The 64,877-nt window shown below is 49.6% G+C and overlaps 3 protein-coding genes across 4 annotated transcripts; 2 read left to right on the top strand and 1 right to left on the bottom strand.

Moving 5' to 3' along the window:
- The first annotated feature begins 4,894 nt into the window (after positions 1–4,894).
- Positions 4,895–23,309, top strand: LOC306768721 (ceramide transfer protein-like). 2 transcript variants are annotated; one of them, XM_079257138.1, is made up of 18 exons: positions 4,895–5,446; positions 7,565–7,699; positions 12,054–12,170; positions 12,258–12,323; positions 14,234–14,341; positions 14,433–14,571; positions 15,373–15,447; positions 20,497–20,654; positions 20,741–20,833; positions 20,909–20,995; positions 21,095–21,181; positions 21,253–21,348; positions 21,426–21,558; positions 21,627–21,697; positions 21,764–21,892; positions 21,981–22,110; positions 22,213–22,349; positions 22,420–23,309. In XM_079257138.1, exons 1-17 carry the CDS (start codon positions 5,336–5,338, stop codon positions 22,338–22,340), a joined length of 1,863 nt encoding a protein of 620 aa, XP_079113264.1. In that variant the 5' UTR covers positions 4,895–5,335; the 3' UTR covers positions 22,341–22,349; positions 22,420–23,309. The 2 variants fall into 2 exon arrangements, with proteins under 2 accessions (XP_079113264.1, XP_079113265.1); XM_079257139.1 differs by lacking the exon at positions 12,258–12,323.
- Positions 23,310–23,371: 62 nt separating this feature from the next.
- Positions 23,372–38,715, bottom strand: LOC306768718 (3-hydroxy-3-methylglutaryl-coenzyme A reductase-like). The gene is made up of 20 exons (XM_079257135.1): positions 38,580–38,715; positions 38,157–38,343; positions 37,968–38,079; positions 37,797–37,884; positions 37,587–37,671; positions 37,400–37,505; positions 37,174–37,280; positions 36,696–36,815; positions 35,758–35,891; positions 35,446–35,687; positions 28,234–28,346; positions 27,967–28,161; positions 27,736–27,894; positions 27,509–27,666; positions 27,321–27,426; positions 26,206–26,376; positions 25,984–26,124; positions 24,199–24,357; positions 23,958–24,106; positions 23,372–23,884 (listed from the first exon to the last, which is right to left on the bottom strand). The coding sequence occupies exons 2-20, from the start codon at positions 38,316–38,318 to the stop codon at positions 23,857–23,859; spliced, it is 2,535 nt and encodes an 844-aa protein (XP_079113261.1). The 5' UTR covers positions 38,319–38,343; positions 38,580–38,715; the 3' UTR covers positions 23,372–23,856.
- Positions 38,716–55,152: 16,437 nt separating this feature from the next.
- Positions 55,153–59,834, top strand: LOC306768573 (beta-1,3-galactosyl-O-glycosyl-glycoprotein beta-1,6-N-acetylglucosaminyltransferase 4-like; the record flags this gene model as incomplete). Its single annotated transcript, XM_079256981.1, has 3 exons — positions 55,153–55,294; positions 55,459–55,678; positions 58,535–59,834. The coding sequence occupies 3 exons, from the start codon at positions 55,153–55,155 to the stop codon at positions 59,832–59,834; spliced, it is 1,662 nt and encodes a 553-aa protein (XP_079113107.1).
- Positions 59,835–64,877: the final 5,043 nt, after the last annotated feature.

The raw sequence follows: 64,877 nt of genomic DNA, 5'->3' as shown, positions 1-64,877 counted from the left end.
GTTCTGTCCTCTGGGTGGGCGGGGCCCCCTCATGACTAAGGTCCGTTCTGTCCTCTGGGGGGGCGGGGCCCCCTCATGACTAAGGTCCGTTCTGTCCTCTGGGGGGGCGGGGCCCCCTCATGACTAAGGTCCGTTCTGTCCTCTGGGGGGGCGGGGCCCCCTCATGACTAAGGTCCGTTCTGTCCTCTGGGGGGGCGGGGCCACCTCATGACTAAGGTCCGTTCTGTCCTCTGGCGGGGCGGGGCCCCCTCATGACTAAGGTCCGTTCTGTCCTCTGGGGGGGCGGGGCCCCCTCATGACTAAGGTCCGTTCTGTCCTCTGGCGGGGCGGGGCCCCCTCATGACTAAGGTCCGTTCTGTCCTCTGGGGGGGCGGGGCCCCCTCCTGACTAAGGTCCGTTCTGTCCTCTGGGGGGGCGGGGCCCCTTCCTGACTAAGGTCCGTTCTGTCCTCTAAGGGGGCTGGGCCCCCTTCTGACTAAGGTCCGTTCTGTCCTCTGGGGGGGCTGGGCCCCCTTCTGACTAAGGTCCGTTCTGTCCTCTGGGGGGGCGGGGCCCCCTCCTGACTAAGGTCCGTTCTGTCCTCTGGGTGGTCGGGGCCCCCTCATGACTAAGGTCCGTTCTGTCCTCTGGGGGGGCTGGGCCCCCTCCTGACTAAGGTCCGTTCTGTCCTCTGGGGGGGCGGGGCCCCCTCCTGACTAAGGTCCGTTCTGTCCTCTGGGGGGGCGGGGCCCCCTCCTGACTAAGGTCCGTTCTGTCCTCTGGGGGGGCGGGGCCACCTCGTGAGAGGAACTTTCCTCATGAATGGAGAGTCATGTCACGGAGTGAAACAGGAGGGGAGCAGGCTGCTGGTTTTATTGTCAGAGAATTATCCGGATGGAACAACTCAGAGGAAAACACTTTAACACCTCTCACATGGTAAAAACTGAAGTCATGCACCAGAGGAGGCAACTTTTATTTCCATCATGGCCATGTTTTCCCACAGCTCGTCTCTTTCACAACCGGGCCTGGTGGTCGCTTTCCTGGGTTAAATCAGCCTGAAACTGGGCCAGAAGCCGCCTCACATGATCCCCACGCGGACTGGTTCAGGATCTGGGGTCAGAGGGGTTAAGTTGAGTCACGCGTTTAGCAACGCTTGCTTCCAACACCATGACAGCTGAGGCAGGTGGAGTGATGAAACAACTCAGGGTGGGATCAGCTGCAAGTCCAGGATCTCATACAATCCTGAAACATGATTCCTCCAATACCAGCTGTTTATCCTCAGGAATCCATTTCCATGTTTTAATGTCGACATTTGTGCCGATTATTCATCACAGGAGCTGGAAACACAAACTACACGTCACACAGCTGATAGGAACTACTTTTTCTTCTTCTCATCCAGGACTTCCACTTTGTATGAGTTTCTGAAGATGTGTCTTCTGCACATGTAAACATAGAAATAAATAAATCTGCAAGTTTTGACTGGAAATTATTTCAAGATGAAAGTGAGAAATTTGGACTTATTTAGTCTAATGCATTGAAACATAGAAAAGCTGCAGAAAGAGGAAATCTGACGAGAAATGTGTCAGAATAAAAAGAGACTGGTTGTCAGGAGTCCAGATGACAAATAAACCACAAGTTTATCAATAAAAAATTCAGATAAGGCAGATTCTTTCATTAAACGGGGCTGAGATGAGCACCGAAAAACAATAAATATGATTATTTAATCATTTAATTCACTAATACAGGAAACAAAGAGAAAAAACAAACAAACCCCAGAACGGCTGCTGTTTCCTCTGGGTTTGAACTTCAAATGCACCCGGCGTGTGTGTGTGTGTGTGTGTACAACAAGCAGATATTTACAGATAATCTTCAACTTCAGGCTAACATGAAGCAACGTGGGGAACTACGTAAAAACATTTCTGCATATTTTCCAGGAAACAGGAAGTCGTTGCAGCGATGTGTAGAAATGTAAAAACTGAAGTTGTGCAAGTCTGACGAGTTTCCAGCTTCAGTCTTCATCACAAACCTTCAGGTTCCTTCTCCAGGACCCTCCAGGCCTTTCCAGGAGCACTTCTCCAGGACCCTCCAGGCCTTTCCAGGAACACTTCTCCAGGACCCTCCAGGCCTTTCCAGGAACACTTCTCCAGGACCCTCCAGGCCTTTCCAGGAACACTTCTCCAGGACCCTCCAGGCCTTTCCAGGAACACTTCTCCAGGACCCTCCAGGCCTTTCCAGGAACACTTCTCCAGGACCCTCCAGGCCTTTCTGTTTTCAGTCTTGTCCAGAGATGAAGCAGCAGGATGATGGTCTGGATGCTGATCTGCACATTTACTTTGTCTGGAGGAGTTTTATAGAAGTAATGATCTCCTTCATGGTCTGGATTTTATTTTATTATGAGTTTTGTATCGTTGTTTCTTTTCCAGAGTTGGTCATAAAACTGCAGGACCGGAGAGCCGGTGATTTTGCACGTTCTCCCTTAGAAGTCATGGAGGGTCTGAAACGTTCCTCTTCGCTGCATGTCCACTGTGACAGACATCGTCTCAATAAATCTGGATGTTTTAAATCATTTATTTGGATGTTACCACTGGAAATAAGAATGATACCACCCGTCTATCAGCTAGAATTCTGACCCTCAGAGACGCCCACCTCCACTGATTATCCTGAATCAGAAGCACCTGTTTGAGGCGGTTAGCTGCATAGAGACACCAGTCCTCCCAATACAACCAGTACGACTCCGACTACTAACATGGCCAAGACTAAAGAGCTGTCCAAAGACACCAGAGACAACATCGTAGACCTCCACCAGGATGGAAAGAGCTGCGGAGCAGCTGCCAAGCAGAAAAAAAATCCACTGCTGGAGCGATAATTAGAAAATGAAAGAAACTAAACCTGACTGTCAGTCTCCTTCAGACTGGAGCTCCATGCCGGATCTCACCTCTCCCGGCCGTTCGTCCAGACTGCAGGCGGCCCGATGACCAGGTTCTGAATAATCCTGGACCCCCATATCGAGTGCAACGGGTCCTCCAAAAAGGTCACACTTGTCTGGTCTCAGTTTAATGCCCCAGGCTTGCTGATGTTTTAGAACAGACCTCACATCCTCAACCTGTTGTCCAAATGTCTTGCTGTAAACTAAAACATCCTCCAAGTCTGGGATCTAACCTTCTCAGCTCTCCTCCATGCTCTGCTGAAAAGCTGAGGGACGTTTGTGAGTCTAAATGGAATTCTGTTCCATTCATTTATCTCCATGGAGCTGTAAAGGCCGTGTCTTTCTTGGAGTCCTCCCTGACGCCACCTTGATGGTCCGCTTTTCCTTGGTCCAACACACCGAACCATGCGTTTCCACCCAACCCATCAAGTTCCTCCTGAAGGCGTGGTATGGGACGTCTATCTGGAACTGTCTTTTTATTTAGTCCCCTGGAGTCGATGCAGAGTCTTAGACTGCCGTCTTTTTCCTCACGCACACTACTGGAGAGGCGGACGGAGAGACATTTGCAGATGAAGCCTTTGTTCAGCGAGTCCTGGATGTGGGATTTTACCTCATCATACAGCTGTTGGGGCATGGCATTATGTGTCTTTGCCACTGGAACATGGTCAGTTAGTTTAATGTCCATTTTTAAGGTTTATAACATGGCCTACTTCCTCTTTGTGTCTGGCACCTGATTCCTCCCTGAGCATCCTTTTAACCAGTGCTTGTTGTTGTCAGGTGGTCGACATGAACAGCTGGATCCCAGAGTTTTAGGGGATTGAGTTTCTCTCACTGGGCTGAACCTGTAGCTGTGTCCCAGTTCAGGGTCTGCACACTTCCAAGTACTGATCCATTGGCTGCATGCGTCATAGTGGTGCACCAAGTGCTGTCCCAGTTCAAAGCCTCCTCCCAGTCCGCCCTTCGTTTGGCTCCAGATCAGCTTAAAACGAAGGCTACTAGAGATGCGTCCTAAGCGCCCTCTCCTATCCCAGAATTCATTGCGCTCCTGATAGAACAGAAAGAGCAGCAGAGCGCTGGTGTAGGTACCACACCAGCCAGACCGTTTATTTATTAATTTTTATGTATAAAAACACATATTTGTCCCAGCAGACAAGCTGGGAGGACATTGTGTCCAATAACCACAATGGATTTCATTCCAGTCGTCCTCAGATGTCTTCGTCTCCTTTCATTAAAGAAAAGACTGAATTTATTCCAGTCACTCAGATAACTGGAGACTGAATAAGGAACAGGAATTAAACATGTGCTAAATTTTAATTCAGTGATATAAGACACGGTTTTGTGATTTAATTGGGTTAAAGAAAAAAACAAACAAATGTGTCCTGGACTAATGAGAGCATTTTTCTGATGAACAGTGGGACAAAATACCTGTCAACAGGTGCAGAAGTCTGACTGGGAGGAACAGAAAACACCTGACTGGACTGGAAACATCACAGGATTCTTCTACTGAATATTAGTTTATGACTGATGGAACATTTATTATTTTATCCTATTTATTTGCTGTTTAAAAAATCTTTCTATTGAACCAGAATTAGAATGTCATGATTTTCATAAAACCTTTATTTATTATTACTTTCGTAATATTTGTTTGTTGTTGTTTTCGTGTTGGTTTCCCTCCTCTGCTCTGGTCAGTGGTCCTCCATTTAATTTATTCTTTGAACTAAACCTCTTTATTTATCTATTTAGTTGTTTGTTGTTGTTTTCGTGTTGGTTTCCCTCCTCTGCTCCTCTCAGTGCTCCTCCTCAGAGGAGACTCCTCAGTCTCCAGTCTATTTTCAGGTCTGTACTATAAACAGGGGGCGTGGCCTATTTCCATTTTAGGAGCGGACTCAGGTGACGTCAGCGGGGCCAGCGCCCCTGCGCAGCGCGGCAGCGGGGACACGCGCGGCAGCGGGGACACGCGCAGCGCTCGTGCAGCAGCCGTTAGAGGAAGCAGTGGAGCTGGGTAGGCTGAACATGGCGGTGGTCCGCGGGGCTGTCAGCAGGACAGAAGCTGCGGAGCTTCTCTGAAAGGCGGCGACGGACCAGCTAGGACCGCTGCAGCTCGTCTCAGCTCGTTTTTCTACATTTCATTAATATTTTCCCTCGTTTTTCTCCTTCTTTTCCCCTCTTGTTCCGCTTTTCGGTTGAAGCGGAGCGGACAGTTGACGTCTCGCGCTGCGACCCTTTGAGCACCAGATCGGGGCTAAGCTGTTTTCAGGCCAGCCAGCTATCGATCCTCCGACATCTCGGTTGCTCTGGTTCCCTCGGAGCTGTTGGCGGACCGGTCCCAGCCCGACATGACCCGCTGAGCTGTTACTGCCCGAACCGAATCCGCCGGTTCCCTCCAGCAGTACTCTGGTTCCGTCTCGGTATTTCAACATTTCTGATAAAATGTCCGACAACCAGAGCTGGAACTCCTCCGGTTCTGAGGAGGATTTGGAGCCCAGAGAGGAGTTCGGACCCCCCACTGGTGTCGCGGAGTTCAGCGGAGTCCTCAGCAAGGTGAGTCTCCAGGTGGGACCTTCACCTGGGGGGATCCTGCCTTTCCATGATGGTGTCCCATCTGACAGCCAGATAACTGAACCCTTGTCAGGTAAAGCCTCCAAACTGGGTAGATGTGGACATGTGTCCTGTCATACTGGGACATGTGTCCTGTCATACTGGGACATGTGTCCTGTCACACTGGGACGTGTCCAGTCATACTGGGACATGTGTCCTGTCACACTGGGACATGTGTCCTGTCATACTGGGACATGTGTCCTGTCACACTGGGACATGTGTCCTGTCATACTGAGACATGTGCCCTGTCACACTGGGACATGTGTCCTGTCATACTGGGACATGTGTCCTGTCACACTGGGACATGTGTCCTGTCATACTGGGACATGTGTCCTGTCACACTGGGATATGTGTCCTGTCACACTGGGATATGTGTCCAGTCATACTGGGACGTGTCCAGTCATACTGGGACATGTGTCCAGTCATACTGAGACATGTGCCCTGTCACACTGGGACATGTGTCCTGTCATACTGGGATATGTGTCCTGTCCCACTGGGATATGTGTCCTGTCACACTGGGATATGTGTCCTGTCATACTGGGACATGTGTCCTGTCCCACTGGGATATGTGTCCTGTCCCACTGGGACGTGTCCAGTCATACTGGGACATGTGTCCTGTCATACTGGGATATGTGTCCTGTCCCACTGGGACATGTGTCCTGTCATACTGGGACATGTGTCCTGTCATACTGGGATATGTGTCCTGTCCCACTGGGACATGTGTCCTGTCCCACTGGGATATGTGTCCTGTCCCACTGGGACGTGTCCAGTCATACTGGGACATGTGTCCTGTCCCACTGGGACATGTGTCCTGTCATACTGGGATATGTGTCCTGTCCCACTGGGATATGTGTCCTGTCCCACTGGGACATGTGTCCTGTCATACTGGGATATGTGTCCTGTCCCACTGGGACATGTGTCCTGTCACACTGGGACATGTGTCCTGTCATACTGGGATATGTGTCCTGTCCCACTGGGACATGTGTCCTGTCACACTGGGACATGTGTCCTGTCATACTGGGATATGTGTCCTGTCCCACTGGGACATGTGTCCTGTCCCACTGGGACATGTGTCCTGTCACACTGGGATATGTGTCCTGTCCCACTGGGACATGTGTCCTGTCATACTGGGACATGTGTCCTGTCATACTGGGACATGTGTCCTGTCACACTGGGACATGTGTCCTGTCATACTGGGATATGTGTCCTGTCCCACTGGGACATGTGTCCTGTCATACTGGGACATGTGTCCTGTCACACTGGGACATGTGTCCTGTCACACTGGGACATGTGTCCTGTCATACTGGGATATGTGTCCTGTCACACTGGGACATGTGTCCTGTCATACTGGGATATGTGTCCTGTCCCACTGGGACATGTGTCCTGTCATACTGGGATATGTGTCCTGTCACACTGGGACATGTGTCCTGTCATACTGGGATATGTGTCCTGTCACACTGGGACATGTGTCCTGTCATACTGGGAGTAATGGTTTGGCAGCAGAGGTTGAGGTCCAGAAAGATGCTGGGTTTGCTGAAAGCCCGCTGTGCATGTGTCAAACTGGTTTTCTGTGCTGAACATGCTGTGAAGCCCTCTGCCAGACGATGAGTGGGTAACCCAGTTAACCATACGCCTCTGCCCGCTGGTCTGATTGGGGACAGACGTTTTACTTGTTAAGCTGCGAGCAGCTCATGTGGTATTAATGTGTGTGTTCACGGCTGGCTGGAAACAGATTGCATGCTGACCCGCTTCCCCAGCATCTTGTGAGATTAGCAGATCCACGTTGAGCTCACCTGGTCTGTCATAACAAGCTGCAAACACGTCATGGAGCTCATTCGGATTATGGGTCTACGTTACATAAAATCCCAGAAGAGTTCCCAGAGAAGCCGGCGGCGGCGTACGCCTCCATGCTTGATGTTTTATGTACTGCATGTAAACAGGTTCACCTGACACTGCATCCTTTCCCAGTTACCTGGTCACAATGGAACAAACTGGAATATCAATAACATTCTGTGTTTTCTTCCTGAAATCATTGCTTTTTATTCTCAAACTTTGTTTCAGTGGACCAACTACATCCATGGCTGGCAGGACCGCTGGGTTGTGCTGAAGAACAACACGCTGAGCTACTACAAGTCCCAGGATGAGACAGAGTACGGCTGCCGGGGTTCCCTCTGCCTCAGCAAGGCCGTCATCACTGTAAGTGCTTTCTGAGAGGAGCGACACACCTTTCCCTCACACTCTTTTCTAAATGTCCTGCTGGCAAGCTGCTGCTTGCAGAGGAGGGCTGTCTCTGTCTCTGCCTGTTTAAATGATGCATGGAGTTTAGAAACATGCAGCCATCTTTGTTTTGGGCTGAAAGCATTGCTGCTGTGTGGCCCCTAAATCCGGCCCCAACCGGTACGGCTGTCATATTAGTAGATGTGAGTTTTACTGCATATTTAATGATAAACTGAGACAACATATATATTTTTTGTCAGAAGTATCAGCTTTATGACATTTTCTAAAAGGCTTCTAAACATCAACATCTGGATCTCTGCATTAAACACACAGTTCGGTTATTTCTGCTGGGAAACGAGACTCTGGGCTGACGCGAAACACGCTGCAGGTCTCCTACAAATCAGACCTCTTTATCAGGTTCCGGCGGTCTGGGTGGATCAGGTCCCGGCGGTCTGGGTGATTGTGTTTACCCACAATGCCGTGCGCTGAAGTGACATTACACCATGTTTGTAGTCCACTTCCTGTAAAAGGACTGAGACTGGCGTCTGAACCCGCTTTGATCTGGATCAGAACTGGTTTTCCGCCATGAAGCGGTTCTGGGAGCAAGCGGAGCAGGATGAACGGACACAGCTGCTGTGTTTGTGTGGAAGCGGTGTGTCATGTGACGTCCTCGGTGCGGCGTTGTGAACCCGATATCCTGGAAATGCCGCCTGCAGAGCGCCGTGTGGCTAACATGAGCATTCCTGTTCCCTGTCTCTGGCGGTGAAACCCCTCGCTGAGCGGCGTCATCCTCTAATGCAGGTAGATGGCGTTGGTTCTTCCCGCCGTCTGCAGGCGCCTCCACCCGCTTCACAAGTCAGTTGCTCTGAAGCTGAGCTCGTGTTTGAGGAAAACACGCAGCTGAAGCCTGATGTTCGCTGCTGCTAAATGTCCACACATGGCGACTCTCCCGTCTGCAGGACGTCATGGCGCGGCGCTGCTTCTGGCCTTTTTTAGAGGGTTCAGTTGGAATAGGTGCCGTGTGAAAGCAGACTCAGGCCGGAACGCCATCTGATGGTAGCTCATCTCCCCGTTTGTTCCTTCTCCAGCTGCAGACATTTCCTCCGTCATTTCCTGAACGTTCCTGCCGTCCTGCGTCAGTTCATCTTGTCACGTGCGGAGTCGCTTGTCCAGTCGCGTGTGGAGTTGCGTGTCCAGTCGCGTGCGGAGTCGCAGGTCCAGTCGCGTGCGGAGTCGCGTGCGGAGTCGCGTGCGGAGTCGCGTGCGGAGTCGCGTGCGGAGTCGCGTGTCCAGTCGCGTGCGGAGTCGCGGGTCCAGTCGCGTGCGGAGTCGCGGGTCCAGTCGCGTGCGGAGTCGCGGATCCAGTGGCATGTGGAGTCGCGTGTCCAGTCGCGTGCGGTGTCGTGTCAAGTCGCGTGGAGTCCTGTGTGGAGTCGGGTATGGAGTCGCTTGTCCAGTTGCGTGTGGAGTCGCGGGTCCGGTCGCGTGACCAGTCACATGCGGAGTCGCGTGTCAAGTAGCGTGTGGTGTCGCATGCGGACTCGCGGATCCAGTGGCATGCGGAGTCGCGGGTCCAGTCACATGCGGAGTCGCGTGTCAAGTAGCGTGTGGTGTCGCATGCGGACTCGCGGATCCAGTGGCATGCGGAGTCGCGGGTGCAGTCACATGCGGAGTCGCGTGTCAAGTAGCGTGTGGTGTCGCATGCGGACTCGCGGATCCAGTGGCATGCGGACTCGCGGATCCAGTCACATGCGGAGTCGCGTGTCAAGTAGCGTGTGGTGTCGCATGCGGACTCGCGGATCCAGTGGCATGCGGACTCGCGGATCCAGTCACATGCGGAGTCGCGTGTCAAGTAGCGTGTGGTGTCGCATGCGGACTCGTGGATCCAGTGGCATGCGGAGTCGCGGGTCCAGTCACATGCGGAGTCGCGTGTCAAGTAGCGTGTGGTGTCGCATGCGGACTCGCGGATCCAGTCACATGCGGAGTCGCGTGTGGTGTCGCATGCGGACTCGCGGATCCAGTGGCATGCGGAGTCGCGGGTCCAGTCACATGCGGAGTCGCGTGTCAAGTAGCGTGTGGTGTCGCATGCGGACTCGTGGATCCAGTGGCATGCGGACTCGCGGATCCAGTCACATGCGGAGTCGCGTGTGGTGTCGCATGCGGACTCGCGGATCCAGTGGCATGCGGAGTCGCGGGTCCAGTCACATGCGGAGTCGCGTGTCAAGTAGCGTGTGGTGTCGCATGCGGACTCGTGGATCCAGTGGCATGCGGAGTCGCGGGTCCAGTCACATGCGGAGTCGCGTGTCAAGTAGCGTGTGGTGTCGCATGCGGACTCGTGGATCCAGTGGCATGCGGAGTCGCGGGTCCAGTCACATGCGGAGTCGCGGGTCCAGTCACATGCGGAGTCGCGTGTCAAGTAGCGTGTGGTGTCGCATGCGGACTCGTGGATCCAGTGGCATGCGGAGTCGTGGGTCCAGTCACATGCGGAGTCGCGTGTCAAGTAGCGTGTGGTGTCGCATGCGGACTCGCGGATCCAGTGGCATGCGGACTCGCGGATCCAGTCACATGCAGAGTCGCGTGTGGTGTCGCATGCGGACTCGCGGATCCAGTGGCATGCGGACTCGCGGATCCAGTCACATGCAGAGTCGCGTGTGGTGTCGCATGCGGACTCGCGGATCCAGTGGCATGCGGAGTCGCGGGTCCAGTCACATGCGGAGTCGCGTGTCAAGTAGCGTGTGGTGTCGCATGCGGACTCGCGGATCCAGTGGCATGCGGAGTCGCGTGTCAAGTAGCGTGTGGTGTCGCATGCGGACTCGCGGATCCAGTCACATGCGGAGTCGCGTGTCAAGTAGCGTGTGGTGTCGCATGCGGACTCGCGGATCCAGTGGCATGCGGACTCGTGGGTCCAGTCGCGGGCAGCGGACAGACAGCTGGAACCAGGTGTTCTCCAGGCTGTCATGTTGCTACCTAACACTTGTTTTCCTTTCTGACGCTCAGATCTGCAGAAACACGCCTCGTACCTCTTCTGCTTCCCATCACACCCAGCAGAGCATTTTAACCTCATATTGATCCTTATTAAACATAAATAATCATTCATTCATTCTCCGAACCGCTTATTCCAATTCAGGGTCGCGGGGAAGCTGGAGCCTATCCCAGACAGGCAGTGTACACCCTGGACAGCTCGCCAGTCCATCGCAGGGCCACACAGAGAGACGAACAACCACACTCATGCTCACACTCATTCCTAGGGGCAATTTAGAGTGACCAATTAACCTAACATCATGTCTTTGGATGGTGGGAGGAAGCCGGAGTACCTGGAGAGAACCCACGCATACACGGGGAGAACATGCAAACTCCACACAGAAAGGCCACTGACCAAACCAGCCAAGGATCGAACCAGTGACCTTCTTGCTGTGAGGCCACAGTGCTAACCACTGCGCCACCGTGCAGCCCATAAATAATCAATAAAGCAGAATCCTGATTGCCTGGCTGTGATGTCATCTGTTCCCTGCAGCAGGAATTTCCACTTCAGGATCCGGACCGAACCCATTCGGGCTCATTGATCAGCCGCCTCTGGTCCGGATCCTTTAGGATTCTCTCAGAACTTTTACCAGGTTCTTCCATGTCTGACTGACACGCCACACATGTGTTCTGGGTATGTTTTCCCACAATGCACTTTGTTTTGGAGTCCACTACCTGTATCCGGCCCGTTTGAACCGGACCGGGCCGCTCCTGGGATCAGGATCAGATGCACGTTTTGACCCAGAAGCGAAGCGACTTTCCTGCAAAGGAACCAGAAAGGCTGCTGACAATGTGACCCAACTCCTGCTGAGCTTTCCTTTCACGAGTTCACACCACTGCTGTCACCGTCTTTCTTTCATTCCTGCCAGCACACGCACTCTCACACACACACACACACACCCTCACACACATACACACACTCTGCTGCAGAGTTTTGCAGCACGCTGCTGCTTCTCTCTGAAAAAGGCCTTTATGGGCCTCCTGCAGGACTCCACGTTCCTGTTTGGCTTTGAGACGTACAGATGAGCTCAACCTCAACATGTTTCATGGAGCACATGGAAGACCACATGGAAGACCACATGGACAACCACGTGGACGACCATGTGGTCCACATCATCACCGGCGTCCACGCGATGGACAGAGAATCGGAAAGTGTCGCCACCTCTCACGTTGCTCTCTGCTCCACTGAAAGCTACGAAAAGCACATCAAACGATGGATATCCAGACAGTCTTCTGCTCGTCACTGGCCTCATTCACTTACACTCACACTCACACAGGAGCCTGATTTTCAGCCTGGATCTGTTTCTTTCAGTCTCATGAGTTTGACGAGTGCCGGCTGGACGTCAGCGTCAACGACAGTGTCTGGTACCTCCGGGCTCAGGATCCAGAGCACAGAAACCAGTGGATCGACTCCATTGAGCTGCACAGAGTAAGACACACACGCCGAATTAACATCTCATACATGGTTGTATTGGTGAATGTGTGTGTTTACTGTGTGCGTGTGTGTTTCCATCAGAGTATCAGAGAGGGGAGGAGGGAGAAGGGAGGAGTCCAGGGGACAGTAATCATCCCTCTACCACTGGTGCGTTTGTGGCATGTCTAGGACTGTAGGAAATCTGGTAAACTTGTCTTTAGCTCAGCACGCTGTCACAGCGTGTGTGTGTTTGTGTGTGTGTGTGTGCGCGCGCGCGCGTGAGTGAGTGACACATTGCGTCCGTCCTGTCCTCTGCAGGAACGTGTGTATAGCTTCATCCTGGACCAGCAGCATGTTGAGGTCTGTCGACTCAGGTTCATGTAACCCTGATTTACTGACGCTCCGCTGCAGCTCCCACGAGTTCCTCATGTTGCAGGTTGGGTTCACCTGCTGAGATGTAGCTGGCTCAACTGGTTACAACTGACTACAACTGGTTAGAACTGGTTCCAACTGGTCACAACAGGTTCCAACTGGTTAGAACTGTTCACAACTGGTAGGAACTGGTTACAACTGGTCACAATTGGTAAGAATTGGTTACAACTGGTTAGAACTGGCCACAACTGGTAAGAACTGGTTACAACTGGTCACAACTGGTTAGAACTGCTTACAACAGGTTGGAACTGGTTACAATTGGTTACAGCTGGTTAGAACTGGTTACAACTGGTTAGAACTGGGTCTGACTAGATGAGTTCAGCAGAAAAACCCAGTCAGGTTCCAGTTTGTGTGGCAGCGCTGCTTCCTTTCATCCAGTCTGACTTTATTTCTGAATCAGTTAAAACACGGAACAAATTCCCTGCAGAAGATGAAACCCACAGTTCATAGAAGTCGTAAACCAGTGCATTTAAGCAGCAACAGAAGGTGAGTTTTTACATCACGTTGAGACCAGCTGGAGCTGGTAGAGCGTATAGAACATGTGAGCTCAGGGACCACGATGAGATGGAAACATGTCCATCAGTAACACGCAGCGTGATCTGGACGTCCGACATGTCGATGAAATAACCTGAATATCAGAAACTCTCCCGGCGAGGTGTCGCCGCTGACAATCGGTTTTATCACCGTCGAGGCGTTTCCGGGAGATCTGGGTTCCCTAAAGACGTCCTGCTGTACCTCCCATCGCTGCTCAGAGCTGCCTCCGTCTGCAGTGTCTGATGTGTCCTACATGACATTAACATGTCCCATTACACGACACCAGCTGGGAGCCATCAGCCTGCTGCTGGGTTCTCCTCCATGCAGATGTGGGACGTGGCTCTTCAGAAGCAGCAGTTGGAGAGGAACCTGAGACGTATTGAACCAGATTCTAAACCCCCCCCCGGCAGAGACGTGTGCCGAACAGAACCAGGTTAAAACTTTGTTCCAGCGTCGGTCGGACATGGACCAGAGACTCATGCAGCATAAACACGCTACAGACTCATCGCTCTCGCTTCGGGAAACCCCCGAGCACATCCAGCCCCCCCCATCGCACCCACAATGAGTCATCACTGAAACCGCTCTCCCCAGAAGGCCCCGCCTCCATCACATCGTCGCCATGGAGACACAAACACTACAACCAACACATGAGAAGCATGGCTACCAGATCACCGTTTGGATGAGCTTGACATCAGGAAGTGTGTGTGTTTCTGCAGGGACACACACACACACACACCCTGTCTGAAGCAGACGGAGTGTGCAAACAGACTGTGTGTGTGTGTGTGTGTGTGTGTGTGTGATGAAGTCGGAGAGGGAGCAGTATGCTGGCTGCTGAAATCCTCCTGCAGAGCTACTCCTGGTCGTTGACCGACAGTTACCTCGGCCTGCTGGGTCCGCCTGCGCCCCCTGATGGCGGTTTCCTGCAGCAGCTGGTCGGTCAGCAGACAGAGGAGGCGTGTTTCCGTCATGCTGCTGCGGGGCAGACTGGATCTGTGTCAGATTAGACGTGCACAACGTCCCGTCTGTCTCCAGATAAACCTGCAGCAGAGGGAGGAGTGGGGTTTTACACAGATGTGGTAAAACAGTCTGAAGTCGTGTCCTCATCTCCTCAGGCTGATCCTGGATATGGCTCAGAGTCCAGTCTGCGGCGCCACGGCTCCATGCTGTCGCTCACATCGGCCACCAGCGGCTACTCCGCCACCTCTGCCTCCTCCTTCAAGGTAAAGCACATTACCAGCGTGGTCTGGATGCTTGTAGAAACTCATCGTGTCTGCTGCGGTCTGTAAACACTCGCCATTTGTTCCGTTACAGAAGGGCCACAGCCTGACGGAGAAGCTGGCAGAGATGGAGACGTTCCGAGACATCCTGTGCAGGCAGGTGGACACGCTGCAGAAATACTTTGACAGCTGTGCAGACGCCGTGTCCAAGGACGAGCTGCAGAGAGACCGAAGTAAGCAGTCCTACAGCTTCGTGTCGGCTTCATGTCCAGCCTGAAACTGCTGGTGCCTTCACGGCTTCACGGCCGTTTCAGCTTCCCACACTCCAGGCTGCCGTGTTTTCCTTCATCTCAGCTTCAGAAGGTCTTTGAACTGTGTGATTCCCGCTGCGTCGGGAAGAGTTAGTTACCATGGTAACATGTTGTCGCTTCTGCTGCTGGAGGAGTTTTTCGTCCACGCCGCGACTTCAGCAGCTTCGCTGAACGTCGACTTGTCTGGATGAGAGGGAAAGTTTCAGCGAAGCCGTGAGCTGACGCGCTGCAACGAGAAGCCGATCCTACAAAGCCATGCGCTCGTGTCTGGAAGTCAAAGCCAGATTTACATTTTTATTTTGGCTTTTAATACGTAAATAAATGAAACTTCCAGGCCTGGGCGGAGTGTTGACGGGAAACTAGGGCAGAATATTCCAGATTATTTCTGAGGTAATAATCAGAACGAGACGGAGAGGAGCGCTGCAGCTCATCTGCTTTCTGACTGGTTCTGTCCCAGTTTCACATGAAAACACAGTCAGGATGGGTTTACATTCATACCAGCATAATAATGGAAGTGTTTGTCGTACTGAACCCTGCAGGAATGTGTGTGTTGGTGTGTGTAGAGTCGGACAGCGAGCATCATGGCCGTCTGTGTGGACGACTGCAGCGAATGAAGCCCTGCTTTTGTTCTCCCCCTCCCCCTCCGTTGTGAGGATGAAACCAGACCATTGTCACGTTGTCACCGGGGGCGACCAGATGACACCTGTCTCCTTTCTCTTGCAGTCGTGGAAGACGATGAAGACGACTTTCCGAACACGGGCGCTGACGAAGAGTTTCTGTGCAGCAACAGAGAGAAACGTGAGTAAAGTCTGATTTTACCGCCTTGTCCGAACTTTTACCTCTCAGACGGCTTCTCTCCTAAAGCTCCAAACTCCCGTCAGTCGTAACTTTTACCTCAGACGGCTTCTCTCCTAAAGCTCCAAACTACCGTCAGACGTAACTTTTACCTCTCAGATGGCTTCTCTCCTAAAGCGCCAAACTCCCGTCAGACGTAACTTTTACCTCTCAGACGGCTTCTCTCCTAAAGCTCCAAACTCCCGTCAGACATAACTTTTACCTCTTAGACGGCTTCTCTCCTAAAGCTCCAAACTCCCGTCAGACGTAACTTTTACCTCTCAGACGGCTTCTCTCCTAAAGCTCCAAACTCCCGTCAGACGTAACTTTTACCTCTCAGACGGCTTCTCTCCTAAAGCTCCAAACTCCCGTCAGACGTAACTTTTACCTCTCAGACGGCTTCTCTCCTAAAGCTCCAAACTCCCGTCAGATGTAACTTTTACCTAAAGCTCCAAACTCCCGTCAGATGTAACTTTTACCTAAAGCTCCAAACTCCCGTCAGACGTAACTTTTACCTAAAGCTCCAAACTCCCGTCAGATGTAACTTTTACCTCTCAGATGGCTTCTCTCCTAAAGCTCCAAACTCCCGTCAGATGTAACTTTTACCTAAAGCTCCAAACTCCCGTCAGACATAACTTTTACCTAAAGCTCCAAACTCCCGTCAGATGTAACTTTTACCTAAAGCTCCAAACTCCAGTCAGATGTAACTTTTACCTAAAGCTCCAAACTCCCGTCAGACATAACTTTTACCTAAAGCTCCAAACTCCAGTCAGATGTAACTTTTACCTAAAGCTCCAAACTCCAGTCAGATGTAACTTTTACCTAAAGCTCCAAACTCCCGTCAGACGTAACTTTTACCTCTCAGACGGCTTCTCTCCTAAAGCTCCAAACTCCCGTCAGATGTAACTTTTACCTAAAGCTCCAAACTCCCGTCAGACATAACTTTTACCTCTCAGACGGCTTCTCTCCTAAAGCTCCAAACTCCCGTCAGACATAACTTTTACCTCTCAGACGGCTTCTCTCCTAAAGCTCCAAACTCCCGTCAGACGTAACTTTTACCTCTCAGACGGCTTCTCTCCTAAAGCTCCAAACTCCCGTCAGACGTAACTTTTACCTCTCAGACGGCTTCTCTCCTAAAGCTCCAAACTCCCGTCAGATGTAACTTTTACCTAAAGCTCCAAACTCCCGTCAGATGTAACTTTTACCTAAAGCTCCAAACTCCCGTCAGACGTAACTTTTACCTAAAGCTCCAAACTCCCGTCAGATGTAACTTTTACCTCTCAGACGGCTTCTCTCCTAAAGCTCCAAACTCCCGTCAGACGTAACTTTTACCTCTCAGACGGCTTCTCTCCTAAAGCTCCAAACTCCCGTCAGATGTAACTTTTACCTAAAGCTCCAAACTCCCGTCAGATGTAACTTTTACCTAAAGCTCCAAACTCCCGTCAGACGTAACTTTTACCTAAAGCTCCAAACTCCCGTCAGATGTAACTTTTACCTCTCAGATGGCTTCTCTCCTAAAGCTCCAAACTCCCGTCAGATGTAACTTTTACCTAAAGCTCCAAACTCCCGTCAGACATAACTTTTACCTAAAGCTCCAAACTCCCGTCAGATGTAACTTTTACCTAAAGCTCCAAACTCCAGTCAGATGTAACTTTTACCTAAAGCTCCAAACTCCCGTCAGACATAACTTTTACCTAAAGCTCCAAACTCCAGTCAGATGTAACTTTTACCTAAAGCTCCAAACTCCAGTCAGATGTAACTTTTACCTAAAGCTCCAAACTCCCGTCAGACGTAACTTTTACCTCTCAGACGGCTTCTCTCCTAAAGCTCCAAACTCCCGTCAGATGTAACTTTTACCTAAAGCTCCAAACTCCCGTCAGACATAACTTTTACCTCTCAGATGGCTTCTCTCCTAAAGCTCCAAACTCCCGTCAGACGTAACTTTTACCTCTCAGACGGCTTCTCTCCTAAAGCTCCAAACTCCCGTCAGACGTAACTTTTACCTCTCAGACGGCTTCTCTCCTAAAGCTCCAAACTCCCGTCAGATGTAACTTTTACCTAAAGCTCCAAACTCCCGTCAGACGTAACTTTTACCTAAAGCTCCAAACTCCCGTCAGACGTAACTTTTACCTAAAGCTCCAAACTCCCGTCAGACGTAACTTTTACCTCTCAGATGGCTTCTCTCCTAAAGCTCCAAACTCCCGTCAGACATAACTTTTACCTAAAGTTCCAAACTCCCGTCAGATGTAACTTTTACCTAAAGCTCCAAACTCCCGTCAGACGTAACTTTTACCTAAAGCTCCAAACTCCCTACAGACATAACTTTTACCTAAAGCTCCAAACTCCCGTCAGACGTAACTTTTACCTCTCAGACGGCTTCTCTCCTAAAGCTCCAAACTCCCTACAGCGTTAACTTTTACCTAAAGCTCCAAACTCCCGTCAGACGTAGCTTTTACCTAAAGCTCCAAACTCCCGTCAGACGTAGCTTTTACCTAAAGCTCCAAACTCCCGTCAGACGTAGCTTTTACCTAAAGCTCCAAACTCCCGTCAGACGTAACTTTTACCTAAAGCTCCAAACTCCCGTCAGACGTAACTTTTACCTAAAGCTCCAAACTCCCATCAGACGTAACTTTTACCTAAGGCTCCAAACTCCCGTCAGACGTAACTTTTACCTAAAGCTCCAAACTCCCGTCAGACGTAACTTTTACCTAAAGCTCCAAACTCCCGTCAGACGTAACTTTTACCTAAAGCTCCAAACTCCCGTCAGACGTAACTTTTACCTAAAGCTCCAAACTCCCGTCAGACGTAACTTTTACCTAAAGCTCCAAACTCCCGTCAGATGCTATTACCTAAAGCTCCAAACTCCCGTCAGACGTAACTTTTACCTCTCAGACCGCTTCTCTCCTAAAGCTCCAAACTCCCGTCAGACGTAACTTTTACCTAAAGCTCCAAACTCCCGTCAGATGTAACTTTTACCTAAAGCTCCAAACTCCCATCAGACGTAACTTTTACCTAAAGCTCCAAACTCCCGTCAGATGTAACTTTTACCTAAAGCTCCAAACTCCCGTCAGATGTAACTTTTACCTAAAGCTCCAAACTCCCGTCAGACGTAACTTTTACCTAAAGCTCCAAACTCCCGTCAGACGTAACTTTTACCTCTCAGACGGCTTCTCTCCTAAAGCTCCAAACTCCCGTCAGACGTAACTTTTACCTAAAGCTCCAAACTCCCGTCAGATGTAACTTTTACCTAAAGCTCCAAACTCCCGTCAGATGTAACTTTTACCTAAAGCTCCAAACTCCCGTCAGACGTAACTTTTACCTAAAGCTCCAAACTCCCGTCAGACGTAACTATTATCTAAAGCTCCAAACTCCCGTCAGATGTAACTTTTACCTAAAGCTCCAAACTCCCGTCAGATGTAACTTTTACCTAAAGCTCCAAACTCCCGTCAGATGTAACTTTTACCTAAAGCTCCAAACTCCCGTCAGATGCTATTACCTAAAGCTCCAAACTCCCGTCAGATGTAACTTTTACCTAAAGCTCCAAACTCCCGTCAGATGCTATTACCTAAAGCTCCAAACTCCCGTCAGATGTAACTTTTACCTAAAGCTCCAAACTCCCGGCAGACGTAACTTTTACCTAAAGCTCCAAACTCCCGTCAGACGTAACTTTTACCTAAAGCTCCAAACTCCCGTCAGATGTAACTTTTACCTAAAGCTCCAAACTCCCGTCAGATGTAACTTTTACCTAAAGCTCCAAACTCCCGTCAGATGTAACTTTTACCTAAAGCTCCAAACTCCCGTCAGATGTAACTTTTACCTAAAGCTCCAAACTCCCATCAGATGTAACTTTTACCTAAAGCTCCAAACTCCCGTCAGACGTAACGTTTACCTAAAGCTCCAAACTCCCGTCAGACATAACTTTTACCTAAAGCTCCAAACTCCCGTCAGACGTAACTTTTACCTCTCAGACGGCTTCTCTCCTAAAGCTCCAAACTCCCGTCAGATGTAACTTTTACCTAAAGCTCCAAACTCCCGTCAGACGTAGCTTTTACCTAAAGCTCCAAACTCCCGTCAGACGTAGCTTTTACCAAAAGCTCCAAACTCCCGTCAGACGTAGCTTTTACCTAAAGCTCCAAACTCCCGTCAGACGTAACTTTTACCTAAAGCTCCAAACTCCCGTCAGACGTAACTTTTACCTAAAGCTCCAAACTCCCGTCAGACGTAACTTTTACCTCTCAGACGGCTTCTCTCCTAAAGCTCCAAACTCCCTACAGACATAACTTTTACCTAAAGCTCCAAACTCCCTACAGACATAACTTTTACCTAAAGCTCCAAACTCCCGTCAGACGTAACTTTTACCTAAAGCTCCAAACTCCCTACAGACAACTTTTACCTAAAGCTCCAAACTCCCGTCAGATGTAACTTTTACCTAAAGCTCCAAACTCCCTACAGACAACTTTTACCTAAAGCTCCAAACTCCCGTCAGACGTAACTTTTACCTAAAGCTCCAAACTCCCTACAGACAACTTTTACCTAAAGCTCCAAACTCCCGTCAGACGTAACTTTTACCTAAAGCTCCAAACTCCCGTCAGACGTAACTTTTACCTAAAGCTCCAAACTCCCGTCAGACGTAACTTTTACCTCTCAGACGGCTTCTCTCCTAAAGCTCCAAACTCCCGGCAGACGTAACTTTTACCTAAAGCTCCAAACTCCCGTCAGACGTAACTTTTACCTAAAGCTCCAAACTCCCGGCAGACGTAACTTTTACCTCTCAGACGGCTTCTCTCCTAAAGCTCCAAACTCCCGGCAGACGTAACTTTTACCTAAAGCTCCAAACTCCCAGCAGACGTAACTTTTACCTAAAGCTCCAAACTCCCAGCAGACGTAACTTTTACCTAAAGCTCCAAACTCCCAGCAGACGTAACTTTCACTCGGAGTTTGACCCAGCGATATGGAAAATGTCCCGATAGAGACCAGATTTAAAAGGACATGTCGTGCTTGTGTGTCGCTTAGTGTTTCAGTCCCTGAGTCAGAAGGGAATCAACGGCATCGACTTTAAGGGCGAGGCCATCACGTTCAAGGCCACCACAGCCGGGATCCTGGCCACCCTGTCCCACTGCATCGAGCTCATGGTGAAGAGGGAGGACACCTGGCAGAAGAGGCTGGATCGGGTCTGTGATACCCCCCCCCCCCCCCCCCCATATCGTTCCCAGGTCAACCTTCCTGCCGCTCACCTTGGATCTGTGTGCTTGTGCAGGAAATGGAGAAGAGAAGAAGAATAGAGGAGGGTTATAAATCCGCTCTGAATGAGCTGAAGAAGAAGTCTCACTTTGGAGGTCCGGATTACGAGGTGAACTAACTGGGAATCCTCCAGTATGCAGCTGGGTGTCTGAACTGGCCGAGCTGATGGTGCTTCTCTCTACAGGAAGGTCCCAACAGCCTCATCAACGAGGATGAGTTCTTCGACGCGGTGGAGGCTGCACTAGACCGACAGGACAAGATCGAGGAGCAGGTGATCTCCTCATTACCTCCAGCCTGAAGCACGTGTCATGTACATGTTTCTCACTGTGTGTGTGTGTGTGTGTGTGTGTGTGTGTGTGTGTGGACCCAGACTGAGAAGATCAGGATCCAGCGATCCAGTCCGGTTCCACCTCCAGACGTCTATTCCAGAAGCGGAACGCACAGATTCAGCGATAAGGTTGGGACTGACAGTTTTACATAAAAGAGACATGATGAAGGTCTGGAATGATCCAGATCCGTCTGTCGCAGGTGGAGGAGATGGTGCAGAACCACATGACCTACTCCCTGCAGGACGTCGGCGGAGATGCCAACTGGCAGCTGGTGATTGAAGAGGGAGAAATGAAGGTGTGTTTGTGTCGCTGAGGAGCTGCGGCGAGTTCCAGCCCCACCCGGGTGACTCTGCTTCCGCTGCGTGTTCGCAGGTTTACAGGAGAGAGGTGGAGGAGAACGGGATCGTACTGGACCCACTGAAGGCCACCATCTCGGTGAAGGGGGTCACCGGACACGAGGTCTGCCACTTCTTCTGGGACACGGCGTACCGCAACGACTGGGAGAGTAGGTGTTGGCACACAGCTGGAATCTGGAGGAGACTCCTAAAGTTAACCGATGCTTCTCTTTTTCAGCCACCATCGAAAACTTCAATGTGGTGGAGACGCTGTCGGAGAACGCCGCCATCGTCTATCAGACCCACAAGGTAAGAAGCAGCAGCTTCCTCTGCTCCCCGCGGCGGCGTTGCTAACGGCGCCACGTCTGCTTTCAGCGGGTCTGGCCGGCCTCCCAGAGAGACGTCCTCTACCTCTCCGCCATGAGGAAGATCACAGCCAGCAACGAGAACGACACGGACACGTGGCTCGTCTGCAACTTCTCCGTCGACCACGACGATGCCCAGGTGAGGGTCCGCATGGATCCTCCCCAGGTCCGGTAAGAACCGAGCCCGACCCGTCTCACCTGCTGCTCTTGTCCGTTTGCACCCGCAGCCGAGCAGCAGATGCGTCCGAGCCAAAATCAACATCGCCATGATCTGTCAGACGCTGGTCAGCCCACCAGAGGGAGACAGAGAGCTGAGCAGGGACAACATCTTGTGTAGAATCACATATGTGGCCAACGGTGCGTTCACTGCCTCATGGACATGTCAGACTTGTGGACGCCGTGGAGACGCCGCGGTGCTCCGCTCTTCCTGCTCCGTAAACAGGTTTGTTGTCTGTGCAGTGAATCCCGGAGGGTGGGCTCCTGCCTCCGTCCTCAGGGCCGTTGCTAAGAGGGAGTACCCCAAGTTCCTGAAACGCTTCACCTCCTACGTGCAGGAGAAGACGGCAGGCAAGCCCATCTTGTTCTGACGCTGCCAGGTAGGACTCGCTCACACGTCCCGCTCTTCATCCTGTCGTCTCAACATAACCCCAGCTCTGGTGTTTCCAGGGGTGACCGAGCAGCTGCAACTCATCGTGCTTCTCCCCTGCAACTTTCACTCTGCAAATAAACCTCCGAACGCTTCAGATTCCACAGCTGTCTGCGAGGAACGGCGAGGTTTCCTCCAGCTCCAATCCAACGTTCAGCCCACGGTTTCCACACGAACACGTGAAACTGCTGCAGCGGTGCTTCCAGAAGCAGACCTCACCGCGTCCTGACGTTTCCTCTGAAGACGTCCGTACAGCTGAACTCTTGCTTTGTTTTACGCCACCGTGGAAACGTCACGGCCCCAGTGACCCCGATGACCAGTCTTTGTCTGGCTAATGAAGCCGCCGCCTCGGCGCTGAAGGAAAGACCAAAGACGAAGGCTCCTGAACTTCCTCAGCCGGAACCGCTGAATGTTGGGAAGCCGTTTGAGCGACATGAAGGTCTGCAGCTCGGCCCAGAAAGCCTCAGTGCGCCCGACTCAGACTAGCCGGGGCTGTTTACGCAACCGGACGGCGACTCTGTCCAGAGAAGCCAACGCCGTCAGTCAGAGCGGGTTCAGAAAGGCCGACTCCTCATGTTGGAGGGAGATTTTCTCTCCGCTGTCACTCGTCCATTTCAAGGTGGTTTTTCCTCCCCACGTCGCGCTGATTTACGCTTCAAACGCCGTAAACCTGGCGCCTTGTTTTCACCCCAAGGTCATTTTTATTTTTCCTTCCTGTTGACAGGTGTGTGTGTGTGTGTGTGTGAGAGAGGCAATGTGAAGCCAGATGATGCTCGGCGTCGCTGCCGAGTGGAGAAACTCCAGGCTGAAGCTCTTTCACCATGTTTCTGATAAACTCGCCGCTGATGGTGGGACTGTGATTAACTTTGTAAACATGGCGGCGCTCTGAAAGCAAAATAAAGCAGGTGATCTTCCATGACTGCAGCAGTTTGTTGGAGTTGGAACAAAAACAGACACGGAACAGCATCATGGTGTTTTATTCTTTAAATAAGACAAATTGAATATTCTAGCTGCAGCGTGGCGAGACGCGCTGCACGTAAGGACACTTCAACATGATCTGTAGACGGTGATTTCAACATCCCTCATAAATTAACTTTAATACTTCTGGACAGCAAGTAAAAAATAGTAACTTCTGTAACCAGGCGGTCTGGAGAACACGACAGGAACACGGAACAACAATCTGTAGAAGCTTTGGCAGGAGATTAGTGTTAACTGATGATTCCACATGTAAAAGTTCTTCACTTTGGCCTTCTGGAGACACTCCCAGACGTGTGCAGCAAGGTGGGTTTTATCAACCAGACTTCCTCGTTGGCTCAGCTGGAAGGTCAGGATCAGGACCGGAGGATACTCTGGTTCTAACTATGTTAGATTCTAGTAAATGGCACCGGTTAGCTGCTAACCGTTAGCAGGTCCAGGAGTTGGCTGTGCATCAGAACCACTGTGGACCATCGACAGGTCTACGCCGTCGACAGGTTTGTTTTGGATCTGCAGGGAAACACAAAGTCAAACAGCTGGCCAACGTGAACGTTTTCCCAGGTGATGAAGGTAAACGTCCCACCTGTTGTGGGTCATGTGACTCTTGACGAGGTGTCCAGCCGCCAGCGCAGCCATCAGGGAGAGCTCCCCGGCCAGGACCGTGGCACACACCACACGGGCCAGCTGACGGGCGTTCTCACCCGGCTGGTTGGGACCAGCGACACCGAGCATCTGAAAAGATAGATTTGCTTTAACTCATTTTAAATAAACTCAAACTTTCTTGTGTCGCGCTTACGTTGTAACCTAAATCCATCCCAGGTTACCTGCAGACAGGCCTGCTGTGGCGGCAGGTTGGTGCCTCCTCCCACTGTTCCCAGCTCTATTGAGGGCATGGTGCAGCTGATGTACAGGTCCTCCCGATCTGGACCTGCACACTCCATCTGGGTGATGCAGCTGCAGCTCCCCACCGTCTGCGCCGGGTCCTGAAACGTCATCAGTAAAGTCCACTGATACATGACTCAATGCGGTTTCTGACTTGTGTTGGACCATGCCATGACTTCCTCACAAACTACAGTAAGTCATGGAGTTCCTCAAGGTTCTGTACTTGGACCAATACTCTTCATGCTATATATGCTCCCTTTAGGCAAAATTATTAGACAACATGGAATAAACTTTCATTGTTATGCAGATGATACTCAGATATACTTATCCTTTAAAGCAGATGAAACAAATCAGCCTTAGATGTCGAGATATTTTCTCCTCTTAAACTCAGATAAGACTGAAGTAATTCTCTTTGGATCTGAAAAACTCAGAGCTAAATTTTCCGGTTTTGTAATGAACCTGGATGGCATTACTTTAGCTTCCAGTGCTACAGTGAGAAACCTTGGAGTAATATTTGACCCTGACCTGTCCTTTGGCCCACATATTAAGCAGGTTACTAAAACAGCCTTCTTTCATTTACGTAATATAGCCAAAATTAGGGACATTCTGTCTCGGAGTGATGCAGAAAAACTGGTTCACGCTTTTGTTACTTCGAGACTAGATTACTGTAACTCTCTATTACTGGGCTGTCCTAAATATGCCCTGAAAAGCCTTCAGCTGATCCAGAATTCTGCAACCAGAGTCCTGACCAGAACCAGCAGGAGAGATCATATTTCTCCTGTTTTAGACTCTCTTCATTGGCTGCCTGTTGAATCTAGAATAGAATTTAAAATCCTTCTCCTTACATATAAAGCCCTCCACAACCAGGCACCACTATATATCAAAGACCTCATAGTTCCTTATATACCAAGCAGAGTACTTCGTTCGCAGACTGCAGGCTTACTTGTGGTTCCTAGAGTCTCAAAGAGCCGAGCAGGAGGCAGAGCCTTTGGTTATCAGGCCCCTCTCTTATGGAATAAGCTCCCAGTTAGTGTTAGGGAAGCAGACACCCTCCCCACCTTTAAGACTAGGCTGAAGACTTATCTTTTTGATAAGTCCTATAGCTAGGGATGGTTAGCATCCCTTAGTTATGCTGCTATAGGTTTAGACTGCTGAGGGACATTTCCTGATACACTGAGCTTCTTTCTCTCTCTTAACATATCTGTAAGAGTTTGGAATAATATAACAATATCTCACTTTTACACACACTGAAACATTTCCCACTTTTTCCTTAACTGACTTAAGTTATGCTAGTTCATACTAGCTCGGTTAACGAGGACCTCCCGATTGTCCACGACAGTGCCTGACCAAAAAGAAAAGACGCCTCGCTCTGAGTCAGTAAAAAGGGCCGCAGCTTGTCTTCTCTTGTCCCCAATCACATATAAAATATCATCCAGCAACAAAATGAGTTCACAACAATCACCTCAACATTTAGTTATTAGGTTGGGTGATATTCATGACTATCAGAGGACCTTAAACTACATCGGCTGTCATTCCTGAAATCCCAAAAAGCTCCTTGCACTTTACATGTTTAATTTCAGGAGAAGGTACAGAATAAGTCTGTTAAACGTTCTTCATTAACGTCTTCCTTCATTCACAAAGTTTATTTCATCTCTTCATCCTGATGCGTTCATTTTTCATTCTGATGAATCTGAAACCCGCTGCAGAGGCCAAAACTGCTCCAGTACCTGCCCACAGGCAATGTAGATGGCCGTGACGATGTTGGCGGCGTGAGCGTTAAAGCCTCCGACACTGCCCGCCATGGCCGATCCCACCAGGTTCTTACTGATGTTCAGCTCCACCATGGCAGTCGTGCTGGTCTTCAGCACCTGCAGGTGTGTCACAAACACAGAGCGCCGTGAAAAACGGCAGAAAAGTCCCGACTTACAGCAGAATTCCCGAGAGTTTACCTCTCTGACCACCTTGGCGGGAATCGTGGCCTCACACACGGCGGACTTCCCTCTGCCCAGGATCCAGTTGATAGCGGCAGCCTTCTTGTCGGTGCAGTAGTTCCCGCTGACCGACAGCACCTCCACGTCCGGGAACTGCTGCTGCAGCCTGTGCAGAGCTTTCTCCGTACCCTGTAGCCGATGGGACACACAAACACGTCACGCATTCCCGCTCGCTGGAATGTTGCCCATACCTTAAGGCTAATCGGGTTTTAATCTCAGTACGATCTGGGTTTTCAACGATGATAAAAATAAAAGGGTGTGATTATTTTTCTCTCTGCAGTTTCCTCTCCTGCTGTCTTCAGCTGCTAATCGAGCGTCTCTGGCGTTGCAGCGCTGTGCTGTAAACTCCTCCCACAGCCGCTTTGCTTTCATTCAGACACTGTTGCCAACTTGGAGACTTTCTCGCTAAATCTGGAGACTTTTTTTGTTAAAAGCGACAAATCTAGCAGCTTTTACTGGAGTTATTAGAGACTTTTCTGGTGTTTTGGCGACTGACTTGAAGGCACATATTGTTCTGCAGTTACTGTAAGGAAGGAGCAGCGGGAGCCTCTCCCGTCCTAAAGCACTCCCAGGCGGCCAGTCTCAGTCGGCTCCGGCTGCAGGTCAATGTAGAATAACTGCAGTAGGTTGTGGAAGTTCACCTAAACATAGTTTATACCATTGTCAGTGACAACTGGCTGCATTATTTTCCTATACATATTTCGGCCAGTTAAACACTGTAATATCCCTCCGTTACGGGGCGTTACCATAGCAACGCGTTAACCAGCTGGTTCAGATCAGCTGTCTTTTAACAGGTGAATGAGAGAAACGTGCTGCAGCCTGACAGCGGTTGTTTGGTATAAAACGTACATCCAGGCCAACGTAAAATAGTTCCTATATAAGTGGTAAAAGCAGATTAAACAACTCGGAACCGTACATTAGACGGTTATAATGCACGACACGGAGTCCAGAACACCACGACGCGCAGCGTTGTTTATAAATACTGGATGATTGTGTTAAATAATCCAGATCTCAATTTCAGTCAGAATAATAGTGATTATAATTTTTGTCGTAATCGAGCAGCGCTAGCGTACCTTGGAGATCATGTTCATGCCCATGGCGTCTCCCGTCTGAGACTGGAAGCGGATGTAGAGGTTTCTTCCAGCCACACACACCTGCAGCTTCTCCAGACGAGCAAACCTGTGGAGTGAACACACTCCTTTATCACCTGTAACCTGACCACAGCGCCGCTCCTGAAGCCAACCACAGCGCCGCTCCTCACCTGCTGGTCTCGTCGAAAGCCTCTTTGACCACGGCGAATCCCTCTGAGGTCTCCAGCCAGAGTTTGACCTCGGCAGCCCGGCACGCCGAGGGCAGCCTCACCACAGGACCCCGCGTCATGCCGTCAGCTAGGATCCTGCTGCTGCAGCCGCCGCTCAGCTGAACGGGAAAACGGCGGTGTCAGTACAAACAAACAAACCAACCAACAAGGGGAAGTTCCAGACGTACAGCCAGAGCCCTGCATCCTCGGTTGGTGCTGGCGACCAGGCAACCCTCTGTGGTCGCCATGGGGATGTGAAACGACTTCCTGTCCAGCAGGAGCGGGCCGGCCACGCCCACGGGCACCGGCATGTAGCCAATGACGTTCTCGCAGCAGGTGCCCATCACCTGCAGGACAGAAGACGGTTAAACGCAGGAAGGAGCAGACGTGGCGGCGGCGGCGGCGGCGGCGGCGGCAACCTTGGCGTAGTCATAGTCCTTATAAGGCAGGAAGGTCAGCGCAGAGGAAACGGGAAGTTTCGGCGCCAGCATCTCCCTCCGGATGGCCACGCCCCTCTCCGGAGTCTCCAGGACCGTTTCCAGCTTGTAGTTCAGGATCTTCGAGGACGCCACCAGCTTCATGACCTCGGCGTCGCTGAGCATCTGCGGACCTCTCTAGAAAACGCCACAACGCCGTGAAAAAGCCACCAAGAGCGCCAGACAGCGACCAGGTGAGCGGTGACGTACCTGAGGATCGGAGAGGATGGCCATACACTCCTCCAGCGAGCGCGGCTCCGACTGGCAACTGGGAGGAGCCGTGAAGGCGTGGAGGTCGCTTTCCATCGCCGTCATCGTCGCCGCTGTAGCAGAGAAGTCAGATTTTATCATGTCTGCCGGGAACTGCCAGGAACAAGGCGTCCCGGACCTGCAACATTCTGCAACGCGTGTTACGTTAAAATGTTTCCCTGCAGGAACTCTGACCTGCATCGTCTCAAGGCTGCAACGCGGCGGCGGCGGCTGCAACGTGGCGCTCACTCACAGTTCCACTTTTTAACCACATTTTCACTCAGAATTATTACTTTAATGTGATTATTTTATACTTTTAGATATTTTTGTTTATGTTATATTCATATAATATTTATTTTAATATTTTTTACTTCATAATTAAAAAATTATTTTGAACATAGGATATTTTTACATTTTATATTTCATTTATATTATATTCTTAAAATTAACATTTTCCGACTTCATTTTTAAAAAAATATTTTTCACATAATTTGGATATTTTTATGTTTTATATTATATTCATATAATTATTATTTTACTTGTATTTTTTAACTTCATTTTTAAAAAAATATTTTTAACATAATTTAGAGATTTTAACATTTTATATTTCAGATTACATTCTTTTATTTGTTATTTTATTGATATTTTTGTACATTTTTTAAAATTAACACAATTGAGATATTTTTATGTTTTATATTGCATATTATATTCAGATATTTATTTCATTTACTTCATTTTTTTTAAAAATTATTTTTAACAATTTTGATATTTTTACTTCTCACAACTGACTAACAAATAATAATTTGATGATTTATAATATTTATTCCATTTGCATTACCACTCACACATCACAGTTTGTGTTGTGTAGATCTGCCCTCAGGCCGGACGTTTGATTCCCAGCAGGGGGCTCGTTTCCTCGTTACAATGTATTCAGAGCGTGAAGAGAAGCAGTTTTTCTGGCCTTGAAATGAACAAAATAACTGAGTTTGAAACATGTTACTTTTGGTCTGTGATGACCCCGAACACGTCTGGAACGTGACGCACGCTGCTCGGAACGCTGCTGCCTTCATCCTGACGGGAAAACCTCCCGATACGACAGAAACTGGGAATGTCCAGCTGGAACATTCCCAGTTCACAGGAAATAAAAACCATTAAAACCAGATTTTGTTCCCGACTCGGTTCATGTCAACACGCCGCGACAGCCTCGACTGATCCGAGGTGACGGACACGAACTCTCCAGATTTTATCTGACGACATCGTTTCTTCTTCGCTTCAGACTGGACTGCGTCGCTCCAGACCGGTTCCAGCTCCAGTCAGACCGGTTCCAGCCAGACCGGTTCCAGCTCCAGTCAGACCGGTTCCAGCCAGACCGGTTCCAGCTCCAGTCAGACCGGTTCCAGCTCCAGTCAGACCGGCTCCAGCTCCAGTCAGACCGGCTCCAGTCAGACCGGTTCCAGTCAGACCAGCTCCAGTCAGACCGGTTCCAGCTCCAGTCAGACCGGTTCCAGTCAGACCGGTTCCAGTCAGACCGGCTCCAGTCAGACCAGCTCCAGTCAGACCGGTTCCAGTCAGACCAGCTCCAGTCAGACCGGTTCCAGCTCCAGTCAGACCGGTTCCAGCCAGACCGGTTCCAGTCAGACCGGTTCCAGCTCCAGTCAGACCGGTTCCAGCCAGACCGGTTCCAGCTCCAGTCAGACCGGTTCCAGTCAGACCAGCTCCAGTCAGACCGGTTCCAGCCAGACCGGTTCCAGCCAGACCGGTTCCAGCTCCAGTCAGACCGGTTCCAGCTCCAGTCAGACCGGTTCCAGTCAGACCGGTTCCAGCTCCAGTCAGACCGGTTCCAGCTCCAGTCAGACCGGTTCCAGCTCCAGTCAGACCGGTTCCAGTCAGACCGGTTCCAGTCAGACCGGTTCCAGCTCCAGTCAGACCAGCTCCAGTCAGACCGGTTCCAGCTCCAGCCAGACCGGTTCCAGCTCCAGTCAGACCGGTTCCAGCTCCAGTCAGACCGGTTCCAGCTCCAGTCAGACCGGTTCCAGCTCCAGTCAGACCGGTTCCAGCCAGACCGGTTCCAGCTCCAGTCAGACCGGTTCCAGCTCCAGTCAGACCGGTTCCAGTCAGACCGGTTCCAGCCAGACCAGCTCCAGTCAGACCGGTTCCAGTCAGACCAGCTCCAGTCAGACCAGCTCCAGTCAGACCGGTTCCAGCTCCAGTCAGACCGGTTCCAGTCAGACCGGTTCCAGCCAGACCGGTTCCAGCTCCAGTCAGACCGGTTCCAGTCAGACCAGCTCCAGTCAGACCGGTTCCAGCCAGACCGGTTCCAGCTCCAGTCAGACCGGTTCCAGCTCCAGTCAGACCGGTTCCAGTCAGACCGGTTCCAGTCAGACCGGCTCCAGTCAGACCGGCTCCAGTCAGACCGGCTCCAGTCAGACCGGTTCCAGCCAGACCGGTTCCAGCTCCAGTCAGACCGGTTCCAGCCAGACCGGTTCCAGCTCCAGTCAGACCGGTTCCAGCTCCAGTCAGACCGGTTCCAGTCAGACCGGTTCCAGCCAGACCGGGTCCAGCTCCAGTCAGACCGGTTCCAGCTCCAGTCAGACCGGTTCCAGTCAGACCGGTTCCAGTCAGACCGGTTCCAGTCAGACCGGTTCCAGCTCCAGTCAGACCGGCTCCAGTCAGACCGGTTCCAGTCAGACCAGCTCCAGTCAGACCAGCTCCAGTCAGACCAGCTCCAGTCAGACCGGTTCCAGCTCCAGTCAGACCGGTTCCAGCTCCAGTCAGACCGGTTCCAGCTCCAGTCAGACCGGTTCCAGTCAGACCGGTTCCAGTCAGACCAGCTCCAGTCAGACCGGTTCCAGTCAGACCGGCTCCAGTCAGACCGGTTCCAGTCAGACCAGCTCCAGTCAGACCGGCTCCAGTCAGACCGGCTCCAGTCAGACCGGTTCCAGCTCCAGTCAGACCGGTTCCAGCCAGACCGGTTCCGGTTCCAGTCAGACCGGTTCCAGTCAGACCGGCTCCAGTCAGACCGGCTCCAGTCAGACCGGCTCCAGTCAGACCGGCTCCAGCTCCAGTCAGACCGGTTCCAGCCAGACCGGTTCCAGCTCCAGTCAGACCGGTTCCAGCCAGACCGGTTCCGGTTCCAGTCAGACCGGTTCCAGTCAGACCGGTTCCAGCTCCAGTCAGACCGGCTCCAGTCAGACCAGCTCCAGTCAGACCGGCTCCAGTCAGACCGGCTCCAGTCAGACCGGTTCCAGCTCCAGTCAGACCGGTTCCAGTCAGACCGGTTCCAGTCAGACCGGCTCCAGTCAGACCGGCTCCAGTCAGACCGGCTCCAGTCAGACCGGCTCCAGTCAGACCGGCTCCAGCTCCAGTCAGACCGGTTCCAGCTCCAGTCAGACCGGTTCCAGCCAGACCGGTTCCAGCTCCAGTCAGACCGGTTCCAGTCAGACCGGTTCCAGTCAGACCGGTTCCAGCTCCAGTCAGACCAGCTCCAGTCAGACCGGCTCCAGTCAGACCAGCTCCAGTCAGACCAGCTCCAGTCAGACCGGCTCCAGTCAGACCGGCTCCAGTCAGACCGGTTCCAGCTCCAGTCAGACCGGTTCCAGTCAGACCGGTTCCAGTCAGACCAGCTCCAGTCAGACCAGCTCCAGTCAGACCAGCTCCAGTCAGACCGGCTCCAGTCAGACCGGCTCCAGTCAGACCGGCTCCAGTCAGACCGGCTCCAGTCAGACCGGTTCCAGTCAGACCGGTTCCAGTCAGACCAGCTCCAGTCAGACCGGCTCCAGTCAGACCGGTTCCAGTCAGACCGGTTCCAGTCAGACCGGCTCCAGTCAGACCGGTTCCAGCTCCAGTCAGACCGGCTCCAGTCAGACCAGCTCCAGTCAGACCGGTTCCAGTCAGACCGGTTCCAGTCAGACCAGCTCCAGTCAGACCAGCTCCAGTCAGACCGGCTCCAGTCAGACCGGTTCCAGTCAGACCGGTTCCAGTCAGACCAGCTCCAGTCAGACCAGCTCCAGTCAGACCGGCTCCAGTCAGACCGGCTCCAGTCAGACCGGCTCCAGTCAGACCGGTTCCAGCTCCAGTCAGACCGGTTCCAGTCAGACCGGTTCCAGCCAGACCGGTTCCAGCTCCAGTCAGACCGGCTCCAGTCAGACCAGCTCCAGTCAGACCAGCTCCAGTCAGACCGGCTCCAGTCAGACCGGTTCCAGCTCCAGTCAGACCGGTTCCAGTCAGACCGGTTCCAGTCAGACCGGTTCCAGTCAGACCGGTTCCAGTCAGACCGGCTCCAGTCAGACCGGTTCCAGTTAGACCGGTTCCAGCCAGACCGGTTCCAGCTCCAGTCAGACCGGTTCCAGCCAGACCGGTTCCAGCTCCAGTCAGACCGGTTCCAGTCAGACCGGTTCCAGTCAGACCGGTTCCAGCCAGACCAGCTCCAGTCAGACCGGTTCCAGTCAGACCGGTTCCAGTCAGACCGGTTCCAGCCAGACCGGTTCCAGCCAGACCGGTTCCAGCTCCAGTCAGACCGGTTCCAGCTCCAGTCAGACCGGTTCCAGTCAGACCAGCTCCAGTCAGACCGGTTCCAGCTCCAGTCAGACCGGTTCCAGTCAGACCGGTTCCAGTCAGACCGGCTCCAGTCAGACCGGCTCCAGTCAGACCGGCTCCAGTCAGACCGGTTCCAGCCAGACCGGTTCCAGCTCCAGTCAGACCGGTTCCAGCCAGACCGGTTCCAGCCAGACCGGTTCCAGCTCCAGTCAGACCGGTTCCAGCTCCAGTCAGACCGGTTCCAGTCAGACCGGTTCCAGCCAGACCGGTTCCAGCTCCAGTCAGACCGGTTCCAGCTCCAGTCAGACCGGTTCCAGCTCCAGTCAGACCGGTTCCAGTCAGACCGGTTCCAGTCAGACCAGCTCCAGTCAGACCGGCTCCAGCTCCAGTCAGACCGGCTCCAGTCAGACCGGTTCCAGCTCCAGTCAGACCGGTTCCGGTTCCAGTCAGACCGGTTCCAGTCAGACCGGCTCCAGTCAGACCGGTTCCAGCCAGACCGGTTCCAGCTCCAGTCAGACCGGTTCCAGCCAGACCGGTTCCAGCTCCAGTCAGACCGGTTCCAGCCAGACCGGTTCCGGTTCCAGTCAGACCGGTTCCAGTCAGACCGGCTCCAGTCAGACCGGCTCCAGTCAGACCGGCTCCAGTCAGACCGGTTCCAGCTCCAGTCAGACCGGTTCCAGCCAGACCGGTTCCAGCTCCAGTCAGACCGGTTCCAGCCAGACCGGTTCTGGTTCCAGTCAGACCGGTTCCAGTCAGACCGGTTCCAGCTCCAGTCAGACCGGCTCCAGTCAGACCAGCTCCAGTCAGACCAGCTCCAGTCAGACCAGCTCCAGTCAGACCGGTTCCAGTCAGACCGGTTCCAGTCAGACCGGTTCCAGTCAGACCGGTTCCAGTCAGACCGGCTCCAGTCAGACCGGTTCCAGTCAGACCGGTTCCAGTCAGACCGGTTCCAGTCAGACCGGCTCCAGTCAGACCGGCTCCAGTCAGACCGGCTCCAGCTCCAGTCAGACCGGTTCCAGCTCCAGTCAGACCGGTTCCAGCCAGACCGGTTCCAGTCAGACCGGCTCCAGTCAGACCGGCTCCAGTCAGACCGGCTCCAGCTCCAGTCAGACCGGCTCCAGTCAGACCGGCTCCAGCTCCAGTCAGACCGGTTCCAGTCAGACCGGTTCCAGCCAGACCGGTTCCAGCTCCAGTCAGACCGGTTCCAGTCAGACCGGTTCCAGCTCCAGTCAGACCAGCTCCAGTCAGACCGGCTCCAGTCAGACCGGCTCCAGTCAGACCAGCTCCAGTCAGACCAGCTCCAGTCAGACCGGCTCCAGTCAGACCGGTTCCAGTCAGACCAGCTCCAGTCAGACCGGTTCCAGTCAGACCAGCTCCAGTCAGACCAGCTCCAGTCAGACCGGCTCCAGTCAGACCGGTTCCAGCTCCAGTCAGACCGGTTCCAGCCAGACCGGTTCCAGCTCCAGTCAGACCGGCTCCAGTCAGACCAGCTCCAGTCAGACCGGCTCCAGTCAGACCGGTTCCAGTCAGACCGGTTCCAGTCAGACCGGCTCCAGTCAGACCGGCTCCAGTCAGACCGGTTCCAGTCAGACCGGCTCCAGTCAGACCGGCTCCAGTCAGACCGGTTCCAGTCAGACCGGTTCCAGCTCCAGTCAGACCGGCTGCAGTCAGACCGGTTCCAGCCAGACCGGTTCCAGCTCCAGTCAGACCGGCTCCAGTCAGACCGGCTCCAGTCAGACCGGCTCCAGTCAGACCGGTTCCAGCTCCAGTCAGACCGGTTCCAGTCAGACCGGTTCCAGTCAGACCGGCTCCAGTCAGACCGGCTCCAGTCAGACCGGTTCCAGTCAGACCGGTTCCAGTCAGACCGGCTCCAGTCAGACCGGCTCCAGTCAGACCGGCTCCAGTCAGACCAGCTCCAGTCAGACCGGTTCCAGTCAGACCGGCTCCAGTCAGACCGGCTCCAGCTCCAGTCAGACCGGCTCCAGCTCCAGTCAGACCGGCTGCAGTCAGACCGGCTCCAGTCAGACCGGCTCCAGCTCCAGTCAGACCGGCTCCAGTCAGACCGGTTCCAGCTCCAGTCAGACCGGCTCCAGTCAGACCGGTTCCAGCTCCAGTCAGACCGGCTCCAGTCAGACCGGTTCCAGCTCCAGTCAGACCGGCTCCAGTCAGACCGGTTCCAGTCAGACCGGCTCCAGTCAGACCGGCTCCAGTCAGACCGGCTCCAGTCAGACCGGTTCCAGTCAGACCGGTTCCAGTCAGACCGGCTCCAGTCAGACCGGCTCCAGTCAGACCGGCTCCAGCCAGACCGGCTCCAGCCAGACCGGCTCCAGCCAGACCGGTTCCAGTCAGACCGGTTCCAGTCAGACCGGCTCCAGTCAGACCAGCTCCAGCCAGACCGGCTCCAGCCAGACCAGCTCCAGCCAGACCGGTTCCAGTCAGACCGGTTCCAGTCAGACCGGCTCCAGTCAGACCGGCTCCAGTCAGACCGGCTCCAGCCAGACCAGCTCCAGCCAGACCGGTTCCAGCCAGACCGGCTCCAGTCAGACCGGCTCCAGCCAGACCGGCTCCAGCCAGACCGGCTCCAGCCAGACCAGCTCCAGCCAGACCGGTTCCAGTCAGACCAGTTAGAAGCCTTACCTCTCTGCGTGTTTGTGACGTCGGCCTCTGAGGACAGCGTAGCGGCGGTTGCTGGGGCAACGGGGGTTCCTGTGGGGGGTTTCGGGGCGTCCCTCCTGCAGCAGTCCTTCTGGCCGGGAGACGAGCCGCCGATGGGACTCCTGAGACACAGCGAGGACTCGGTCTCTGCTCGCTCGAAGAAGACGTACTTCACGGCAAGGAGAAGGGCGAGGCTGAGGGTGATGACGTGTTCCAGCTCCACGCTGGTGGGAGGAGACACGAGGATGAGGCGTCGCACGGCCAACGGAGCGCCGGGACCAGCGGGACGCTTACCTGCTGAGCTTCAGCGGCAACGGACCTCCGGCTGCTTCCAGGCGCTCGGCAACAGGCCCCGCCCCCGTGTGGTTGTGGCCAGGATGCTCCGATGTGAGGCGAGTGTGGGCGTGGACCAAGGCCAGACCCAGAGACTGCAGCAGCAGAACACACACACACACACACACACACACGTGCACACACACCACATACACACACACACGTGCACACACACCACATACACACACACACACACGTGCACACACACCACATACACACACACACACACCACATACACACACACACACACCACATACACACACACACACACCACATACACACGTCCTCCATGAAGCATTCTTTACTCACACAGCAGAAATTTTCCACCCAGACCCCCGGGACCTGATCCACCCAGACCCCCGGGACCTGATCCACCCAGACCCCCGGGACCTGATCCACCCAGACCCCCGGGACCTGATCCACCCAGACCCCCGGGACCTCAGACGGCCGGGACCTGATCCACCCAGACCCCCGGGACCTGATCCACCCAGACCCCCGGGACCTGATCCACCCAGACCCCCGGGACCTCAGACGGCCGGGACCTGATCCACCCAGACCCCCGGAACCTCAGACGGCCGGGACCTGATCCACCCAGACCCCCGGGACCTGATCCACCGGGACCACTAGATGTGTTAGATTGGAGCAGCGTGATGCGGTCTCGGTCCAGAATCCTCCCCCAGTCGGACCGAGTCTAGCGGATGGTCCTGATGTTAATGCAGCTTTAGAATGGATCATGGAACTGGTGGGAAGCCGATGCAGAGGCTTTAAACCTGGTCTCATAAGGAAACCGGGTCAGAACCCGAGCAGAACTTCTGGGATCTACAGTGGAAGTCCTGAGAGGCCTGTCTCTGCACCAGCTTGCCATCCGTCCATCAGGCCATACAGGAAGAGTCTCTCACCATGATGATTTTCACCCGCTGGGTCACCGGGTTGGGCTTGTTGTCCTCCTCTTCAGCCAGAACTCGGGCTAGCTGGCTCATCTGCCAGATGGGACGGCCTTCCCGACTTTCCCGGGACAACTGTGGAAGCACATCAACATTTATCCTGACAGGAGAACTCCAGACTCTAGGAACATGATTCCAGACTCTACCGGCAGAAAGTCTGGTATCAGAATCCGGACTCTACCGGCAGAAAGTCTGGTATCAGAATCCGGACTCTACCGGCAGAAAGTCTGGTATCAGAATCCGGACTCTACCGGCAGAAAGTCTGGTATCAGAATCCGGACTCTACCGGCAGAAAGTCTGGTATCAGAATCCGGACTCTACCGGCAGAAAGTCTGGTATCAGAATCCGGACTCTACCGGCAGAAAGAAAAATCCCTTTCTGATTTTCTTCCGATCAGACTGGAAATATTCCAGATTCCCGACACCATCCTCACCTCCAGGACCAGGGAGACGCACGCCGGAAAGAAGGTCATGAAGACAAAGTAATTGGCCAGAACTGACATACAGCCGAAACAACACATGATCTCCAGCTGAGGAACACCTGGAAAACAAGGGGAGAATGCAGACATCACCTTCTGCACGACTAAATATCGCAGCATTTCTCCCAAACTTCGGCACATTCCCACCACAGCTTCACGGGGAATGCCAGCTCGTCTTTACCTGACATGGTGCCGACTCCGATTACCAGACACTCCACCAGAGCGTCCAGGGTGAAGGTGGGGCCCAAGATGGCCATTCCCTGGGAGATGTTCTCCCTCACCTCCTCCTGCAGACACAGCAAACCACAAATCACACCTGCAGCTCGCCGGCCACACAGAGCCTCCTCCCACCAGGCGGGTCACGCTACCTGAGAGTTCGAGCTGAGGGCGAATTTAGCCAAAGTGCAGGCTTTGGACAGATCGATCAGCAGGAGGAAGAACGGGAGGGCTTCACTGGAGGGGAGGGATCAGGAAGGAAAAAGACGCATTTCATCATCAAACACAACATTTTTAAATGACAGTAAAGTTCTGATAAAGACATTAAACTCTCCCCAGAGAGGACAAGCTGGAAACCTTACTTCAGGCCTGTCAGCTCCTTCCCAAAGAAGTGGACGACCACGGTGCTGAAAACAAAGCTGGAGAACACGGTGAACAACCCTGCAATGCCTTTAGAGACAGAGGAAGCAGAGATTTACTTCACTTCACCACATAAAACCCCCAGATCCGGAGATTCAGGCTGAAATACGGACCCAGGATGTATTTGGATCCCAGCTGGAGGAGGTTCTGAAACTGGAAATAGATGTAGATGATGGCCATGCAGCGGGTCACCGTGAGAATGATCACATCGCTGCTGGGCACTTCCTGTGGAAACAGAAACATTTATTCCTCTTGGCATCCAGACCAGCCGAGCAGCTTCCCTCTGAGTCCTGCATCCACACCTGCTCCACTTTGGGACACTCGTTCCAGCTGCACATCTGGCTGCTGCTTGCCAGGGTGTTCATGGACATCAGGCAGGCGGTGGCAGCCAGGGTCCCGACGATCACCTCCCAGGGGTGGGAGGCCACCAGCAGGCCGTGGAGCCGGAACAGGCGGGCCAACATGGTCTCAGGATGCTAACAGCTCCACCTGGAAGACAGGCGCACCCTACAGCTGTTAGCCTGCAGGGAACCCCGGAGACCCGCACAGAGACCCGCACTGAGGAACCTTCCAAAACACAGTTTCATCTGATCTTCTGTCAGGAGGAGGAAACAGCTGTTAGCATTAGCCGCGTTAGCTACTGTTAGCATCAGCCGCGTTAGCTGTCAGTCTGTTTAACAGGAGTAAATCCGTCTCTCACCCGCTTTAAACTTCTTTAAACTTACTGTTTTATAAAATGATAAAATTCACCGGACGACCAGAGCGGAGTTTCCCCATCAACAGCAGCGTCCTAGTAGTCATGGTGTCGGTTTTACCTCATCTGACAAGCAGGGAAGCAACATGGCGACACGGAAGTCCTGATCATAGACGCTGCGTCACGTCACGCTGCCTGTACGTGCTGGCGTGTCATCGCCGCCATCTTGGATGGGTCTCCCATGCGCCTCCAATGCATTTATCTGTAAGGTGTAGGTCCAACCACGACAAGAACTCCACGGATTTTTACCTGTTTTTCCTCACAGTTTGGTTTGTTACAAAGGGCAGAGATATTGTTATGATACAGATCACTGTAAAACATTAAAAAACAACGTGCTTTTAAGTTAAAATATTTTGATAAGTCCAATAGTTAGGGATCACTAGCTATCTAACTATCCCTTAGTTATGTTGCGATAGGTTTAGACTGCCGAGGAACATTTCCTAGTACACAAGGGCTGCTAACTTTCCAAAAACCTTGGCGTAAGATTTAATGAAGACAATCCAAATTTTGCTGTATACAGAACAGCAAGACATTAGACCCAGGATGTTTCATTTTATGTAGGTTTAATAATAAAATATAACACTCAGAAGTAACATTACATTGTTATCTCCAAGCTTGCAGTTGTTCTGACTAGTGCTGCCAGGCAAGGGTTGTTTGTGTATTCTTAAAGAACACTGTAGCACTCTGAGCAGGGGCAGAGCTCTCCAGACCTCTCGCCCGCAACATCTGTACATGGCCAATAAATTGAACAGAAAACAGTTGATTTATAGATTTATTTCTCATTGGATAAATTACGCGACATAAATTTAAAATTTAAATTAAAAAAATATTAACAGTATGGAGACAATTTTCAAAAAGAAACTCAGTCTCTGCTGAACTCTGCAGGGATCCAGTTTTTTCAGCATCTCCTGATTGTGTCATGATGTAGGTTGAATACTTTGACTGAATGATTTAGCAATAAAGATAAATTAATAAATAAAAAAAAACCAAATAAAGCTTCCAGCTCCAGGCAGAGCAGGAGGCGATTACCTCCGATGCAGGACCAGACTGAAGCTACAACACAGTCTGTTTTCTGCCACATGTTCATGTCTGCTGATGAAGCGTGTGGACGGGAACACGGAAATGTTCAAATACTGTAATATGTTGGAGACTGGAGCTGCTGGTTAAGGTACTTAACGTAACATTTTAACTTCAAATCTGTTCAGGTTATGCCAAGGATATTTTCTAATGTTTTAAATAGAAATGTAATGTTTTTTTTCCACATGAATAGAGTCTGAGTTTACAGTATTAATATCTGTGTTTATTAATTGATTTAGTTGTCTATCAAACTCCATTTAAATTAATAAATGTTGCTTTTTTGCCAAAATATTGTTATGAGGTTAAAATGAGATTAAAATTTATTATGAAGCCTACAATAAATTATATAAACGTTTTATGTGTGTTCACACACACACACACAGACACACACACATTTCTGAATTTCCCCTCGGGAATGAATAAAGTATCTTTGATTTGATTGATTGATTGATATATATATATATATATATATAGAAACAATCATGATTTATTATTTATTATAATGCATTCTTTAAAATATTTATGAAATAATATATAATCATCATTATGTTTTATAAATCCCTCTAAAATATATCTATCATTTTCTTTTACTATTTATCACAAACGCAAACTTGGGTAATTTCATAATGTTATATTATATACATAAGATTTTTTATTGTGGACGACATTTAGAACCTCTCGGTTCCACGTCTGAGTTCTATTTGCTGATTTTTCTTCTGGCGTTAATAAGATGAAGCCCCATGTTTTTCACTCTAACAATCTATTTCAACGTCTTTGAGCAGATTCTGTTGTTGCTTTTACTTTATTTAACTGACAGTTAGCAGGTTTTAGTGAACGGTCACATGTCTGATGGTGTCGTCTCCAGCACTGGTTCCCCTCCAGGTTGCGCCCGCTGGCCTCTGCTGTGCATCACGTATGCAGACTGTTGGCGAGCCAGCCGGGAGGGCAGCTACCTGGTCGGGTTTTCAGACGGCAGGGCCCGGTTGACCCCTCGACCCTGAATCAGGGCACGGCAGCAGTCCGATTATTTGGATTATAATGTGACAAAAACTAAAGAAATGACTGACTTCAGCAGAAAGGCTTCCAAACATGATGACAGTATGATCAACAAAGGAAACGTCAGAATCGTGCTCTAAATACTTCGGAACAACATTTGATTCTGGTCTTTAATGGAAATAAATGCACACAAACAAACAAATGTCTTGACTGTAATAAAAATCCTGAGGTTATTGTAAAGCCTGCTGCAGAAACTGAATCTTTTCAACGTGTCTAAACCCATTTTATGTGTTTAATCAACCTCTGGTTGAGTCTTTTAACCTTTTATTTACATGCTGGTTTTACAGGTTGTCAGAGGAGGACAGAAACAGCTCGTCCAGAAAAGTTCCATCCTTCATGCAGACCATGTTCTGAAAGAGAAGCTTGTCCCGATGCCCTCTGGGAGGCGCTGCTTCGCTCCCAGCAGGAAAACCAGTCGATTCGGACCCACTTCATTCTTTCTGCCATGTAAGTGACAGTTTTATACTATGAGGTGTTGCACTTGTCACTTTGTCACTGATGGTAAACCTGTGAAACTGTAGGCTGGATCCTCTCATGATCTCACGTCCTGCGTACGACGTCACCGGGTGTAAACCACGTGTGGATGATGCCCTGCCATTTACTGTGACCCATGTCTGCAAATGGAAGTCATCTCTCAGCATCAGTCACCTTTTCTGAATCTGAATCACTGCTTTAATGTTGAGGTCCAGGTTCTGGAAGGATCCGTCCCTCCATCAGGTCAGATATAGTCCAGGTTCTGGAAGGATCCGTCCCTCCATCAAGTCAGATATAGTCCAGGTTCTGGAAGGATCCGTCCCTCCATCAAGTCAGATATAGTCCAGGTTCTGGAAGGATCCGTCCCTCCATCAAGTCAGATATAGTCCAGGTTCTGGAAGGATCCGTCCCTCCATCAAGTCAGATATAGTCCAGGTTCTGGAAGGATCCGTCCCTCCATCAAGTCAGATATAGTCCAGGTTCTGGAAGGATCCGTCCCTCCATCAAGTCAGATATAGTCCAGGTTCTGGAAGGATCCGTCCCTCCATCAAGTCAGATATAGTCCAGGTTCTGGAAGGATCCGTCCCTCCATCAAGTCAGATATAGTCCAGGTTCTGGAAGGATCCGTCCCTCCATCAAGTCAGATATAGTCCAGGTTCTGGAAGGATCCGTCCCTCCATCAAGTCAGATATAGTCCAGGTTCTGGAAGGATCCGTCCCTCCATCAAGTCAGATATAGTCCAGGTTCTGGAAGGATCCGTCCCTCCATCAAGTCAGATATAGTCCAGGTTCTGGAAGGATCCGTCCCTCCATCAAGTCAGATATAGTCCAGGTTCTGGAAGGATCCGTCCCTCCATCAAGTCAGATATAGTCCAGGTTCTGGAAGGATCCGTCCCTCCATCAAGTCAGATATAGTCCAGGTTCTGGAAGGATCCGTCCCTCCATCAAGTCAGATATAGTCCAGGTTCTGGAAGGATCCGTCCCTCCATCAAGTCAGATATAGTCCAGGTTCTGGAAGGATCCGTCCCTCCATCAAGTCAGATATAGTCCAGGTTCTGGAAGGATCCGTCCCTCCATCAAGTCAGATATAGTCCAGGTTCTGGAAGGATCCGTCCCTCCATCAAGTCAGATATAGTCCAGGTTCTGGAAGGATCCGTCCCTCCATCAAGTCAGATATAGTCCAGGTTCTGGAAGGATCCGTCCCTCCATCAAGTCAGATATAGTCCAGGTTCTGGAAGGATCCGTCCCTCCATCAGGTCAGATATAGTCCAGGTTCTGGAAGGATCTGTGTCCAACGCACCGTGTCCAACGCCCCGTGTCCAACAGGTCGTGTCCAAGTGTCCAACGCACCGTGTCCAACACGTCGTTTCCAACGCCCCGTGTCCAACAGGTTGTGTCCAACGCCCCGTGTCCAACACGTCGTTTCCAACGCCCCGTGTCCAACAAGTCATGTCCAACACGCTGTGTCCAACGCCCCGTGTCCAACAGGTTGTGTCCAACGCCCCGTGTCCAACACGTCGTGTCCAACGCCCCGTGTCCAACACGTCGTGTCCAACGCCCCGTGTCCAACGCCCCGTGTCCAACAGGTTGTGTCCAACGCCCCGTTGTCCAACAAGTCATGTCCAACACGTTGTGTCCAACGCCCCGTGTCCAACACGTTGTGTCCAACGCCCCGTGTCCAACACGTTGTGTCCAACGCCCCGTGTCCAACACGTCGTTTCCAATGCCCCGTGTCCAACACGTCGTGTCCAACGCTCCGTGTCCAACACGTCGTTTCCAACGCCCCGTGTCCAACAGGTTGTGTCCAACGCCCCGTGTCCAACACGTCGTGTCCAACGCCCCGTGTCCAACACGTCGTGTCCAACGCCCCGTGTCCAACACGTCGTGTCCAATGCCCCGTGTCCAACAGGTTGTGTCCAACGCACCGTGTCCAACACGTCGTGTCCAACGCCCCGTGTCCAACGCCCCGTTGTCCAACAAGTCATGTCCAACACGTTGTGTCCAACGCCCCGTGTCCAACACGTTGTGTCCAACGCCCCGTGTCCAACAGGTTGTGTCCAATGCCCCGTGTCCAACAGGTTGTGTCCAACGCACCGTGTCCAACACGTCGTGTCCAACGCCCCATGTCCAACGCCCCGTTGTCCAACAAGTCATGTCCAACACGTCGTTTCCAACGCCCCATATCCAACACGTCGTGTCCAACGCCCCGTGTCCAACACGTCGTGTCCAACGCCCCGTGTCCAACACGTCGTGTCCAACGCCCCGTGTCCAACAGGTTGTGTCCAACGCCCCGTGTCCAACACGTCGTGTCCAACGCCCCGTGTCCAACGCCCCATGTCCAACGCCCCGTTGTCCAACAAGTCATGTCCAACACGTTGTGTCCAACGCCCCGTGTCCAACACGTTGTGTCCAACGCCCCGTGTCCAACACGTTGTGTCCAACGCCCCGTGTCCAACACGTCGTTTCCAATGCCCCGTGTCCAACACGTCGTGTCCAACGCTCCGTGTCCAACGCTCCGTGTCCAACACGTCGTTTCCAACGCCCCGTGTCCAACACGTCGTGTCCAACGCCCCGTGTCCAACAGGTCGTGTCCAACGCCCCGTGTCCAACGCCCCGTGTCCAACACGTCGTTTCCAACGCCCCGTGTCCAACACGTCGTGTCCAACGCCCCGTGTCCAACAGGACGTGTCCAACAGGACGTGTCCAACGCCCCGTGTCCAACACGTCGTGTCCAACGCCCCGTGTCCAACGCCCCATGTCCAACGCCCCGTTGTCCAACAAGTCATGTCCAACACGTTGTGTCCAACGCCCCGTGTCCAACACGTTGTGTCCAACGCCCCGTGTCCAACACGTCGTGTCCAACGCTCCGTGTCCAACACGTCGTTTCCAACGCCCCGTGTCCAACAAGTCATGTCCAACACGCTGTGTCCAACGCCCCGTGTCCAACAGGTTGTGTCCAACGCCCCGTGTCCAACACGTCGTGTCCAACGCCCCGTGTTCAACACGTCGTTTCCAACGCCCCGTGTTCAACACGTCGTTTCCAACGCCCCGTGTTCAACACGTCGTTTCCAACGCCCCGTGTCCAACACGTCGTGTCCATTGCCCCGTGTCCAACAGGTCGTGTCCAACAGGACGTGTCCAACACCCCGTGTCCAACACGTTGTGTCCAACGCCCCGTGTCCAACACGTCGTGCCCAACACCCCGTGTCCAACAGGTTGTGTCCAACACCCCGTGTCCAACAGGTTGTGTCCAACGCCCCGTGTCCAACACGTCGTGTCCAACGCCCCGTGTCCAACACGTCGTGTCCAACGCCCCGTGTCCAAGGCCCCGTGTCCAACACGTCGTGTCCAACACCCCGTGTCCAACCTCCCGTGTCCAACACGTCATGTCCAACACGTCGTGTCCAAGGCCCCGTGTCCAACACGTCGTGTCCAACACCCCGTGTCCAACAGGACGTGTCCAACGCCCCGTGTCCAACGCCCCGTGTCCAACGCCCCGTGTCCAACAGGACGTGTCCAACGCCCCGTGTCCAACACGTCGTGTCCAACGCCCCGTGTCCAACACGCCGTGTCCAACACCTCGTGTCCAATGCCCTGTGTCCAACACGCTGTGTCCAACGCCCCGTGTCCAACAGGTTGTGTCCAACGCCCCGTGTCCAACAAGTCATGTCCAACACGCTGTGTCCAACGCCCCGTGTCCAACAGGTTGTGTCCAACGCCCCGTGTCCAACGCCCCGTGTCCAACACGTCGTGTCCAACGCCCCGTGTTCAACACGTCGTTTCCAACGCCCCGTGTCCAACACGTCGTGTCCATTGCCCCGTGTCCAACAGGTCGTGTCCAACAAGACGTGTCCAACACCCCGTGTCCAACACGTTGTGTCCAACGCCCCGTGTCCAACACGTCGTGCCCAACACCCCGTGTCCAACAGGTTGTGTCCAACACCCCGTGTCCAACAGGTTGTGTCCAACGCCCCGTGTCCAACACGTCGTGTCCAACGCCCCGTGTCCAACACGTCGTGCCCAACACCCCGTGTCCAACAGGTTGTGTCCATTGCCCCGTGTCCAACGTGAAGACTAAATCAGGTCAAACTGACGTCACAGAATAAACGTTCCACAGAATGTCTGACACTAAACTGTTGGCGTCTTAGAAAAGTATTTTTAACATTTTACTGTGAAATGTTGCTTTTTGCGTCTATTTGAAGATCAGTCACACATCGTGTTGAATGTCGCAGGTGCATGAGGTCATTTTGGCCAGCGAGGGGGGGGGTCAGGTTTCCTCTCCTGTCACATCCAACCTGCAGCGCTGACTCACGTTTACCTGGAAACAGACGTGTCAGGCCTGCATGGCGTCACATTTCCACACAGCACTGTGGGAAACAAAGAGGAAAATGTGGAGTTTTTTTTATTTCTGTGTAATTTAACTGTTATTTAACTGGAGACCAGAGGTGCCAAGTCCTGGTCCAGACAGTAAAAGTCCGGCACTGTTCTGATCCGTCACCAAACCAGCTGGGTTTACTGAACAGAGTTTATTTTCCAGGTAAACCAGCCTGTTGGTGAAAACACCTGTTCTAAATGTACAGGTAGATCCAGAAACATGGCAGGACCAGGAATTGCCTCCTCTGCTGGAGATCAAACTGTCCTGACACCTGAGCTACAACCACCCCTACTCCCCCACCCTGCACCGTAAATACACACCTTTAGGCTGCATGTTCGGTACTTTCGGTACCTTTGACCCTGGCATATGACTGAAAACCTGGAACCTGGCAGGACTTTGCTGCTCATTTCCATGGATAACAGCTCCTTCAGTCAAATCTCAGCCTCTGCGTTGTTAACAGTGAACATCGTGCAGCTTTGTTTGTGTAAATCACACCTGTTTGTGCATAAAGTTGAGTCCTCTCTCCGCCTCTTCACAGACTAACTTGAGGTAAATATTCTGGAGTTTTCCTCTACAGCAGAAGACCATGGCAGTAGAAGAAGCTCAAACTGATGGTTTGAATGAATCTACAGTGATAAATGTAACTGATGCACCTGTTTTACTGAAGGAAATGAGAACACCTGGCGACAGGTCTGAGCCTCTCATACCTGTCAGGTAAACATGCATCGCTAAGTGTCTGAATCGTGCAGGACTTATCGTCAGCAAACAGAGTTATCTGCATTTATTGTGCGGACTTTGCTCCATCAGAGGCGACGATGTGGACAAAGGGAGGGAAGGTGAAAGGCCAGAGACAAAGTTCTGTTCAGCAGAAATGCTGTTAGCATGCTAACATGCTGAGATGAACTTCAGCTTCCTGAGCTGGACTTCACGTCTGCAACAGCAGAACCAGGAGGAGAGTCAGGAAACATCTAAAACCTGCAGGTCCCTGTCCATCCCTGGTCCACTCACTCTTTAAATCAGGATTTTCCTTCTGAACGACGGGAATGCAGTCAGTGGACTCAGCGTCAGGTTTTCACACAACTTCTGTCACACACACCCAACATAACAAGTTCCTCCTGACCAACGCTGTCACACTGAAGCTTCGACTCACACCAGACCCGTTAAAGTCCTGGTTCTGGAGAGGATCCCTCCCTCCACCAGACCCATTAAAGTCCTGGTTCTGGAGAGGATCCCTCCCTCCACCAGACCCGTTAAAGTCCTGGTTCTGGAGAGGATCCCTCCCTCCACCAGACCCGTTAAAGTCCTGGTTCTGGAGAGGATCCCTCCCTCCACCAGACCCGTTAAAGTCCTGGTTCTGGAGAGGATCCCTCCCTCCATCAGACCTGTTTCCACTGATCTTTAGTCCAGTTCTCAGGTCATGTGACCTCAGCCATCTTTGGCTTCTTGACAGCCCCGTTTCCATGGAGACCAGTTCTATCTATCTATCATTGGCTATTACTTGTATTCTTCTATTATAAATAAATAAATAAATAAATGCCATGGATGTGAGTAAAACCCTCCTTTCCTGTGGTTTCTACTGTATTTCTGGGTTTTTTTTTCTGGGAACCAGTTTGTTGTGTTTTACAGGTAAACTGGGAGCCAGTTTGCTGTGTTTTACAGGTAAACTGGGAGCCAGTTTGCTGTGTTTTACATGTAAACTGGGAGCCAGTTTGCTGTGTTTTACAGGTAAACTGGGAGCCAGTTTGCTGTGTTTTACATGTAAACTGGGAGCCAGTTTGCTGTGTTTTACAGGTAAACTGGGAGCCAGTTTGCTGTGTTTTACAGGTAAACTGGGAACCAGTTTGCTGTGTTTTACATGTAAACTGGGAGCCAGTTTGCTGTGTTTTACATGTAAACTGGGAACCAGTTTGCTGTGTTTTAAAGGTAAACTGGGAGCCAGTTTGCTGTGTTTTACAGGTAAACTGGGAACCAGTTTGCTGTGTTGTACAGGTAAACTGGGAGCCAGTTTGCTGTGTTTTACAGGTAAACTGGGAGCCAGTTTGCTGTGTTTTACAGGTAAACTGGGAACCAGTTTGCTGTGTTTTACAGGTAAACTGGGAGCCAGTTTGCTGTGTTTTACAGGTAAACTGGGAACCAGTTTGCTGTGTTTTACATGTAAACTGGGAGCCAGTTTGCTGTGTTTTACAGGTAAACTGGGAACCAGTTTGTTGTGTTTTAAAGGTAAACTGGGAGCCAGTTTGCTGTGTTTTACAGGTAAACTGGGAACCAGTTTGCTGTGTTTTACAGGTAAACTGGGAACCAGTTTGCTGTGTTTTACAGGTAAACTGGGAGCCAGTTTGCTGTGTTTTAAAGGTAAACTGGGAACCAGTTTGCTGTGTTTTACAGGTAAACTGGGAACCAGTTTGCTGTGTTTTACAGGTAAACTGGGAACCAGTTTGCTGTGTTTTACAGGTAAACTGGGAGCCAGTTTGCTGTGTTTTAAAGGTAAACTGGGAGCCAGTTTGCTGTGTTTTACAGGTAAACTGGGAACCAGTTTGTTGTGTTTTACAGGTAAACTGGGAGCCAGTTTGCTGTGTTTTACAGGTAAACTGGGAGCCAGTTTGCTGTGTTTTACAGGTAAACTGGGAGCCAGTTTGCTGTGTTTTACAGGTAAACTGGGAGCCAGTTTGCTGTGTTTTACAGGTAAACTGGGAACCAGTTTGCTGTGTTTTACAGGTAAACTGGGAGCCAGTTTGCTGTGTTTTACAGGTAAACTGGGAACCAGTTTGCTGTGTTTTACATGTAAACTGGGAGCCAGTTTGCTGTGTTTTACAGGTAAACTGGGAACCAGTTTGCTGTGTTTTACATGTAAACTGGGAGCCAGTTTTCTGTGTTTTACAGGTAAACTGGGAACCAGTTTGCTGTGTTTTACATGTAAACTGGGAACCAGTTTGCTGTGTTTTACAGGTAAACTGGGAACCAGTTTGCTGTGTTTTACATGTAAACTGGGAACCAGTTTGCTGTGTTTTACAGGTAAACTGGGAACCAGTTTGCTGTGTTTTAAAGGTAAACTGGGAGCCAGTTTGCTGTGTTTTACAGGTAAACTGGGAACCAGTTTGCTGTGTTTTACATGTAAACTGGGAGCGAGTTTGCTGTGTTTTACAGGTAAACTGGGAACCAGTTTGCTGTGTTTTACATGTAAACTGGGAGCCAGTTTGCTGTGTTTTACATGTAATCTGGGAACCAGTTTGCTGTGTTTTACAGGTAAACTGGGAACCATTTTGCTGTGTTTTACAAGTAAACTGGGAGCCAGTTTGCTGTGTTTTACAGGTAAACTGGGAACCAGTTTGCTGTGTTTTACAAGTAAACTGGGAGCCAGTTTGCTGTGTTTTACAGGTAAACTGGGAACCAGTTTGCTGTGTTTTACATGTAAACTGGGAACCAGTTTGCTGTGTTTTACAGGTAAACTGGGAACCAGTTTGCTGTGTTTTACAGGTAAACTGGGAACCAGTTTGCTGTGTTTTAAAGGTAAACTGTGAGCCAGTTTGCTGTGTTTTAAAGGTAAACTGGGAACCAGTTTGCTGTGTTTTACAGGTAAACTGGGAACCAGTTTGTTGTGTTTTACAGGTAAACTGGGAACCAATTTGCTGTGTTTTACAGGTAAACTGGGAACCAGTTTGCTGTGTTTTACATGTAAACTGGGAACCAGTTTGCTGTGTTTTACAGGTAAACTGGGAGCCAGTTTGCTGTGTTTTAAAGGTAAACTGGGAGCCAGTTTGCTGTGTTTTACAGGTAAACTGGGAACCAGTTTGCTGTGTTTTACAGGTAAACTGGGAACCAGTTTGCTGTGTTTTACAGGTAAACTGGGAGCCAGTTTGCTGTGTTTTAAAGGTAAACTGGGAACCAGTTTGCTGTGTTTTACAGGTAAACTGGGAACCAGTTTGCTGTGTTTTACAGGTAAACTGGGAACCAGTTTGCTGTGTTTTACAGGTAAACTGGGAGCCAGTTTGCTGTGTTTTAAAGGTAAACTGGGAGCCAGTTTGCTGTGTTTTACAGGTAAACTGGGAACCAGTTTGTTGTGTTTTACAGGTAAACTGGGAGCCAGTTTGCTGTGTTTTACAGGTAAACTGGGAGCCAGTTTGCTGTGTTTTACAGGTAAACTGGGAGCCAGTTTGCTGTGTTTTACAGGTAAACTGGGAGCCAGTTTGCTGTGTTTTACAGGTAAACTGGGAACCAGTTTGCTGTGTTTTACAGGTAAACTGGGAGCCAGTTTGCTGTGTTTTACAGGTAAACTGGGAACCAGTTTGCTGTGTTTTACATGTAAACTGGGAGCCAGTTTGCTGTGTTTTACAGGTAAACTGGGAACCAGTTTGCTGTGTTTTACATGTAAACTGGGAGCCAGTTTTCTGTGTTTTACAGGTAAACTGGGAACCAGTTTGCTGTGTTTTACATGTAAACTGGGAACCAGTTTGCTGTGTTTTACAGGTAAACTGGGAACCAGTTTGCTGTGTTTTACATGTAAACTGGGAACCAGTTTGCTGTGTTTTACAGGTAAACTGGGAACCAGTTTGCTGTGTTTTAAAGGTAAACTGGGAGCCAGTTTGCTGTGTTTTACAGGTAAACTGGGAACCAGTTTGCTGTGTTTTACATGTAAACTGGGAGCGAGTTTGCTGTGTTTTACAGGTAAACTGGGAACCAGTTTGCTGTGTTTTACATGTAAACTGGGAGCCAGTTTGCTGTGTTTTACATGTAATCTGGGAACCAGTTTGCTGTGTTTTACAGGTAAACTGGGAACCATTTTGCTGTGTTTTACAAGTAAACTGGGAGCCAGTTTGCTGTGTTTTACAGGTAAACTGGGAACCAGTTTGCTGTGTTTTACAAGTAAACTGGGAGCCAGTTTGCTGTGTTTTACAGGTAAACTGGGAACCAGTTTGCTGTGTTTTACATGTAAACTGGGAACCAGTTTGCTGTGTTTTACAGGTAATCTGGGAACCAGTTTGCTGTGTTTTACAGGTAAACTGGGAACCAGTTTGCTGTGTTTTACAGGTAAACTGTGAGCCAGTTTGCTGTGTTTTAAAGGTAAACTGGGAACCAGTTTGCTGTGTTTTACAGGTAAACTGGGAACCAGTTTGTTGTGTTTTACAGGTAAACTGGGAACCAATTTGCTGTGTTTTACAGGTAAACTGGGAACCAGTTTGCTGTGTTTTACATGTAAACTGGGAACCAGTTTGCTGTGTTTTACAGGTAAACTGGGAGCCAGTTTGCTGTGTTTTAAAGGTAAACTGGGAACCAGTTTGCTGTGTTTTACAGGTAAACTGGGAGCCAGTTTGTTGTGTTTTACAGGTAAACTGGGAACCATTTTGCTGTGTTTTACAGGTAAACTGGGAACCAGTTTGTTGTGTTTTACAGGTAAACTGGGAGCCAGTTTGTTGTGTTTTACAGGTAAACTGGGAGCCAGTTTGTTGTGTTTTAAAGGTAAACTGGGAGCCAGTTTACTGTGTTTTACAGGTAAACTGGGAGCCAGTTTGCTGTGTTTTACAGGTAAACTGGGAACCAGTTTGCTGTGTTTTACATGTAAACTGGGAACCAGTTTGCTGTGTTTTACATGTAAACTGGGAGCCAGTTTGCTGTGTTTTACAGGTAAACTGGGAACCAGTTTGCTGTGTTTTACAGGTAAACTGGGAGCCAGTTTGCTGTGTTTTACAGGTAAACTGGGAACCAGTTTGCTGTGTTTTACATGTAAACTGGGAGCGAGTTTGCTGTGTTTTACAGGTAAACTGGGAACCATTTTGCTGTGTTTTACAAGTAAACTGGGAGCCAGTTTGCTGTGTTTTACAGGTAAACTGGGAACCAGTTTGCTGTGTTTTACAAGTAAACTGGGAGCCAGTTTGCTGTGTTTTACAGGTAAACTGGGAACCAGTTTGCTGTGTTTTACATGTAAACTGGGAACCAGTTTGCTGTGTTTTACAGGTAAACTGGGTACCAGTTTGCTGTATTTTACATGTAAACTGGGAACCAGTTTGCTGTGTTTTACAGGTAACCTGGGAGCCAGTTTGTTGTGTTTTACAGGTAAACTGGGAGCCAGTTTGCTGTGTTGTACAGGTAAACTGGGAACCAGTTTGCTGTGTTGTACAGGTAAACTGGGAACCAGTTTGCTGTGTTGTACAGGTAAACTGGGAACCAGTTTGCTGTGTTTTACAGGTAAACTGGGAGCCAGTTTGCTGTTTTTTACAGGTAAACTGGGAACCAGTTTGCTGTGTTTTACAGGTAAACTGGGAGCCAGTTTTCTGTGTTTTACAGGTAAACTGGGAACCAGTTTGTTGTGTTTTAAAGGTAAACTGGGAGCCAGTTTGCTGTGTTTTACAGGTAAACTGGGAACCAGTTTGCTGTGTTTTACATGTAAACTGGGAGCCAGTTTGCTGTGTTTTACAGGTAAACTGGGAACCAGTTTGCTGTGTTTTACATGTAAACTGGGAACCAGTTTGCTGTGTTTTACAGGTAAACTGGGAACCAGTTTGCTGTGTTTTACAGGTAAACTGGGAGCCAGTTTGCTGTGTTTTAAAGGTAAACTGGGAACCAGTTTGCTGTGTTTTACAGGTAAACTGGGAGCCAGTTTGCTGTGTTTTACAGGTAAACTGGGAACCAGTTTGCTGTGTTTTACATGTAAACTGGGAACCAGTTTGCTGTGTTTTACAGGTAAACTGGGAGCCAGTTTGCTGTGTTTTAAAGGTAAACTGGGAGCCAGTTTACTGTGTTTTACAGGTAAACTGGGAGCCAGTTTGCTGTGTTTTACAGGTAAACTGGGAACCAGTTTGTTGTGTTTTACAGGTAAACTGGGAGCCAGTTTGCTGTGTTGTACGGGTAAACTGGGAACCAGTTTGCTGTGTTTTACAGGTAAACTGGGAACCAGTTTGCTGTGTTTTACAGGTAAACTGGGAGCCAGTTTGCTGTGTTTTACAGGTAAACTGGGAACCAGTTTGCTGTGTTTTACATGTAAACTAGGAACCAGTTTGCTGTGTTTTACAGGTAAACTGGGAACCAGTTTGCTGTGTTTTACAGGTAAACTGGGAGCCAGTTTGCTGTGTTTTAAAGGTAAACTGGGAACCAGTTTGCTGTGTTTTACAGGTAAACTGGGAGCCAGTTTGTTGTGTTTTACAGGTAAACTGGGAACCAGTTTGCTGTGTTTTACAGGTAAACTGGGAACCAGTTTGTTGTGTTTTACAGGTAAACTGGGAGCCAGTTTGTTGTGTTTTACAGGTAAACTGGGAGCCAGTTTGTTGTGTTTTAAAGGTAAACTGGGAGCCAGTTTACTGTGTTTTACAGGTAAACTGGGAGCCAGTTTGCTGTGTTTTACATGTAAACTGGGAACCAGTTTGCTGTGTTTTACAGGTAAACTGGGAGCCAGTTTGCTGTGTTTTAAAGGTAAACTGGGAACCAGTTTGCTGTGTTTTACAGGTAAACTGGGAACCAGTTTGTTGTGTTTTACAGGTAAACTGGGAACCAGTTTGCTGTGTTTTACAGGTAAACTGGGAACCAGTTTGCTGTGTTTTACAGGTAAACTGGGAGCCAGTTTGTTGTGTTTTACAGGTAAACTGGGAGCCAGTTTGCTGTGTTGTACAGGTAAACTGGGAACCAGTTTGCTGTGTTGTACAGGTAAACTGGGAACCAGTTTGCTGTGTTGTACAGGTAAACTGGGAACCAGTTTGCTGTGTTTTACAGGTAAACTGGGAGCCAGTTTGCTGTGTTTTACAGGTAAACTGGGAACCAGTTTGTTGTGTTTTACAGGTAAACTGGGAACCAGTTTGCTGTGTTTTACAGGTAAACTGGGAACCAGTTTGCTGTGTTTTACAGGTAAACTGGGAACCAGTTTGCTGTGTTTTACAGGTAAACTGGGAACCAGTTTGTTGTGTTTTACAGGTAAACTGGGAGCCAGTTTGCTGTGTTGTACAGGTAAACTGGGAACCAGTTTGCTGTGTTGTACAGGTAAACTGGGAACCAGTTTGCTGTGTTTTACAGGTAAACTGGGAGCCAGTTTGCTGTGTTGTACAGGTAAACTGGGAACCAGTTTGCTGTGTTGTACAGGTAAACTGGGAACCAGTTTGCTGTGTTGTACAGGTAAACTGGGAACCAGTTTGCTGTGTTTTACAGGTAAACTGGGAGCCAGTTTGCTGTGTTTTACAGGTAAACTGGGAACCAGTTTGTTGTGTTTTACAGGTAAACTGGGAACCAGTTTGCTGTGTTTTACAGGTAAACTGGGAACCAGTTTGCTGTGTTTTACAGGTAAACTGGGAACCAGTTTGCTGTGTTTTACAGGTAAACTGGGAACCAGTTTGTTGTGTTTTACAGGTAAACTGGGAGCCAGTTTGCTGTGTTGTACAGGTAAACTGGGAACCAGTTTGCTGTGTTGTACAGGTAAACTGGGAACCAGTTTGCTGTGTTTTACAGGTAAACTGGGAGCCAGTTTGCTGTTTTTTACAGGTAAACTGGGAACCAGTTTGCTGTGTTTTACAGGTAAACTGGGAGCCAGTTTGCTGTGTTTTACAGGTAAACTGGGAACCAGTTTGTTGTGTTTTAAAGGTAAACTGGGAGCCAGTTTGCTGTGTTTTACAGGTAAACTGGGAACCAGTTTGCTGTGTTTTACATGTAAACTGGGAGCCAGTTTGCTGTGTTTTACAGGTAAACTGGGAACCAGTTTGCTGTGTTTTACATGTAAACTGGGAACCAGTTTGCTGTGTTTTACAGGTAAACTGGGAACCAGTTTGCTGTGTTTTACAGGTAAACTGGGAGCCAGTTTGCTGTGTTTTAAAGGTAAACTGGGAACCAGTTTGCTGTGTTTTACAGGTAAGCTGGGAGCCAGTTTTCTGTGTTTTAAAGGTAAACTGGGAGCCAGTTTGCTGTGTTTTACATGTAAACTGGGAACCAGTTTGCTGTGTTTTAAAGGTAAACTGGGAGCCAGTTTGCTGTGTTTTACAGGTAAACTGGGAACCAGTTTGGGGTGTTTTACAGGTAAACTGGGAGGAGCCCATGTTATTTTCAGACTCCTGTAAAACAATGTGACACCAATTAAAAGTTGCTCCTACTTCCTCCTGGCGCGCGCACTCCAGGATCCGGTTCCCAGCCCACACAATGCGGCCTTTGAACGCGGAAAAACTGGTTTGTTTTCTTCTTCTTCCTCGTCTGAAAGTCTGACATCATGAGGGTTTTCCCGGCAGCAGGCTTTAAAAGCTGTCACGGTCCTCCTGGAGCTCAGGTGACTTCAGCCACGAGCGTCTTATTACGCCAGCTGCGGCTCGCGCCCTACCTGTTCACCAGGAGCCTTTCTTCCAGCCGGACGGGGCTGTGATCCAGTAGGAAGCAGGACAGAGGAGATCCCTCCGTATAACACTCTAAGAAACTTCTTTTTTCCTGAGTAATGTCATGCGGGCTCGCGCAGCCTCCTTCCGGATTATTTTCAGCTCGCAGCGGCTTCCTGAGTGAAACGCGGAGCCTCTCCTCTCTCTCCGTCTCTGCGAGGACATGTTTGGGACTAAATCCTGGCTGGTCGCGGCTCAAAGTTGACGTGAAGCGGAGCAGCAGGGAGGTAAATGCCTCCTGACGTCGGTAAGTTCCTCTCGGCCTCATCTCACCGCAGACCTGAGAAGTTCACTAAAAACCACGTTCTGCACCACTTCCAGGATGAGCTGATGAAACGGGGCTCCGCAGACCGGCACCAGAGTCTGGATCCAGGTGAGCCCCCCACCATGTTCCCAGCATGTTTCTCTGCATTCAGCTGGGGAGGAAGAAATGTTGAAGCCGCAGGTTTGATGCCGGCACAGAGACAGGCTCATAGTGGAGCATTTCTACAACATGAAGATGCTTTCTGATAGTTTCTCTCCTTCTGGTGTTGTCAGCGGTGATGAGTGGAGTTTGTCCCACAGAACAGAGTCCAGAAGGCTGTGGGCATGAAACTAGTGCCGAGCAGAACCCGAGCACCACCGATAGTCATGGAAACTTCTGCGTGTGCTCTGTAATGCTCGTGGTGTATGTGGTAAACAGTACAGCTGACACACCAGCCGTCTACGTGGTGTTTCTGAGGAAAGTTCCTGCTTTTAAACCACTTGAACCTGTTTTGTGAGAAGAGCCGTCACGTTGTGACTGATGTGACCACTTCCCCTCTCACACACACACACACACACACGTGTCTGGGTGACCTTGATGGCGTCGTCACGCTGCTGAACTTACTCCCACGTTCAGCTCATCGTGTGAGTCGTCTTCATGCTTCGTTCAGACCTGATGTGAACTTTCCAGTCTCACCTGGAGAAGGATGCGGCTCTCCTGTCTGGTTGTGCCGGTTTTCTGAACCAGAGAAGGGAGAACCAGATGTCTCTGGGGTGTGAAGAGTCAGTAATGTCGTCTGCTGCCTGTTTCCTGACCCTGGAGGTGTTCCCCAAGGCTCCATTCTGGGACCGCTGTTTTCCACGTGATAAACAACTTGTGCGTGTTTAACTGGGAAACTGGGTTGTTTCTCATGTTGGAAGGCCTCCAGTCGGCCTTCCATGTTGTTCAGATTGTCTGAAACCACCTGAGACTGCTGCTAAATGCAGCACTGTTTCCACAAGCAGTGTTTCAGCCTGAAGGATCTAGGTTTCACTGCAGCTCACAGTCTGTCATTCCAGGCTTGCACCGAAAACCTTAAATTTACCCTGAAAGTCAGATTAGCTTCCTTGCTTTAAGGAAATAATCCAGTTTGTCTTTTAAAAGAAGAGAAAATTTATTCCAGCGCAGTTTTTGCCTGTGCTGGATTTAGGGGATCTGTTTAAAACCAGACAATGTATACTGTAACCATAGACTGTAAAAAGGCGGGCGGAGCCTCCGTGATGTCACCGCAGGTTTCTGAAGAGCTGAACTGAAGCTCGGTGGGCGGTTCCTACCATCACCATCTTGGCAGGGGCATGCGTGTCGTCTCGCCTGGAAAATACAAATATGGACAAAGAGGCGGAGCTGAGAGGGGGGCTGTGAGCGTCATGGTGGATGATTGACATCGAGCAAACTCTGACCTGCCTGTAGCTTAGAGCTAACCGAGCTAATAGAGGTAAGCGGCTAAAGCTAAGTCATGTTGATGACCAGCCTAAAAACCACGGTTGTTCTACGTTCCTCCGTCTTGAAGCGGGATATCGGATACCTGTCAATCAAAAGGACACGCCCATGAATATGCTGAAATTCTAAAATCTAAACAGAGGAGTGAGAAAAAAATTCACTCCCACCACCGTAGTCAAGAAGGTAAACCTGACCTATTAAACTGAAAATGTTTTTTTTATACCAGGCTGTAAACGTGTTTATTTTTGCTGTAAACATGTTTATTTCTGCTGTGAAGTTGGTCTTTTTAACATGGGAGTCTGTGTGAATTTGTTTTGTTCTGGAGCCCCTGGTGGATGAAGGGGGAACTGCAGGTTTTGGTTTTACTTTTCAATAACCCCCAGCTGCAGGCTGGAGAATGGGGTGGGCCTGGATATTGGGCGGAGCTCAATGTCAAATCGGCGTGGTTAGGCTTACTGTTAATCCAATCAAAATGTTAAGGGGGCGGGGTCGGACATCCAGCCCCGCCTCATTCTCCAGTCTGCAGCCAGGACCCTCTCTTACGTTTTACCACTAGAGGCTCCGTCCATCTGTCACGTACAGTCTATGACTGTAACGTTCTGCGTTTTATGTATTGTCCAGAAACCCGAGTCAACATGGCCGTTGCTGTTGTTCTGGTCTACGGATGGTGGTCCTGATGCTGCTCTTTCCTCTTGGAAAAACCTACAAACTGATGTGAAATAAACAAAACTGGTTTCTCTGGTAGAACCTCGCTGCTCACTGGGAGTGTTTGTCATGTATTCCACGCTGGATTTATTGAACCTGGTCCTGCTTGCGACGACTGGTTTACTGGACTTTAACAGCTGATGTTTTGTGGTTTGTCATAAACTCGTGGTTGGTCTGCCATCTTGGTCAGGTCATCCCGTTCCATAAAGGAGAGATCAAACCAGACCGGGAACTAGATCAGACTGAACTAAACCAGATCAAACCAGACTGAACCAGACCAGGTCAAACCAGATCGAACCAGACTGAACCAGACCAGGTCAAACCAGATCGAACCAGACTGAACCAGACCAGGTCAAACCAGATCGAACCAGACTGAACCAGACCAGGTCAAACCAGATCGAACCAGACTGAACCAGACCAGGTCAAACCAGATCGAACCAGACTGAACCAGACCAGGTCAAACCAGATCGAACCAGACTGAACCAGACCAGGTCAAACCAGATCGAACCAGACTGAACCAGACCAGGTCAAACCAGATCGAACCAGACTGAACCAGACCAGGTCAAACCAGATCGAACCAGACTGAACCAGACCGGGTCAAACCAGATCGAACCAGACTGAACCAGACCGGGTCAAACCAGATCGAACCAGACTGAACCAGACCGGGTCAAACCAGATCGAACCAGACTGAACCAGACCGGGTCAAACCAGATCGAACCAGACTGAACCAGACCGGGTCAAACCAGATCGAAACAGACCGAACCAGATCAGACTGAACCAGACCGGATCAAACCAGACCGAACCGGGCCTGACCAGACTGGACCAGACCCGGTCAAACCAGACTGAACCAGACCCGGTCAAACCAGACTGAACCAGACCCGGTCAAACCAGACTGAACCAGACCGGATCAAACCAGACTGAACCAGACCCGGTCAAACCAGATCGAAACAGACCGGACCAGATCAGACTGAACCAGACAGGATCAAACCAGACCAAACTGGGCCTGACCAGACTGGACCAGACCCTCTAGCAGCCAGTTTTGTTTTCAGTCATCACCCTGATGAAGTTTTTGTTTTTCTAGTTTCACTTTTCATGTTTTTTCCAACTTCTTCTTTTTTCTGTGAATTGGTGTTTTTTTTCTTTCTTTGTTTCCTGGACTCAACTTTTGTTTTTTTTTTTCCACAGAATGAGTGCGAAGTGTTCCCCACTGAGACTCAGAAAGAAGCTGTGTCCGTCCCTGCTGTCGCTACTGACGCTCAGCGTCCTGCTGCTGGTGAGCATCAAGTACAGCTTCATCTCCGAGTCTGCAGACTTCGCTTCGCTCTCCGTCCATCAGCCGATTCACAAGCATGCCATCAACTGCGCAGCTATCTACGACTTGGACCCCGCGGAGGTGGGTAAATCCCTCATCATCAGAAGGAAAAAGATGGTGGAGGACAAGGACAAAAGTCTGATCCAGCTCACGAGAAACTGCTCCTCCTTCATCAAGATCCGAGGATATGATGAAGTGTGTGTGTCTGAAGAGGAGAAGGTGTTTCCTCTTGCTTATTCTTTAGTTGTCCATAAATATGCCTGGATGGTGGAGAGACTCATCAGAGCTGCGTACTCGCCCAATAACATCTACTGCATCCACTACGACCAGAAGTCCTCGGCTGAGTTCACGGCAGCCATGGAGGGCTTGGCGCGCTGCTTGCCCAACGTCTTCATCGCCAGCAAGCGCGAGTCCGTCTTCTACGCCAGCATCAGCCGGCTGAAAGCCGATCTCAACTGCCTGTCGGACCTGATGGGGTCAGAGGTCAGATGGCGGTACGTCATCAACCTGTGCGGCCAGGACTTCCCCCTCAAGTCCAACATTGAGCTGGTGTCGGAGCTGAAGCTGTTAAACGGCTCCAACATGCTGGAGACGAGCCGACCGTCGGAGCTGAAGAAGCAGAGATTCTCCTTCCACTTCGAGCTGAAAGACGCCAGCTTTGAGTATCTGAAACTTCCGGTGAAAACGGAGCAGAAGAAGCCGCCGCCCCCGCATGGCATCGAGATGTTCATCGGGAACGCGTACTTCGTCTTGTCGCGGGAGTTTGTAGAGCACTTGCACTCGTCGCCGGTGATGAAGGACTTCCTGGAGTGGTCGGAGGACACCTACTCTCCAGACGAACACTTCTGGGCCACGCTGGTGCGGCTGCCCGGTGTTCCTGGAGAGGTGCCCAGATCCCAGGCGGATATCACGGACCTGATGAGCAAGACCAGGCTGGTGAAGTGGCACTACCTGGAGGAGAGCCTGTACCCGCCGTGCACGGGGGAACACGTCCGCAGCGTCTGTATTTTCGGTGCAGCTGAGATGCATTGGTTATTAAACTACGGACACTGGTTTGCCAACAAGTTTGATCCCAAAGTGGATCCGGTTCTGATCCAGTGCCTTGAGGAGAAACTGGAGGAGAAGCGGAAGTTATTCCAGTCCGGCACGTCTCTGACTTGTGGTTGGGGTTAGCTGGAAGCGACCGTGTGAATATGACAAACTTGGGTTCATGTTTGACTGGAAGTGAATCGTGCTGCTTTATCTCAAGTTTCAGTCAGAGGCTTGTTGCAGGTTGAACCAGGACGTTCTGTCGTCATCGTACATCAGCTGTTCACATTCAGACGCGTTAAAGTCCCACGATTGGGCGACATCTTAAAAATCCGACAAATCAAAGGTTTTCCCAGAAGCATTAAATGTCCACCGCAGCTGTTTGCTTTTTATCACCTGGAGAACATCTACTCCTGAACTACCACCTAGCCATGTAGCCTGTTGGGGGGAAAACCCAGTTTACTCTCCTTCAGACCACTTAATGCAACAGATTGTTTGTTTTTCTTCCTTTTGATTTGCTTTGATAATAATAGAATTCCAGATCCATATGGGTCATAATTAATGTTCAAAACCAAAAATGGGACCTCGTTGTGTCCGTTCTGCTTTGACTTGACGGTGAAATAGACACTAAAGAGGAATTGTGTAAATACATGTTGGTGCTGGAATAAAGGAGAGGTGTTGACGACAAACGTGCATCTTGGGAATGAATTCCTCCCTGTGGTGTGAACTTTACTCTCCAGAGCTCCATGAAACTCATCCAACAGCTGAACCTTGTTAATGAGGAGAGAAATATATCTTCTGTTTTCTGACGCCTTCACAACGAAAAGATGAGATTAAAATCAAATGAACATGCTTGAAAGGTCTCTTCAGTCATGATGAAGGTCCTCGCTGCGTAAATACTGATGGAGGATTGTGGAAAAACCACTGATCAATCATTAATCAGGCTTTATTAGCAGGGTGGTGTGTGCAGTGCAGCAGGGAAATGCCGAGGTTGAGCAAGTTCTCAGACTTTACGGTTCCTCTTTCTCATTTATGTTCTCCAAACAAATCAAACTAAATAAACTTTGTTAGAAGAGATTTGATCTGAGGATGATTAAACCTCCCAGAAAAGAGAAAGAAGTCTGTTTGCAGGAGGAGAGGAAGTAAATATTTAAAGAACTCTGCAGCGTAACCGAGAACGGAGCGACCGAAAAGGTTGAACAACCCGGCATAAGTCCACAAACGTCTGGTCAGACACGCTACGTTTACATGGGAGTTTTAAATCTGAATAAAAATGGACATCAACGTTCTGTTGCACATTAAAAACGACCTCAGCTGCACAACATGGTCAATAAAACAGCAGACAACAACAAAACAAAGATGAAATGTACTCATAAGCAAATACTCAACAGTAAAACTGAAAAAATTTGGGACGACTGTCCAATCAGAACCCTTCTCAACCCGCTGATCTGAAGCGGAATGAAGGAAGGACATGTTTGATGGAAACCTTTATTCAGAATCATTTCCGTGTCAATGAAGAGGAAAATATAGTTATTCTGAATTTAAAACATCATGTAACCATAGCCTGGATTTCTGTCTGTGGTGTTCTTCCCATTAACGACGGCCGTGAAGGAGCTGCGTGGTTACTGACTCACACACAACGAAACTGGTAAAAACTCCTAAAATTACTGCTTTGTCAGGTTTCATGTTCAATAAGCTGCAGAAAAACAGCTGATGAGCTCGTGAGCTGTCCTTTTCTCAGGCTCCAGTCTGAGTGTTCAGCCAAGTGATTACTGATTATTAATGAGTAGTTTATAAACTGGGGGGTTGTGAGTCGTGCTGGGTTTGTTTATAACTGGATTTAACTGGACTGAACCTGTAAAAGTGCTCTGATGTGACACAAACTGAAAAGCAGGAGGATGGAAAGGTTTGGCAGATAACAGGAGGTAGGGGAAGCTCCAGTGACAGGTTTTCCCATCCTGCAAGATGAAGGGCGTCCCGTCACATCCTGCCCGATGCTAACATGTAGCATAGCAACATGGCACAACCCCAAACAGAAACCATGACAACATCGGTGTCCACTCACAGCTTCTGATCATTTCTCCACACCGACCGGGTTTTTTTTTTTTTTTTCCGAACTAAAGTCGAGGTTCACATAAAAGCAGAGGCTCTGCTGGTTACAGAGACGTCTGTCTCGTCTCTGTGGGACAGGAAGTCTGTAGCCGTCAGCTGATGGCTTCCTGAAATATTTACCTGGTAACGTCTCAAACATGTGAAAACCTGCTCAGATTCATTCTTTTCTTTCTACTGTAGAAAAGTTACTGATCACAGATTACTCATTCTAGGGTTACTTTAGTCATTCAAGGATTACTTTACTCATTCTAGGGTTACTTTAGTCATTCCTAGGATTACTCATTCTAGGGTTACTTTCGTCATTCCTAGGATTTCTTTACTCATTCTGGGGTTACTTTGGGCATTCCTAGGATTACTTGACTTATTCTAGGGTTACTTTGCTCATTCTGGATTACTTTAGTCATTCCAAGGATTACTTTACTCATTCTAGGGTTACTATAGTCATTCCTAGGATTACTTTAGTCATTCCAAGGATTACTTTAGTCATAGAATTACTTGACTCAATCTATGGTTACTATAGTCATTCCTAGGATTACTTTACTCATTCTAGTATTACTTTAGTCATTCCTAGGATTACTTGACTTATTCTAGGGTTACTTTGCTCATTCTGGATTACTTTAGTCATTCCAAGGATTACTTTACTCATTCTAGGGTTACTATAGTCATTCCTAGGATTACTTTAGTCATAGAATTACTTGACTCAATCTATGGTTACTATAGTCATTCCTAGGATTACTCATTTTAGTATTACTTTAGTCATTCCTAGGATTACTTTACTCATTCTAGGGTTACTTTGCTCATTCTAGGATTACTTTAGTCATTCCAAGGATTACTTTACTCATTTTAGGGTTACTTTAGTCATTCATAGGATTACTCATTCTAGGGTTACTTTAGTCATTCCTAGGATTACTTGACTCATTCTAGGGTTATTTTGCTCATTCTAGGGTTGCTTTAGTCATTCGAAGGATTACTTTAGTTATGCCAAGGATTACTTTACTCATTTTAGGGTTACTTTTGTCATTCCCAAGATTACTTTACTCATTCTTAGGATTCCTTTACTCATTCTAGGATTACTTTAGTTATTCCTAGGATTACTTGACTCATTCTAGGGTTATTTTGCTCATTCTAGGGTTGCTTTAGTCATTCGAAGGATTACTTTAGTCATGCCAAGGATTACTTTACTCATTTTAGGGTTACTTTTGTCATTCCCAAGATTACTTTACTCATTCTTAGGATTCCTTTACTCATTCTAGGATTACTTTAGTTATTCCTAGGATTACTTTAGTCGTTCCAAGGATTACTTTACTCATAGAATTACTTGACTCAATCTAGGATTATTTTAGTCATTCCGAGGATTACTTTACTCATTCTAGGGTTACTTTAGTCGTTCCTAGGATTACTCATTATAGGGTTACTTTGCTCATTCTTGTGTTGCTTTAGTCATTCCAAGGAATACTTTAGTCATTCAAAGGATTACTTTACTCATTTTATGGTTACTTTAGTCATTCCTAGGATTACTTTAGTCATTCCAAGGATTACTTTACTCATAGAATTACTTTACTTATTCTGGGATTACTTTAGTCATTCCTAGGATCACTTTACTCTTTTTAAGGGTTACTTTAATCATTTCTATTATTACTTTACTAATTCTTGGGATTACTTTACTCATCCTAAGGGTTACTTTAGTTATTCCTAGGATTACTTTACTCATTCTTAGGATTACTTTAATCATCACTATGCTTACTCACTTTAGAATTACTTATCCTGGGGTTACTTTACTCATTCTATGAATACTTTATTCATTCATAGGATTATTATTATTATTCCTATTATTTATTCCGAGGATTACTTTAGATGTTCCGGGCATTATCTTGGCGCAGCTCATTGAATTCAGCTGGTTGAATAGAAGCTCTGTTAGACATACTGTGTGTAGTTTAATAGAAGCTGTTAGACATACTGTATGTAGTTTAATAGAAGCTGTTAGACATACTTTATGGAGTTTAATAGAAGCTGTTAGACATACTGTGTGTAGTTTAGTAGAAGCTGTTAGACATACTGTATGTAGTTTAATAGAAGCTGTTAGACATACTGTATGTAGTTTAATAGAAGCTCTGTTAGACATACTGTATGTAGTTTAATAGAAGCTGTTAGACATACTGTATGTAGTTTAATAGAAGCTGTTAGACATACTGTATGTAGTTTAATAGAAGCTGTTAGACATACTGTATGTAGTTTAATAGAAGCTGTTAGACATACTGTATGTAGTTTAATAGAAGCTCTGTTAGACATACTGTATGTAGTTTAATAGAAGCTGTTAGACATACTGTATGTAGTTTAATAGAAGCTCTGTTAGACATACTGTATGTAGTTTAATAGAAGCTGTTAGACATACTGTATGTAGTTTAATAGAAGCTGTTAGACATACTGTATGTAGTTTAATAGAAGCTGTTAGACATACTGTATGTAGTTTAATAGAAGCTGTTAGACATACTGTATGTAGTTTAATAGAAGCTCTGTTAGACATACTGTATGTAGTTTAATAGAAGCTCTGTTAGACATACTGTATGTAGTTTAATAGAAGCTGTTAGACATACTGTATGTAGTTTAATAGAAGCTCTGTTAGACAAACTGTATGTAGTTTAATAGAAGCGGTTAGACATACTGTATGTAGTTTAATAGAAGCTGTTAGACATACTGTATGTAGTTTAATAGAAGCTGTTAGACATACTGTATGTAGTTTAATAGAAGCTGTTAGACATACTGTATGTAGTTTAATAGAAACTCTGTTAGACATACTGTGTGTAGTTTAATAGAAACTATTAGACATAGTGTGTGGAGTTTAAAAGAAGCTGTTAGACATACTGTACGTAGTTTAATAGAAGCTGTTAGACTTACTGTATGTAGTTTAATAGAAACTGTTAGACATACTGTATGTAGTTTAATAGAAGCTGTTAGACATACTTTATGTAGTTTAATAGAAGCTCTGTTAGACATACTGTACGTAGTTTAATAGAAGCTGTTAGACATACTGTATGTAGTTTAATAGAAGCTGTTAGACATACTTTATGTAGTTTA

Source organism: Telmatherina bonti (assembly GCF_933228915.1).
Source record: "Telmatherina bonti genome assembly, chromosome: 17".
Lineage (NCBI taxonomy): Eukaryota > Metazoa > Chordata > Actinopteri > Atheriniformes > Telmatherinidae > Telmatherina > Telmatherina bonti.
The sequence above is the reverse complement of the archived record's forward strand: the minus strand, read 5'-3'. Positions and strand labels throughout refer to the sequence as shown.

What these genes read in the sequence shown, in the direction of transcription:
- LOC306768721 (XM_079257138.1), top strand. Translation starts at nt 5,336, where the DNA reads ATGTCCGACAACCAGAGCTGGAACTCCTCCGGTTCTGAGGAGGATTTG. An exon ending in TAATCATCCCTCTACCACTG is followed by an intron (nt 12,324 to 14,233) that starts GTGCGTTTGTGG and finishes TCATCTCCTCAG; the next exon opens with GCTGATCCTGGATATGGCTC. An exon ending in AATCACATATGTGGCCAACG is followed by an intron (nt 22,111 to 22,212) that starts GTGCGTTCACTG and finishes TTGTCTGTGCAG; the next exon opens with TGAATCCCGGAGGGTGGGCT.
- LOC306768718 (XM_079257135.1), bottom strand. Translation starts at nt 38,318, where the DNA reads ATGTTGGCCCGCCTGTTCCGGCTCCACGGCCTGCTGGTGGCCTCCCAC. An exon ending in GCGTCTCCCTGGTCCTGGAG is followed by an intron (nt 36,816 to 37,173) that starts GTGAGGATGGTG and finishes GTGCTTCCACAG; the next exon opens with TTGTCCCGGGAAAGTCGGGA. An exon ending in GAGGATGCAGGGCTCTGGCT is followed by an intron (nt 27,667 to 27,735) that starts GTACGTCTGGAA and finishes TTTCCCGTTCAG; the next exon opens with CTGAGCGGCGGCTGCAGCAG.